This window comes from Spea bombifrons, chromosome 2 (assembly GCF_027358695.1).
Source record: "Spea bombifrons isolate aSpeBom1 chromosome 2, aSpeBom1.2.pri, whole genome shotgun sequence".
Taxonomy (NCBI): domain Eukaryota; kingdom Metazoa; phylum Chordata; class Amphibia; order Anura; family Pelobatidae; genus Spea; species Spea bombifrons.
Genome location: NC_071088.1, coordinates 116,340,849 through 116,412,937, shown reverse-complemented (window position 1 = coordinate 116,412,937; position 72,089 = coordinate 116,340,849). Strand labels below are relative to the sequence as shown.

Below are 72,089 nucleotides of genomic sequence, written 5' to 3'. Positions count from 1 at the left end.
GTGTGTGTGTGATAGCATGGATTTGTAAGTGCTGGAACCTAGGCATGATGGGACTGTGATTGCTGTTAGCAATCACACTCCCATCATGCCAAGTCAGCCAGTACATGCTGAAAAATAGCTAGCTGCCCCCCTTGTGTATTGATGCTGCCAGCAATATGGGGTCTGTACATCACTTACAGCCACCCTGTACCAGCATGTACTGGCTGCCTGGGTATGATAGGAGTGTGATTGCTGTTAGCAGAATGTTGCAGAATGAGTTTTGAACCGTGAATGTTTTGGTCCAGAATTTTCATTTTGGTGCATCCCTAGAATAAATAGAACTATTTCATTTTTAATTATCATAAGTCCTGAATTTGTAGTCACAAAACTTTCTAGGCCCAGAAATCAGTGAGAGGAAAAGTAAAGGTTTTGTGTCATTTACTTTATTTTAATCTGCATATTTTATTAAAGGCCATATTTTCTCACAGTGAAAAATGAGTGTGGCCCGCGCACGTATACAATTCTGATGAAGTGGCCCACTGCAGAAAAAACTTGGACACCCCTGGGGTAGACAGTGAGAAGGGGGGTAGGGAGAGGGTAGCTAGTGAGAAGGGGGGGTAGGGAGAGGGTAGCTAGTGAGAAGGGGGGGTAGGGAGAGGGTAGCTAGTGAGAAGGGGGCAATAGGGAGAGGGTAGCTAGTGAGAAGGGGGTAGGGAGAGGGTAGATAGTGTGAGAAGGGAGGGTAGGGAGGGGGTAGATAGTAAGAAAGTGTGAGGGGGGGAGGGGGTAGATAGTGTGAGAGATGGGGAGAACCCATGTCCCCCCCAGATTTTTAGGGGTTCCTATGCCCATGCCCCTGCTGCCGATCTCTGTGTTGCAGAATGAGTCCACATCAAGGGATTACAGCAAAACTGTTTCAGTGAAGAAAGTGATCGTAGATTACATAGATCTCTTTCTTCATGACACAGCATCAATTGCTGTGAAGGGGTTAATAATGCTTCTTGTTAACTTTATATGCATACGCCTACTCTGATTCCCTTGTAGTTGTGGCAGCACTACAAGATTTCCGAGGGAAAAACAAGCCTCCTGGCTAGTCTGGTGGACGTAGATTAATGTTTAATGATGCTTCTGCTACCCCCTTATGTTTCTTTGGAAAATACCCTTTCTGCCTTTTCTCCCCGTTGCTTATGATTCCAAATACTGGACGATGGTGTCCCTTAAGGATCAAAAAAATGGCACCTAATGGAATACCAGAAAGGATGAGCTAAACGGTACTAAAAGTGAAAAAAATAAAAACTGCAACTTTTGCATTAATTAAGACACCGACAGCAAAAGTAAATGCTTTATTATTATTATACTTAGTTAATATAAACAGAGGGCTATAGGTAGAAGGTATTTGAATGTTTATAATAAAAGCTATATTTCAATAGACATTTAATCTTGGCTGAGGAATGGGGGTTCTCAACATTAAAATGGAACTCCCCATAACTGCGATATTCCACAAGCTATATTTTAATTTAGCAGCCTGTTTTATTTTTATCTATTTAACTTTTTATTTTGTGAATTGGTGTTCAAAACTTAACCGCATGCTATTAGTGAGGTTTTTACCGTGACATTTTACAATTTTCAACCAATACAACCACCTTCATTTTCTACACAGTACAATCCTTGTGTGACATAGGGGTAAGTGTTATATCTCAGTAAGAAAGAGTTTCTAAAAGAAGCTCATGTGGTGCCAGACGGCCAGTCCAGGCCTGTTTCTGTGTATCCAATGACACAGCCTTCAAATTTACTGTATCCTTGTATTTAAGCCAATTAAAATAAAAATGTATTCAGAAATATGGGATGCAGGATTACTTAATGTTTACTAACTTAAAAAAGTGAAGATTTTTTTTGATAGCATATAAACATTTGCAATTAAAAGTTTTCAATCAGAATCATTTTGATGCTTCCAATTAAATGTCTTTTGTGTGAAGTGGTGCCCAAAACGGTGCTGTACTTTCAAAAAAAAAATATATATATATATATATTTGTTTATACATGTTATACCTTTTACTATTAGAAACCAAAAATTAGTACTTTGAATCCAAATAACTCACTGTTTCAACATAGCAAACCACTGGATTACATGTGGATTATCAAATCAGTTGCCACAGTGGTAAAACCACTTGTCAAACTACTCACTGGTAGCCTTCTTTTTAGTTATAACCAAAATTGCACAGGTAATTCAAGAGTGTTTTCATATTCTATGTTCTACTTTGCTTCCCCCTTGAGGAAATATGGCTTATTACAGCTTAATTTCATTGGACTTTATTGTCTTATCAATAACATTTCCTAGGTATAATGCTGGAAATCAACACAATTTAATAACCCCTCTCTAAACATGATTGGAAGTAAAATTTAGTTTTTCCCATTATTCATTTATTTGCTGCAGCAACTAAAGGAAGTTAACGTAAACAAAGCTCCAGGGCCTGACAGTATTCACCCACGAGTACTTAAGGAGCTAAGTGGGGAAATAAACGAACCTCTGTTTTTAATTGTGACGGGAAGCCCTGTACCCCGACTGGGTACTCCCGCCAAAGCTTGCTTCCTCCTGCCGGGACACCAGTAATTAACCCCTTCAGCGCTAGACAGAACCAGAGTTGCAGAGAGAAGGGAAGACACTGCTGCACCGGATCTGTGTTGGCACTGTGACTAGCCGAAGCTTAGCTACACGGTGTGACTATTGTCCTAAAAAGGGCAATAAAGTATCATAGCAGCCCACCCCAAGCATCAGGCAGCACTCATGTTGAGGTGGAAACAGGACTCACACCGGTATTTAAACAGTACAAGGGGGTAAATTTACATACAATAGACACAGCAAAAACCACACAAAGTTCTCCATCAGGTCCTCTTTGCAGACAGCTCAGTATATGCACTCAGCCCACCTTAGCCAAGTAGGGGTTCGCTATTGTAGTCTGTGACTTCTGGCTGAAACCTGCTGGATATCAGATCCAGGTGCAAATACTGGCCATGGAGCTCTCTATCCTATAAATCCTGACCCGATGGAAAGTAAAAACCACACATACCCCCTCCCAAAATGCAGGCACCCCAAATCTGTTTCCGAGCTCCACAGCCTTTAGAGTCTCTGGTACTTGGGGAACAAGGAATTCATTGGGAAGAACAGTGGGGTTTTTTTAGCAAAAATCAGCATGTTTTATGAAACATAGGTCATGTCAAACTAACTTAATTGCATTCTACAAAGAAGTAAGTAGAAGTGTAGATCAAGGTGTTGTAGTGGATGTAATCTACTTGGATTTTGCCAAGGCATTTCAAATGGTTCCACACAATAGGTTAGTATTCAAACTGGAAGAGCTAGATGAAAATTCTTGTTCTTGGGTAGAGCATTGGGTTATAAATGGTAATTTTTCAAGCTGGAAAATGGTAAGTGGTGTCCCTCAGGGTTCTGTTCTGGGACCATTTTTTTCAACATATTTCTAAATGATCTTGAAATAGATGTTGAAAGTCATGTTTCCGTGTTTGCAGATGACACTAAACTCTGTAAAGTAATACAATGTGCAGAGGGATTTAGATAGAGTGGGGGACTGGACACAGAAATGACAGATACAATTGAATGTAGATAAATGCAAAGTTATGCACTTTGGGATAAGGAGTGCACAGGCAACTTACACCCTAAACGGTAGTGAATTAGGGATAACAACAAATCAGAAGGATTTGGGAATTGCTATAGCCAACAAACTAGGCAACAATGTGCAATGTCAGTCAGCAGTGGCAAAGGCCAGTAAAGTACTGTCATGTATAAAAAGGGGCATAAATTTGCAGGATAAAAATATAATTTTGCTTCTTTATAAATCAAGCACAGACGCTGCGATCTCTATGCAAGTCTGTGGGGACTTGCATAGAGATCACAGTGTGATCGGTGCAGGGGGATCGCTGAAAAACGAAACAGAGAGAAGAAAAAAAAATCATTAAAATACAATAAATAATTTAAAAAAAAAACAATAAAGTGAGCTAAGGTATCTCATTGTGACATTACTGGCATCAAGAGGTCCCTAAGAGGACCTCTAACCATTTAAAAAAATATATATATAAAAAATAAAATAAAAAAAATATATATAATATATATAACACCTTACATCCCATTGCCCTAACACAACATCTACCCAGTATAACCCTCCTGCCCCCGTTCACAACCCCCAAACCCGTTAAGCCATAATCATAAAAATTCTACAAAAAATGTATACCTTATAGTATATTCCCTATAAGTGCTGGGAAAGTATGGAAAATCTATATATATTAGGTATTTCTGAAATCAGGACACCTGAATTGATAAACTTGGAGGGGATTTTCCATCACTTTACCTAATTTTATGAGGATTTCTCATTCTCATTCTACATTTTCAGCTAATCATCCAACTATGGTATCAAAAGAAAGCCCTATCTCTTCTTGAAAAAAACAATATCTAGTCTACATGGGTACACTATTCGCAGGAAAAGAGAATAATTGCTGAACTGATACAGCGCAAAAATGGCAAAATTGAATACTTGCAAAATCATAAAATTCTGTGATATAATTTTGAAATTATGGGGAAATAGCTTCTTGATCCAAGGAGATATCGGACTGGCATTCTGGGGTCAAGAAGGATTTTTTCCCTAGTTCATTGCAAAATTGGAAAGAGCTGCAAACTGGATTTTTTTGCCTTCCTTTGGATTAACAGCAACAGTAATTAACAGATGTGGGAAAGGCTGAACTTGATGGACGCATGTCTTTTTTCAGCCTATGTAACTATATATGTAATTATCTATCACTCCACAAAATACATTTCCACTACTCCATATGCCAGCGATGATGTGCTTTAAGCCACTCCAGCTGACTCTTGGCATTGCTCAGAGATCTTTGATTTGTGTGTAGCTGCTCTCCCATGAAAAACCATGTCATGAAGCTCCTAACGTACAGTACTTGTACAGATGTTTCTTCTAGAGGCAATTTAAAACTCTCTGTAGTGAGTGATGCTACAGCTGACCAGCAATTTTCAACTGCTTCAGCACTCGGCAGTCCCGCTCTGCATGTCTACCGCTTCATGACTGAGCTCTTGTTACTCCTAGATGTTTCCACTTCACAATAATAGCACTTACCATTGATTTGTAGCACAGGTGGCATCCTATGACAGTGGCATGTTTAAAGTCACTGAGCTCTTTTGTATGACCCATTCTTCTGCTAATATTTGTCTATGGAGAGGACGTGCTTAGGTGCTTGATTTTATATCAAAACCAAAAGGTAAAAAATAAACACCAGGTAGTGAGTCAAAAGTAAGTGAAAATTAAGATAAAGTTACTTCCGCGGTATTGCAGCAGCCCAGACAACACTCCTCTCAGTGTTCAACAGAAAAAGACACGGGTATAGGGGCGCATGTACATGTAGGGAAGAAAGTAAAAAATAATAGTGCAATATATCAAATCAATAATAATAAAGTGTGGATGTGTAGTGAATGCACTCACAAAATACAGATGGTATACTGGCTCTTCAGGGTAAAATATTCTTTATTTCTTCTATTTCTAAAATAGGTATAAAAAGAGAAAAAAGCCAATGGTGCAGAATCCTCCTGTTGTGATATAGGGAATTTGGAATACACTTACAGGATAGTAGATTTTGCCAGGCACTTCAGTTAATAAAAGTCCGGAGATTGTCCAAAAGCAACACTGCTTAAGTTGAATAATTTTCGGGTACTTCTCGAAAAAGTTTGTCAAAACTTTTCACTGCAGCCGAATTTACCGATTTTCTCCTGAGGAAGCCGCGAGGCGAAACGCGTTGAGAAGTACCCGAAAATTATTCAACTTAAGCAGTGTTGCTTTTGGACAATCTCCGGACTGGACACCCCAGGGTATTTTAAACGCTATTATTTTAACTCATTCCATGCACTAATACTACTACCAGTCTTTGTCAAACTTTGTGGTAGTCATTTTTTTGCAGTTTTTTTTTCACACACATTTCAGGTATGAATTTACATTCATATGTTCATAAGCATCTCCTGAATACAGTGATACCCCATATGTTTGGGGGCTAAAAGGCCACATGTGGGACATGTGCATTTTTCAAATTGAGAATTTAACATGTGGTCATCCTTCCCCCTGTGTTAATTGGGACATTGTTGAACCTGGCCAATTCGATTTACCCCATAAAATCATAAATCGTTTAACAGCAGAAACCCCATGGGCATTTAACATGCCAGTATTTTAACTCTTTCCATGCGACAATTGGTTTGGTTTTTTTTTGGTTTTTTTTTTACATTTGGAACTGGAAGGGTCCCCTGATCAGTGTAAAATTATTTTTACATGTTAATTAACTTTTTTTTTTTTTAATTTTACTAATTGTGATTAGAAAGCTGGGCTCCATTAACTCGCATGGTAGCACAGGTAGGAACTCCATTGTTTAACTAATCCTATTAATATGATTGGTGCCAGGGGAATTGAAGTTTGGGTTGTATGCATGTATCTGTTTATCTCAGTTAATGCAGTTTTGTGGATATATGAGGCTATGTTTTATAACAATAAAACGTTCATTCTTGCTGTACTCAATTCAAGGTAGTTGTGTCTACTTATTGGGTACCAATAGCAGGGTTTCAAGGTGTGCATGCTGCCTGGTGCTGGAAGTGATCTTGGGGACAACAGGAGGATACATCTGGGTGATCTCTGGGAGTTACTACAGCTCTCTTGGTGAACCCGTTACAGTCACGTCTAAGCCTGAGAAAGTACAAACCCTGGTACAAAAGGGCAGCAATTTACTTAATGCAGAAAGCAACTGGTGATTCTTATGTTTTCTACTGTTCTGAATGCCCCTCCCAGCGTGGGCTCTGGAGTGTAGTTTCAAATAACACAATACAAAAGTAAATCAACAAAAAAAAAAAAATTGTCCATCTATTTACTTTAAATTTGCCCGCTTTTGTTTCTATCTCTGAGGCTAAGTAAAAAAAAAAACTTAAAAAAAAAAAAAAGCCTTAAGTTGGTTTTGCAATCCTACATTTAGGATTTTGCTATATTTGATATACATTTGTATACTAAAAATATGCAAAATTATTACTAAAGCATCCGATATTTTGGTATGTCAAGTTAGGTGCAATTATAAGAATTAGCGCTTCCCACACATAAATTGGCCTAATGACTAATCTTTTGGACCAATATACCTGTAACCATTTTCCAACAACATCATGTAGTTACGTATACACATGATTGCAGAACACAAGGGATTTTGCAAAATACAAACTTATTTCATGCAGCTGCACACACTCCCCAACATTTCAGGTGTCTCATTTGGGGCAGCTGTGTTGGGGTATCTGGACGGGACAACCTTCATCGGAGGCTGGTAGCCAACAGAGCAGATCTGACAACCCGGCTGCTAGGGCCACAAATCAGGCAATGGGTAATTCAGCAATAAATGTGTATTTTACCATCATAAATTATTCTTATTGCCATTAAAGCTTCGACGCGGGGCTCGTAACGATATACGGACGCATTACTAATTAGGGCACTAATTACAGAGTACCAACGCCACGCATTACATACAAAAAAGGAGAGATAAAACATAATACAATGAGTTTTCAGATGTACTCCCAATGACCGTTCCCTTTACGTACTACTAAACAACTACACCGGACCACAGCACAGAGACACCGGACCACAAAACCCAATTAATTGTACACAACCCATGCATGGCAGTAAAACAAAAGGCTGTGCACGTAACATCACAGATACGGAAATCAGCACTTCCGCATCCGGGTTTGAAGCCGATGTGGGCGGAACGTAATGCTGTTAATGTCCCCGACACTCTCTGATACAGTTTATGTGGGGGTGCTTCCGGTGAGCTCGCGCTGTCAGCCGGGTGACAGGTTCTGTGGGGCTTCCGGTCAGCGTCTGCTCTCAGCTGGGTGACGGGTTCTGTGGGTCTTCCGGTCAGCTCGTGCTCTCAGCTGGGTGACAGCTTCTGTGGGGGCTTCTGGTGAGCTCGCACTGTCAGGTGAGTAAAAGCTATTAAAGGTCTTTCAAAGTGGTGGGAGATGCGCGAGTTGCTGCTCACTGCAGTCACCTATGTAATTTGTAGTATTAGTAATAACAATGATGTTATTATAGTATATGCTGGAGTATGTTTTAAGTAATAAGCGAAGAAGTTGCAGTTGCGTAACACCGAGTAGCAGTTGTAAACAATGATGTTATGGCCACATGCATTTTGATTACTGAAAATATTCCCTCTCACTTCCGGCTGTACATTTCAAGCGATGTACAGAATCTTTACATAGCTTCTATTGTCCCTTTTTTTTCACATTAAAATTTTAATTATCTTTATTTAGCTCCAGTGATATATGCAGCATACATTCAAATGGTACGGATGTATTGCATGGCAAAACAAGTACTACCAGACTAAGACGAACCAATACATAAGGCTTAAAATGTTTAACCCTTAAGGTAGGGTGACCAGACTTCCCGGTTTGGCCTGTCCTGATGTGTGTGTGTGTGTGTGCTTGGTTGTCGGTGTGTGTGTGCTTGGGTGTCAGTGTGACAGAGCCTGTCCTGGTGTGTGTGTGTGCTTGGGTGTCAGTGTGACAGAGCCTGTCCTGGTGTGTGTGTGTGCTTGGGTGTCAGTGTGACAGAGCCTGTCCTGGTGTGTGTGTGTGCTTGGGTGTCAGTGTGACAGAGCCTGTCCTGGTGTGTGTGTGTTTGGGTGTTGGTGTGGCAGAGCCTGTCCTGGTGTTTGGGTGTCGGTGTAGCAGAGCCTGGCCTGGCGTGTGTGTGTTTGGGTGTTGGTGTGGCAGAGCCTGGCCTGTGTCACCCTATATTTCTGCTTTTTTCCCAATACCCTAACTGCTCCTCCTTGTTTTGACCACAACTTGCCTCTCTCAATTGTCATCTCTTCCTCCTGTTTGCTTCTCAAGGATTTTTGCCTGTGCTGTATCTACTCTCTGCAGTTCTCTACATCATCCTTTCAGACTTTCCCCTAGTTATTCTAACTTTTATTGTTTAGTTAATTCACGTTTCGTTTAAATGGTACGAAAGCATAGCTGCAGTTTGTACATAATATTTAATACTGAAGAAGGAAATAAAGCGTTCATATCCTGTTCTCGGCAGTCCATTGAGGAGTTTATCTGTACCTTAGTTTTTCTATTTTTTTTCTACTCTGTTCACTCATTGTCTCAAAATGCTATTCAAATTTAGCAGCTGAGATTAGGTCAACCAAAAGAGTCCTCTTGTGAGCGGTTATAGATCTGGATGTGTTATTGAGGAGGCAAAAAACAGACAAGAAAGGGTGATAACACACACCAAACTCTCCATAACTTTATGGATAAGCTGCTGAAATTACTTAATTTTAAATGTCCACTAAATACTGTTGAGGGAAGCATTCAATCTATCCTCCTAATACCCTTTGTGACAACGGCTGTTTTAACACTTTTGCGGTGCTTGTGTTTACCTGTAATTTTCTCCTCTCCCATTTAGTGTACCCACACAAGTTATATATTTTTTATTATTATTATTATCTTTTATTTATATAGCGCCAACAGTTTACACAGCGCTTAATACAATACATAAATTCAAGGGGTATGACTAGATGAGAATTGACAGACTAAGACAAACCGATAGATTTGGTGGAGAGAGCCTTTTGGATCATATCTAATTTCCTATAATAAAAATAATAAAATATGATGACAAAATTTAAAAAACTCACTTTTATTTGAGAAATATTTTACTCATAAAATATAATAAAAAAACATGCTAAATAGATTCTACTATTTGTCCTGAGTTTAGAAATACCCAATGTTTTTATGGTTTTTTTTTTTGCTTTTTTCTGCAAGTTATTATCCCCTTCCATACCGGTGACGTTCCTGGTACTTCCTGGTTGGGTGTCACCCACAGACCGGGACATACCAGGTACGTCATCGATGACGCGCGGTCCAGCGTCGCTATGGATGCTGGGATCGCGAGGCGGCTGCTACTGACCGCTGGGTGTCCCCAGCTATCCGTAACAGCCACTCCCCCTCGATTCCGTGCACGTGATCGATTTGAAGCGAATCACGAGCACGGAATTAAAATATTTAAATTAAACTGCGGTCTTGCTGACGGGGTTAAGCAATAAGTACAAGTAGCGTTTTGCTATTTCAAAACCTTTCTTTTTCCAAATCTGGAAAATAACACAATAGTACAATAACACTTAACACTCTTATTGCTGTTTCATAAAACCAGAAATCCTTTGTAATCCAAACATTGGTCGCATTGTTTCAAGCATCATTATATTACTGGGCCACTTTGATGATCTCGCCCAAGGCCCAAATGATACATGCCCTCCCCTTAGGCACAACAATAGGGTTGTGAATGTTTGTAATATCGCTGCAGTTATAATGCTTAAGCTGTAAACATTTTTTTTTCTTCTCAATCAAGTATTTAGTTTTTTTTATTTTAATTGTTTTCTACAACACAATAGTGCAACTTCAAACATACAGTTTTGCATGCTAATGATGCATTTTTCTTTTATTTCCCCAAGGGGTGATTTCATTTAAATCACATTATAAATGACATACCTTTTGTAATTTAAAATGCAGGGTCGTATCGTCCTCTTAAAAGTGGATGACTCACAAAGTATTATGTTTTGTGCTTTATCCTGGATGAGTGAACAAAAATAATCAAAATACAGTAGCAGCAGCTCGTTTGCCCTTGGATCAGTGGAATTATAAACCACAAGCAATTGTGGTGCAAAATGTGAAAAGTGGTCTCATCACATGCTGATTGGACCATTGTTTGGTAGGGTGATAAGACAGCCTTTAAAAAATGCACACTTTTAACCCCTTAAGGACCAGGCTGTTGTAACACTTTTTTGCGGTGCTCGTGTTTAGATGTAATTTTCTCCTCACTCATTTAGTGTACCCACACAAGTTATATATTGTTTTTGATCATATTATCTAACTTCCCATAAAAAAATAATAACATATGATGAAAAATTGAAGAAAAAACCCCACATTTTTTATTTTTACCCAAAAAATGTTTTACTCATCCAAAAAAGCTAATGAAAAAACCTGCTAAATAGATTCTACTATTTGTCCTGAGTTTAGAAATAAACAATGTTTTCATGTTTTTTGCTTTTTTTCTGCAAGTTATTAGGCAATAAGTACAAGTAGCATTTTGCTATTTTAACCCCTTAATGACAAAGCCCGTACATGTACGGGCTCAAAATGCATTGGTTTCAATAGGTTTAGGGACCGCCCATTGTCCTTAAGGGGTTAAAACCATTGTTTTTCCCAAAGCTGGTCATTCTGCCCCATGTGCTCTTTCGGGTATCCTTGAAGCTGGCCAATGCAATTTACCCCCTCAAACCATATACTTTTGAAAACTAGACACCTCAAGGTATTTCAGATGCAGGTATTGGTCAAACTTTGTGGTAGTAATTTATTTTGTGTTTTTGCATGGTTGAATGCAGTAAAAATCACTTGCAGTGGCAGTTGTCCTGGAGTGAGTGTTCGGTGTCACTGAAAGCCTCGTGATCAAGGCATTTCAGTGACACCATTGAAGTTTTGGAGGCGATCGTTGATTTTAAAATGGGCGTCCGCCGCCCTGCAGTGCCAGACATGGTCCCTGATGCCGAATGCCTCGTCTTTGAGGTATTACAGCAACACTGTTTAAGCGAAGCTTAATGAAATTACGTGTCAGGCACGTCATTGGTTGTTAAGTGACCGTTTTTGCGTGACGTGCCTGACCCGTCAATGGATGTTAAGGGGTTAAACTAAAAGTCTACATTTTGTTGATAGTATATATATTCACATACACGTACATGCATACTATTTTATAATAATTAGGCTGTGTTTCTTAAGGGTTATTGGATAGATTTACACCATAATTCAAAATCGCTGACTGAGATCATTTACTGAGCACTTTCAAAATGTGAAGCTCCATTAAAAATGTAAAAATACGAATGATTGAGCTTTTTAAAATATTTCATATACTTTGTACTCTACCGTTCATGCCTTTTGTAACCTTAAAAAAATAGATGCTGAACACAAACAATGGGATCGTCTGCCTCATCACCCCTTGGTTGCTCAAAAGCTTTGAAGCAGGCTAACCAAACAGGCGTGGAAGAAGATGATGATTTGCTGAGTGGAAGAGACAGAGAGGAAGATATTGCACAATTTCCCTATGTTGAGTTTACGGGAAGGGATAGCATCACCTGTCCGTCCTGCCAGGGGACTGGGTGTATCCCTACAGGTAAGATGAATAAACATCGTAGGGTTACAAGCTGGCAATACCTTATGGATTGCACATGTTTTATTTTAAACCTTCATACCATGTCTCGTGATTGAATAATAATAATTTCCCAAATTTCCGATTTATAGGGTTAAATTATTATTTATTTAAATATAATGTAAATGTTTATTAAAGATGCCATAACAAAATTATCGCTGCTTACGTTCTAAACCAAAAAGGAAAAAAATGTGTTGCTTTAGTCAGAAGCACAAATAAGCAGGTTTTGTTTTTTTTATTGACATGCCTATATAAACTGTACCCTTTTTGCTGCTATAAAAAGACACCCACTATTTATTCTGAAAGTACAGCAATTAGTATCTGCTTCAGATTGGCATGTGATCATGCGTCATGTAGAGATCTAATGAATATGCTGTTCTGAGCAGCAGAATGATGTTACTAATGGTATTGTCTGCAGCCATTGTAGGCAGATATCAGATAGAGCTCCGGAGAGATATTGACTCAATACTGAATTTGTATGCGTCTTTTTCATTATAGTTCATAAACTACAAAAATGCATTGTATTCTCATTCTAAAGAGAATTTCTAAAGAGGAAATGTAGCTTTTAACTCTGAGGTTTAATCTCTGTAGGAGGGATTCTTTAAATAATAAACGCTAATATCATGATTTAAACTCAACATAACAGCGCATTTACAAGTTTGGCTATACCTATTTTAAAATGTAAGCAAACTGTAGTCGGAATGAAATTTCATACAAAAAGTAATTTTTACATTTTTAAAAGACACACTGAGGAGCTGCTTGTATTAGACAGTGTGGCCAGACAGATTTGTAAAGCTCTATATAAACTTAGTCATTAACAGTCATGTTGTTTTACAAGGACTTGTAAAGATCCTTCTTTATGCAAGCCATGTTTAGTTTAAAAAATAATAATAATAAACAGGAACCTTCTGTTGAATTCTGGGGTTATTGTGTCGAATAAAGCACTGTCCAGAATCACTGAATGGTACTAGTATGGGACTAAGAAATGTAACATATGGAAAATGCAGGGTGAGGAGGAATTTCCAGCCATGCCATTAATCATAATGCTTGTAGTTTGAAAATCATCTTTATATTTTCTTTGAACATTGTATAACTGCTGCATTACTTATGCCTGTTCAGTTAAAACCTTGTACAGAATGTATCTGGCTAGTTTTTGCTTATTACATTCTGCACATATACAGTGTATAGCATTACTAATGAGATCACCTGATAGCATAGATAGCTCTTTATTATCTACTGTGCTTAATTTCCAGAGCAAGTTAATGAGTTGGTGGCATTAATACCATATAGCGATCAGAGGCTGCAGCCTCAGAGAACGTAAGTATATTTATATCGCATGGTTTCTTGTCTGCCGTTTCTGTACTTCTGAGTTGCTTCCCTTGAGCACTACGGCTGCAATACTGCAGTTACTTGCTTTTTTTCATTTATTATAATTTTAATATAGTATAGATAAAAAGCTTGTGTTGTCTTGTCATTTTGTTTTATTTAGTATATTTAAGTCTTTTTGTGACGTTTGTTACTCATCTATTGTACTTATAATCTTAAAATGCATTAATTTGTATATTACGGTAAATACTATTAAACTGCTATATTTTTCTAAAAAATAAACATATGTCTTGTTTGTGTTTTGTAACAGGAAGCTGTATGTTGTGTTATCAGTGTTATTGTGCCTCCTGATATGTGGACTGGTTGTGTTTTTCCTGTTTCCACGCTCTGTGATAGTAGAGGATGGTGGGACCAAAATGGTCAAAGTTTGGTTTGATACACAAAATAAAGTAATCACCCTTGCCATGACGGTAAGTTCTAACTCATTTTGCTTATAAAAGTGATAGTTAATGTTTGTGAAGTATGGTGAATATAGTTCAGTTTATGCAGCACCATTTTTAAAAAAATGTAATGTATGAAAGTTGACACCTACGACATTGGACATACTATTATGTCCTTGTAAACAAGCCTTAGGTGAGGTACAGTAGGTACGTCCTATGTTTTTTTTTTTGTTGTTTTTTTTTTATTCCAAAGAGAGACAGATTGAAATGCATAGCCATTATATTCATGCACTAGTCCCTCATTAAATATGTTGCACTTGCTGTTTAGAGCCAACCAAATCATATTTGCAGTGTCCTAGATGATGAAATGTGAGTTTGTAATTCACATATATATTCATTTTTCTAATTTGTACATATCATTATATAGATTTTTCTAACATTTCAGAATGTTTGGGGCCGTTTGTTTTTGACCTGTGATGTTGATAATATTTTGGGTTCTTTTAATTTACACAAAGTTGCAAGAAAATTATATGTACAGGTCCTGTGTTTAATACAGACTTGCAAGTTTAACCCTTTTGTGACCTTATGACGCGTTTCCTGAGTCCAGGCCTCTCAACTGAGCCAGCGCTCTGGGACCCATCCAGTGATCGGGGGGGGGGGCTCTGTTTATAGTGTCTATGCATAAGTCATATGCAACCTAATGTTGTGCAACCAGCCGCACCCTCATTAATGCCAACCCCTAGCATGACAAAGTCTATGCAGCTGCTATTCACCAATCAATTATTTGAGGTACCCCACTGACTTGCTGGAGAGGAAAGTTTTTTTTTTTTCACTCTTGCTGATGATGGGTATTATAAAGAAGCCAAGTATGTGCTTCTATGTTTACCACCCTACATTTTCCAGCCATAATGACCAGCCCGATATTTGAACTGCTTCTCTGCTTCCTCCACTTCAATGACAATTCTCAGTGTCTTCCAAAAAAAGTTCACTCGTATGACAGACTTCATAAGCTTAAAAGAATGAAATTCTGAAATGCGTGCCAGACCAAACGAAATGTATAAACAAATCGCTTTTTTAAAGCAATAAGAACTACATACGGTCTAAAAGATCAAAATACGGTATAATATTCTATAAATTTTACGAGAGTAGCACAGGTTGTACATTTTGTCTTTTGCCGAGAGGAAAGATTGTCATCGAAATCTTTCAGGGTGCCCCGATTCAATTGGAACAAACAGCAAGGTAGTGTGGGATCGCCTCCTTGCATTACTGAGTAAGAGTTATAAATATTACTGCATTTGCTCGATTATAAGACGAGGTTTTTTTTCAAACCTCAAATGCTCTGAAAAATACCCCTCGTCTTATAATCGGGGTCGTCTTATAATCAGACCTCAAATAGGTCTGACTATGAGACGACTAAGATCCAGATCCCCCGCAGCTGCAGGGGACCTGGATCCTCCTGTCTCCCCCCCGCCCCACGTACCGGTGCTTCTGCGATTCGCGTAGACAACTTACGCTGCACCAGGAAGGAGGTGTGGCTAGCAGCGGGGGTTGTCTGCGTCCATCGCGCAGACCTTCCCCGGCTGTCCGAGATCAGAGTTCCCCGCACTGGTGCGGAGAATTCTCTCTGACAGCCAGGAGAGGTCTGCGCAATGGACGCAGACAACCCTCGCTGCTAGTCACACCGGCTGCATGACAGGGGAGTCAGAAGCACCGGTAAGTTGGGGGGGGTGAGGGAGTGTTAAATGTGGGGCATAAGGCATTTCTGGAGGCATAGTGTTCTATGAAATTTTTGCGGTATGCCAGGTCAGCGATTATTCCCCTTTCCTGTGAATAGTGTACGCGTGTAAACTATATAGGGCTGCAAAAACTAATCGATCATAATCGATAATGAAAATCGTTGCCAACGAATTTCGTTATCTATTAGTTGAATCAATTTTTATCGGTTTATAAAATGAGGGTTTTTACTTTGGTAGAGAGGATCTTGGCTAGATTCCCTCTACCATTGATGAGCCGAAACAAGCAATCTTTTTGTGGAAGAACATTGGGAGAAGATCATACCCTCAGCTTCTAGGCTGAGATGTGCGCTGACATTATTAGCATGCCTCTGCCACAAATTAGGTATCAGCTAGACAGCTGAGGTACATTTTTCTGAAAACTCTGATGGCAGAGGATAGACGTTTGTACCTCATTATTTATTATTAATTTCAATTAACACGGAAGATTCTAATTGCAAATATTGCTTCTTTTAACCTTTTAAACATCGTTTCACCGGTTTATTAATTTGTAGAACTTTATAATGTAGGATTGGGGGAAAGTGACAGATCTACTATAAGTGGAAACAAGCTCCTGATTAATATGAACATGCCTTTAAAAAAACAAACAAAAAAATGTTTTTGTCTCTCTTTTTCTGTTAGTACAGAGTGCCCTGCACATTAAAAACGCAAACTTTTATTCAGTATCGGTGAACAGTCTCATCAGTCAAGTACAATATATGAGCACTGTAATTGGGACTGAACAGAAGAACATTGTGACGCTTATTCAGCCACTCAGCGACAAACTGGTACGCAAGTACTAATGCTACTTTCTTAATGTTTTTATTGATTGCAATAAATGGATCTTTTTCAAGTGCTCTTCCAAATCCGCCTTAAGCCGTTATCGTGTGTGTTTTTCTCATTAAAAAATGTTTTATGCTTGGCTTTGTACACCCAATTTTAGCAGCATTAAGTGAAGTAAATTTGACTATGAGTAGCATACATGGCAAAAATCTATTTACATCGTTAATTCAGTATACACACAAGTTTAGCTGTACAACTTTGAAATTCGGCCAACAGGATTTGAAATTGTCCTCTGTCCAAATCGACTAAGTTACTTAACCCTTGGCTAAGGCATACAAACATTGTAGCAGGTATAGAGTAAATAAATAACACATTAAAGCATAGCATTGCAGGTATAGATCAACTGAAAAATAACATGCAAACTCAGCATTGAAGATATAGATCAAATAATTAACCCCTTAATGACAAAGCCCGTACGGGCTCAAAATGCATTGTTTTCAATGGGTTTAGGGACCGCCCATTGTCCTTAAGGGGTTAATGAATGGAAGACCCTACATAGATCACAGGTCATACACCCCAAAGGCCAAACCTTGCACCTGTATTGCACAGATAGGACTTGACCCATAGAATACATTAAATTACCGTATTTGCTCGATTATAAGACGAGGTTTTTTTCAGAGCAAATGCTCTGAAAATTACCCCTCGTCTTATAATCAAGGTCGTCTTCTAATCAGACCTCAAAATGTCCGCTGGGGCCATGCTACTTACCGGGCTTTGGTCGCGAGCAGCAGGAGAATAGGAAGCTAGAAGAGTGTCACATAACTCTGCCTCCTTCCTCTGGGGGCGGGGCAAGAGAAGTTGCACTCACAGCCGGGCCCCTGCAGAAGTCTTCGAGTGAGAGATCTGCAGTTCAGGTAAGGGGGTGGGGGGTTTGTGTGTGTGTGTGTGTGTGTGTTTAATGGAATGAATGAGTATTTAAAGGTTTGTGAATGAGTGTGTGTTAGTATGGATGTGTAAGGGTGGTGGTAGCATGGCATAGGGAGGCTGTACTCCCACTCCTATCATCCTCAGGTTCCAGCATGTACTGGCTGCCTTGGCTTGATAGGAGTGTGATTGCTGTTAGCAGATATATATATATACACCTCCAGAAATGCCTTTTAACCCCCTATATGCCACTCTGCCCCATGATATGCCTTTTAACCCACTATATGCCATATGGCATATAGGAGGGTATAAGACATTTCTGGAGCCAGAGTGGCATATAGAGGGTTAAAAGGCACATCATGGGGCAGAGTGGAAAATAGGGGGATATAAGGCATTTCTGGGGGCAGAGTGGCAACCCTGGGGGCAGATGTGCATAACTAGGGGGGCAGGTTGGCAAATAAAAGGAAATAAAAAAATTATTTTTTTCTCAATCATAGCTTGTATTAAATATGAAAATATTGTTTACATGAATTAATATTTACTATTTTTCCTATAGGGTCGTCTTATATTCAGGCTTTTTGTTTTTTTCCTAAATTAATATTTAGATTTTGGGGGGTCGTCTTATAATCAGGGTCGTCTTATAATCGAGCACATACGGTAATTTACAGACACCTTTTCCTTCTCGAGGCATACAGAAAATATTATGAAGTGAGTTTTGGTCTGCACAGACTTCAGTAGCTTTTTTGTTCTTTTATTTTGTAGGTGGATTTTACAGTAAAGTTGGAACTGGGCGGGACCCTCTCATATTTGTAGTAAGTATGTATGTATATATATGTATATATATATATTTTTTTATTTATTTATTTTTTCTTCTTCAATGGGACTTTTTCATTTTCTAAGCCATACTGTAAATCTGTCTAGAATGTACAGAAATGCAGCTCTCCCCATTAATTGAAGCATACATGCTATGACAGCAGAATGGCTGGGCCCCTGCCAATCCACACATTCATGCATCATGGTTTTGATCCAGATGGCTCTTTCGTGGAATACATAACTAAGCATGAGTAACATCTGTAATCACATGCTTTTATGGATCTGATAATCACCATGTGACAGCTTGTGCATGAATAATCCCAGGGTGGTTGCTGTGCACTGCAGAGTGACACCACTGCAAGTAATGATCCAGTCCCATTTTTTCCTAAAGACTTCATACATGTTCTTCGTCAGTGTATGCTGTTTCAATTTACAAGTTCACCTTGCGATATTGTTTAAAATTGTCATTTAATATATTACTCTTAACCTTCCACCTACCAAACGTAAATCCTGCTACCTGTTTTCTTTTCTCCATCAAAATCAATGTTAAGGAAACCCGTCAATAATTCACATTAAAGGAGAACTAAACTGTCCTCATTTAATTTTCTGTGTTTGGTGACCAACTAATAACATTAAGTCATATACTAAAATGTGGAGGAAGAACTATTGTAAAAATATATTTATTTTCACAAGATCAAAAATTACAGCACAAATTGAGTTATATACTAATAATAAATTATATAGGGCACTTATAAATTGTGGTAAACATTTAACAGTAGTTGTGTAACTGTATTAGGCTTTTGATGTGTGATAAACATATTCTGATTGATCTTCCTTTTTCATTTCCTCAGTAACTTTTGCACATTGCCTTCGGTGAAAGTGCACAACATTGTGGTTTTTATGCGGTAAATTTTCATTTTATTATTATTTTAGGGGGGGGGTCCGGTTGTATCACTATGGTGTTCTTTCTATTATATGCCCTGGTTTGTATCCCTAATTTATGGTCATACAGCTTGTCCTCTCTATGTGGGCACTAGAATTTATATTTTAGTCAGGCAAGCGTTACGGAGACATTTCAGCTCTTAATTTAAAATAATTAAAGATCAACTCCAAGTGTTTTTATTACTAGTATCACATAAAAAAAAAAAAAACATTTTCAAAAATAGTATGCAGTTTTAAAACAGCTCTAACTGCCTAATGCTTTCAGACTGCTGAATATTAGACTGTTTGTATGTGTTGTTACTCTACAAACAATACAATGGTTTGGTCTTAATCACCCAACTGGACACTGTGACCATTGAAAGGCCATGGAGGGACAGCTTTCATTATTGTCTTAAACAAAGAGAACAGTGTGGTGTCTTAAGCAGGAAAAGTCACCCAAAATATCACATGACTGTCAACAATGGCAGCCTCCAGGTCTGCAGGTAAAGAATAACCTACATTCAGTGCTAACCTACATTACTGTATACAGCACCATATTTTATTTTGGTATTTTTATTTTATGGATTTCCCCTTTAATCTGTTCATAATCTGGGGATGTTCCTTGCATGAAGACTTTTTAATTTCTACTTGCAGACCTCATTTTTCATTAGGAAGGACCAACCCCAGTGAGTCTTTCATCCAAGATGGGCTTAGCTGGCATTTTGTTTAAAGTACTCACTGAGATTGGATCTTTTATAATGTATAATAAATCATTGAAATTACACCTCCCATGAAAAGTCCTGTTTTAGTGAAATAACCTCCTTTATATCATTAAATTAATTGTTCATGTTTTTTTTTTCTCTACTTCAGAACATCTTTAAAATTCTCCTACATTGGACATGTGTCTCAGAGTTCCCTGGAATCCTACCAGTACATTGATTGTGGAGCAAATTCAACAATAACTTGGGATCACTCAATAAACCAATAAGGGAATCACCAAATAGCAGTAGAATTAATACTTAATGACTCCATAGAAAGAATACCACTATTGTAGTGCGTGTTTACAAACGGTACTAGAATCTGGAATAATAATTCCCACTTATATAGTTCATTGAAGACTGCCTTGTTTTCACCTGTCATAAGTAGAGTATAAAAAAACATTAAACTTGCAGTGCTGTTTAGATAAAATTTTGGAAATTCAATGTAAGCATTTTTTTGTGTTGTACAGTGCGACATTTATACAGTGCGCATTACTAATGCTTATACACATTGCCGACAAAGTTTTATAAACCCAACAATTTTTACCTGCATTAAGCACCAAGCCAAAGCATATTATTTAGAAAATAAATCAATTTCTATGATGGCACAGCCAATGAAAATGGTCAACAATAGAGTATGAGTTGCTTGCATTGCTATTTGAATTATATTAAGCCCTAATATCCAAATATTTGAGTGTGCTCTGGAACACTTGCTTGTGGCTAAAACCACTGCCAGAGTGAGATAAGAAAAACCTTCATTTTAGAGGCATGCTGGTGGTTTTCATAAAGCAGAAATTGAGGTTATTTTCCCCTTTAGGTGCTCAGGTCCATGAGTAGAATTTGCTAAGGAAGGAGTGCTTTGCAGTAATAATCTATGCCATATAGGACATAAATGGCCATTAGAACATTGCTGACCTTTTGACTGTTTGCCTCCCCTGTCATTCATGTAGCACAAACTGTCATTGATTAAAACTCATGGAAGTTCTTAAACCACTGCACGTGTGCGGTTACCTATCCGATGATAACAGAACACTCCAGAAAGCAGATGTTTTCAGACCTGATTTGTGAGAACAGATAAGCTATGGTGGCCTGAAGTACACAGGGTATAAATCGACAATTTTCTAGTTATACAAAATATGGAAAATGTGTTGCTGTGTTTCTCATGGTAATATTGTTGCATAAATTTGGTTATCCTTTTGCAGTTTTCAGGCTGGTACAAAAAAACAGATCAGAAAAACTTATGTCAAAAAAGTTATTTTAAATTATTTGAAAGGGCAATAAAATATTGGAAGTACTTGTTTTGTTTTTACTTTTTTCATACCATTCTAGTGTGTAATTATGTGATGAATAACTCATACAGAGGATGCTTAACCCTTTTGAGTGCCACTTATTAAGATACACATACACTCACTTGTGACCCTGACTCTCAGGATAAAAAAAAACAAAAACGTTTTCTTCCATCTGCATATATGCTGTGAGTCAGAAGCTGACTTTGGTCAGCAGACATCTCTCTTTTCACATTTAGGTCATGTGTACGTTTCAAAACGTTAAGGAGAAGGCGATTGTGGGAGAAGAGGGGAGCAGAGAGCTCACAGCCTCTGGATGCATGGCTGGCTTTCTGGGTCTTTGGTCAACTATATATCATATAGCTGGTTGGTGCTCTAAGGGTTAAAGAAACTGTCACCTTCACTGCACTCGTCTTGTACTTTTAATATTGATGTATAACTGTCTTGGGGATGTTTATATTAAAACCACAGCAAGCATTTGGTCTTATGAAATTATGGCTTCACCCCACACGCACAGAGCGTGACTGAACCGATATACAAATATCAATAAGGAAGAAATAAGTGGGCATACTCGTGCAGATCTTTATAACATGAAGTTATTTAGTGTACTTTGATGTCAACTGTAGGATTGTAGTGACCAATATGTTTTAACCCCTTTGTGAAATTGATGTGCCAGGCATACAGTTAGAAACAATTGATGTGCCATGTATTTTATACTTATAAAAAAAAAAAAATATTTTATTTAATCAGTGTTCAATATAGAACATATTGCCTTTTTGGTCAAAGCGTGGGCTTTACAGATGCAACATAATGTGCGATTTGTAACATGCATGTACACCATTCAACATTCACATGCCACATTTTTATAGTATGCATCCAAACGTGATTTGAGAAAAGAGTGTTATGTGCAACTGTAGAAAGGCACAGTATATCACTTCATGGGATATACAATGACCATAGTATTTTTACATCTTTATACACTTGGGGTGCAAACTTTTTTCTCAAATTGAAAAAAAAAGATTATTTTAATAGAGCAAAATAAAACACATGGAAAGATGAAGCAAATGTCTGGTTGATCCCCTGAACACTTGCAACAGCAGAGGGTATGCTGGGGAGATATGGCATCATCTTGCTCTTTTCACTGCACATCCTTTGTGCAGAGTGCCAGGGTGTGCTACAAACCCTACAGACAATCCTAGTGTTATGTACTGCCAAAAGCACACTTTTAATTTGTATAATGGAGAGAACAGCAGCAGTATCTCCCTGGCGTCTGCGAGGTCCTTAAAACGTATAACACAGTAATTTAGGCTAAAAAAGACAAGTCCATCACGTTCAAACTTTCTGTTAATCCAGAAGACACAGAAAACCCACATTAAAGCAAATTTCAATTGTGCCTCAAACAGGGGGAACATTCCTTCTTGACTCCAAAAATGGTAATTATAAACAATGATATATTTAATATAATCTAGCTCATATTTAAAGGCATCTATCAAATTTGATAGCACAACACTTCATGTGTAATGAATGGCTCATCTGCTCATCTCTTGTTTCAGTCCTATTAATGAACAGATTGTCCGAGAGCAGCTGTATTGCCCTGTATGTATTTGTACAATTACTATATCATATCCCCTCTTCCTTTGTCTTTGTCTGATGTAAACCAATTCAACTTCTGAAGCCTTCTTTATAATGAAGGTATTTACTTTGTAGCCTGCCTCTGCACTTTTCAAGCTCCATAATGTACTTTTGTAAGAACAGTTTCCAAACTTGCACTGAAGCCTTACTTTACACTTGTACAATGACAAAATTATATTTTCTTCCTGTGAGTCAGTCTTTTTTTTTTTTATGCGTGGCAATATCTCGCCTGCCCTTGCAGCAGCTGCCTGACATTTAACACTATTGCTAAGTTTTTTTTTTTGTTTTTTTTGTCTACAATCATTCCCAAGTCCTTTTCATTTAATGATTCTTGTAAAACAGCTCCATTTAGGGTGTGAAAATTGCCCCATTACATTTTATATTTATATATATATATATATATATATATATATATATATATATATATATATATATATATATATATATATATATATATATATAATCACATACACACTGATTCACATATACCCACCATCACATATGCATAACATGCATTTTCTATAATGTATGTATATATATATATATATATATATATATATATTTATATAATATATATCACATACACATTGATTCACAGAATGACCTGTCATGCAGGGCCCCCAAGGTACTCAGAGATGGCTCCAGCCTGGCTGTCAAACAAATATAGTGCAGGTAGGAACTCCGTTGTTTAATTAATCCCATCAATAGGATTGCTGCCAGCGGAACTAAAGGTTGGGTTGTATACATGTATCTGTTTATCTCAGTTAATGCAGTTCTGTGGATATACGAGAATGTTTTACAACAATAAAACGTTCATTCTTGCTGTACTCAATTCAAGGTAGTTGTGTCTACTTATTGGGCACACATAGCAGGGTTCCAAGGTATGCATGCTGACTGCTGCTGGAAGTGATTTTGGGGACAACAAGAGGATACTGGGTGATCTCTGGGAGTTACTACAGCTCTCTTGGTGAACCCCTTACACACATACACTGCTCCAAAAATTAAAGGGAACACTAAGATTACACATCCTAGATCTGAATGAATGAACTAATCGTATGACATACTTTCGTCTTTACATAGTTGAATGTGCTGACAACAAAATCACACAAAAATTCTCAATGGAAATCAAATTCATCAAGCCATGGAGGTCTGGATATGGAGTCACACTCAAAATCAAAATGGAAAACCACACTACAGGCTGATCCAACTTTGATGTAATGTCCTTAAAACAAGTCACAATGAGGCTCAGAAGTGTGTGTGGCTTCCACGTGCCCGTATGACCTCCCTACAACGCCTGGGCATGCTCCTGATGAGGCTGCGGATGGTCTCCTGAGGGATGTCCTCCCAGACCTGGACCAAAGGATGGAGCGAAACATGATGTCCCAGATGTGCTCAATCGGATTCAGGTCTGGGGAACGGGCGGGCCAGTCCATAACATTAATGCCTTCCTCTTGCAGAACGCTCTCCACGGCGTCTCCAGGCTCTGTCACGTCTGTCACGTGCTCAGTGTGAACCTGCTTTCATCTGTGAAGAGCACAGGGCACCAGTGGCGAATATATGCCAATCCTGGTGTTCTCTGGCAAATGCCAAACGTCCTGCACGGTGTTGGGCTGTAAGCACAAGCCCCACCTGTGGACGTCGGGCCCTCATACCACTCTCATGGAGTCTGTTTCTGACCGTTTGAGTGGACACATGCACGTTTGTGGCCTGCTGGAGGTCATTTTGCAAAGCTCTGGCAGTGCTCCTCCTGCTCCTCCTTGCACAAAGGCGGAGGTAGCAGTCCTGCTGCTGGGTTGTTGCCCTCCTACGGCCTCCTCCACATCTCCTGATGTACTGGTCTGTCTCCTGGTAGCGCCTCCATGCTCTGAACACTACGCTGACAGACACAGCAAACCTTCTTGCCATAGCTTGTATTGATGTGCCATCCTGGATGAGCTGCACTACCTGAGCCACTTGTGTGGGTTGTAGACTCCGTCTCATGCTACCACTACAGTGAAAGCACCGCCAGCATTCAAAAGTGACCAAAACATCAGCCAGGAAGCATAGGAACTGAGCAGTGGTCTGTGGTCACCACCTGCAGAACCACTCCTTTATTGGGGGTGTCTTGCTAATTGCCTATAATATCCACCTGTTGTCTGTTCCATTTGCACAACAGCATGTGACATTGATTGTCCATCAGTGTTGCTTCCTGAGTGGACAGTGTGATTTCACAGATGTGTGATTGACTTCGAATTACATTGTGTTGTTTATGTGTTCCCTTTATTATTTTGAGCAGTGTACTATTATATATTAACTATTAGGAAGCCTTGGGAACCATGGTGATTTCAGATTAAATAATACCTGTATTATAACATACATACAATCATTACAGACATGAGCAGATTCAGAGAATTAACTCCTCTATTACCAGACATTACACACAATCACACAAACAGACAAACACCGTGACAAACAGGCAAACACACATACCTGGTACTGGCTGCAGCTTACTCTGAGTTTGTGTGAAGGAGGGACTCAGCCTATCAGGAGAGGCTTCTGAACTCTCAGGCAATCAGGATAGTTGAGAAGTCTCTCCTTCACTCAGAATTCTCATTCCAGGACAAAACATTGCCCCGGACTGAGGCTGCCCGGGACATGTGGTCACCCTAGGTGCGGTCCAAGTCAAAAGGGCCCTTTCTAAACAATTTTGAACCGATATGAGAGGACAGGAACAAGGGGTTGCAGGGGTCGCATTGGACTCTCCCTTAGAGGCATGGGCCCCGTCGCAGCTGCAACCCATGTAGTTATGCCACTGTGTATATGGGTTCTAGCTTTAAAATTGTAGCCCAATCTATTAGAGGAGGGGCCTCATGGATGAACATTGATCCAAGATGGCTGTCAAACACGGATGTGTTTCAACTGTTTTTTGTTTTGTTTTGTTTTTTAAAAGCTGTAAATTTTATATATTTTTAAGGATAAAATCCTTTTTTAAAAAATTATTATCATTATTAATATAATTAAATACACAAATCTTTGCTGAGTTTCTGAATTTCAAAATTCTTCCCTCTCTGCACATCTATTTTTTTTTCCATTGTGGCAATGAATAACAAAGAAAAGCCTTGTGGTTATTATTTTTTTAATTAAAACTTTTATTTGGGTTGGTTTGTTCTGTCATGAAATATCCCAGATAAGATTAACATCATTCAACAAAGATTACATCATAGGATGGACTTTAACACAAATTTTTTTAAAAATCAAACAAAACCTGTTTTATTTTTTTTTATATAGAAAAGCTTTCTATCTTTATTGCAGTATTAGAAAATGAGAAGAGATACAGTAAGACAATTATTTCACAAGAAAGATTAGTGTTGGTGTTGGGCACTTTACTAGCCTACTATGCTGAAAATCAGTATTGCAAAATAATAAAAAAAAATCTATTTTACATATACAAAATAGTACATATTCTTGGTTCTTATCCTTTTTTCTTTGTACGCCTCTCCCTCCTCTGGCCCCAATGCCTACCTGTAAGTCCCTTTAAACTATGCAAAGGTCAGAGTTATATATATATATATATATATATATATATAGATAGATAGATAGATAGATAGATGTTGGGGTTGGCATTGGGGATGCATAGTTTGAATACATAATTTGGGAAAACTACAGTAATTACTTTGAATGGCTTTGACCTGAAATGTATACATCATCCACTTGCCTACTACAATACCAATTTTACTGAGACTCAAGCTGCAAAACTTTGGCATTGTCCAAAATGTTTCACCGCAAAACCACACCATTTAAGCTGCCATCAGCTACTGCTTTATCACGATTCTCGATATTTCACCTTTTGTCTTTTCATCTTCTATTGAATGCAGATCCCATTATATTTATAATAACATGAGATTGTGTACCAAGATCACTCCTTCAATAAATTTTTCAGAGAACTCCTAATGTGTGCTGAGTTCAGCTTCAAGATTTTGCTTTGTGTTATTATAGTTTTCCATTAGTGTGAGGTAGCTTAAACCTGGGAAGCTTTAGGTTTTTCCCTTAACTTCATCTCATACTGGAATTAAAAAGGAATAAAAGGGCAGAAGAACTTTTATTCTTAGATTTTTCCAAACTGTTCTATCTACAGTATAATAAAAAAAAAGAAAAAAGTAAAAGAACAAAGCCCAGATCAACTTGTACTTTCCAAAATGTTTTTATATTATTTGATGTTATAAAATACAAAATTGTTTTACAATAGCACCATTTCATTCAATGACACACTGTATTCCTGCTGATATACACTGTGGGAGGGGAGGGAGGGACGCTTTTAACTGCACCTTGTACATCTGTTAGGGGGCCTTCAAACATGCCAGTTAGTTTCACACCTTCACCTGACCCATCGGTCTTACAGGAAGACAATAAATAAATAATACCATGATTTTATTTCGCAGTCTGCCCAGTTCTGGCCTTGTAACACAAAATAAAAAGTCCAAAATGTAAGCACGTGGATGAATGGAAATTTGGGGTCGGTTCAGCCATTCAGTGCAGAAGTCCTAAAAGTGATTGGAAAGTACTCAGGTCCTTAGGGTTTTTATTTATTTTTAATTTTTTTTAACTTTTGGTTTTTACAAGAAGCACACTGGGCCAATGTCAACGCCAAATTCCTGATCAGCTCCACCAATATCCATAGGTGCAATGTCCACGATGGGCAGGCGAGAGGTTTTCTGTGTCCTGTATTCAATAACTGTCTTGCCCCATTTGCCAGTGTGTTTCTAAAATAAATGAGATACAGGAGTTAGTTTGGCAGTTAATTCATACTCAATTGAATTTCATTTCTATTTCATCAAGTAATTATTAGTCAACGCAGTGGCAATGAACTAGAATATAATTTACCTTGCAGCCATCCTCCAAAGCATTGTATGTGAACCTGCTGTTGCCCTCAGCTCTAATCTCAACATCATTGGATCCTTGGAGAAGAAGAGCCTTCTTCAGGTTGCCTGATGCTTCATCCATGAAAGCAATGCTGTTCTTGCAGTGGTAGGTGATGTTCTGGGATGCATCAGTGGACAGCAGACGCAGGAAGGTCATCTGGATGCTAGCAGTGTTAGGTGCTGAGCTGTCATCTCCATAGCTGAACTACAAGTACAAAGAAAAAGATTAGGTCTTTATACAAACTCTAAATGATTATATTACAAATATGAAAAAAATTTGTTTTTACTATAGGCATGATCATTTTTATAAAGATTTTTAAATTTCAGACATTTATCTTTATCTTTATTTCATTAATTAAGAAAATAAAAACTTACTTGGAAGCCACCATTGATTGTCTCTCCAAACCAGATGTGTTTCTTGTCTTTGCTCTTGCTTGTCCACCAGTTCTTCTTGGGAATCTTGGATGGGCTGGGAGTGACGCATGTCTCTCCAGTTTCCATGTTACAGAAGACTTTGATAGCATCAACAGTGCAACCCTGGTTGGGGTCAATCCAATATTCACCTAAAATGGAAAAATAAAATTATAAGTTCCATCAAACACTAGTACTTATGGAATGTATGACTTTAAACAGTTGTTCTAGGTAATATATTTGTTATGTTATCAGAATACAAGAATCTAACAATTGGCCACCTCAAAGAAACACAATATTCTTACTGCTACCTTTTACAGAACTCTCTGTGTAGCAAACTGGAAGTGTACTTAAAATCTTCCAAAATTAGGTAGAAAGGAAAAGATAGGATAAATGTTACAGAGTCATTATTATTATTCACTTGGTAACATATAAATGCCACATACCGCTCTTCCAGTCAGGGTGGCACAATTTCAGATCGCGGCAAGTGCGAGCTGGGTTCTTCTTGGTTCCATCTGGGCTGCGGATGCTCTCAATCTGGTTGTTCAGGGATTTCAGAGTGGCATCAACCTCAACATCATGCTGGCGGAGGGAGCTGGAGGCCTGGTCAGCACGCATGTAACGCATAGGATCTGGTCCTTTTTCAGGTTGAGAGAGTCCAGCGAATGCAGACATGTCAATGCCAGGGCCGGGAGGACCAGGAGGACCAGGTGGACCAGGTTGACCAGGTGGACCCTATATGAAAAGGTATAAAAAATGAACAGTGTTCTTAACCTTATAAGTGAATTATGTAAGTGCAAGTGTTCACTAAAATTCGTGTTAGCCAGCTAGTCCATTGTCTTTGTGAACTATTATTAGTGTAAATATTATAGCATCTCCTAGAAAAAAAAATACTTACAGCAGGACCAGTTTCACCACTACGACCACGGGGACCAGGTGGACCAAGTGGACCAGGAAGACCATTAGAACCATCTTTGCCAGAGGGACCAACAGGACCAGGAGCACCCTACAAAATATAAAAGGCAAATGTTGCATATTAGACAAAAAACACACAAAAGTTACAAAACGATTACATATGAAGATCCTGTTCTACTACTTACACGTGGGCCAGAAGGACCAGCAGGACCAGTTGCACCTTGGTCACCAGCAGTACCCTGTAGGAAAAATAGAAATCAATTAGTTAAATTAGTGTGCTGATACCTTCTTTATTAAAAAGATATCATAGTCTCAGTAGAGTTACCCCTTAGAATTTGTGATGAATTTGAGTACAGTCTTAAATAAAATGCATGTGATGTTATAGTGATCTGAATATGGATTAATATTTTTAAGCCGCATTTAATGGAAAATTGAGAATTCAATATAGTTATATATATATATAGGTATAACCAAAAGCATAATTTTTCTTGAATCTGTAATGGTACCTTATACATCTTCATTATGCAACATCTGAAAAATTAAGTACCATGATGCTGATAAAAATGTTGGCCTTAGTCAAAATTGGATGTAGGTCCTATGCCTCTAACTGCCTTCATTAAAATCTCTTGCCTTGGATGATCTCACATAATAGTTTGGCTTTTTTACTGCACAGAGCATGTTCATTCTAGTATGATGCTTACAGGAGGACCAGGAAGACCCTGAAGACCAGTGAATCCTCTGTGACCTTTCTGTCCTCTCTCACCAGCTTCACCTGCTTCACCCTTATCACCACGTGGACCTTGAGGACCCTGCAAAAGATTACCAACATGTTAAAAGAATAAGTCAAGTAGAATAATGATAGTTAACATGGTTTCCAACACAAATGTACTTAATGTAAAATAATAACTTGGGTAACTTATTTTAATTAATAATGGTTTAACTTCCTTAACAGATAACATAAAATATGTTGAACTATATTTAATTGGAAGAAGTTTACAAAAATATGGTATTATGTTTACATCAAATATATCTAGGGCATAAACAAAAAAACTGTGAGTGAAATAGAAATCTTTAATTTGGTAGTTTCAAAAAAAGTATCTAAGTATTTTATGAAAATGGTGAAATTTGAGGGTGATGCATTTTAAAATGTTTTACTATCTCTCATTAACGCTGGATAAAAGTTCTTTACAGATACATATATTATAATGCTCACTACTTTTCTTTTCTTATGTGTTTAACACATCTAATATAGATGGCCTAGTATTGAAGTAGACAAAATACAATCACCTGGAAACAACAAATACATTTGATGTTCCCTACGATATGCTGGAAAAGTAAAATTGTGATATGCAAAATAGAACAGATTTACTTACAGCCAGACCGCGAGCACCAGCTGGACCAGATGGACCAATAGGACCTTGAGGACCCTAAAAAAGAGAATGTATCCAGTTATGTACTTTATAACTTTACCTAGGAAAGGTACAATTATCTTCCATCCTGAGACTTTTTGTTGTTAATCCTTTATATGACCCTTAGATTTATTGAGTGCCAAAAGGTTTGCATTTTCTATGGCCAGTATTCTAGACTTAATACATGAATACACAAGTCCATTGAACAGTTGTATTTTAAGTACCCTTATATTCTTTTGCATTGTACAATGGGTTCAGATGGTCATGAAAGTGGGAGTTTTATTATAGAACTATTAAGCTGGTAATAGTTCTGTATAATATTCCCACTTTCAGGACCATCTGAACTGTTTTCATGCAATGTTTGTAAACCCATTCAATAGCAAATATGATATAAGGGTGCTGTGACAATTAATTCTATTCTCATTTGTACATAAAACATGGTTAGCAAAGAATGTATGATATAGTATAAAATTAGGCCTAGTACATTATATGTTGATACTTACAGATTCACCTCTGTCTCCCTGTTTTCCAGTTGGACCTACAGAACCAGGAGCACCAGGGGCACCTGGGGCACCAGGAGCACCAACAGGGCCAGTCTCACCACGGTCACCCTAAAAAGTCAAGGGAAATTGTTAATTATGATTGTTAAATTTCTCTTTACATTGATATTTGTGCTATTGAAAAGCAACATCCATTGAGTTACAGGTGTTCACCATTGTCTGTATTATATATGGTGTTAGACAGATGAAATACTCTCTGTGCCCTACTTGTCTTGATTCTTCTCATAAGCTGCAACTAAGAACCCAACTAAAGGTACTGTTCTGGGTTTGATCTTTAAAGAGGACACTTTCCAATGATGATACAGCGTAAGGTTTATCTTTAGTTTATCAATATGATAATGGATTTGCTAGTACAAGAACTTCACAAGGAATCAATGTTGGAAGCTCTTACCTTAGCACCAGTAGAACCGTCACGACCAGGAGGACCATCAGAGCCAGGGTTACCCTAAAAGAGGAGATTGCACAAATTATTTCTCTTGTACATGCATGAAAATCAATTTGTCCTGGGATATACTTTGCTGTTGGTATTTTCAACTAATCAGAAGTTCCATTAGCCATGTACAATGTGCTTTAACACAAAGGGTTAGATAATATTCATATATTCAAGAGTTATGTTAAAGGTACATGTCCTTACTTCACGGCCAGGTTCTCCAGCAGGTCCAGTTAAACCAGGTGGGCCAACAGGGCCTGGGGGTCCTCGGTCGCCAGATGATCCAGGGCTTCCTTGTTTGCCAGGCTCACCCTAAGTAATTAGACAATTTCAGGAGAATTAGTAACTGTGGAGGCACAGCTCAGTGGGCCTGTTTGTTTGCTTTCTAGCTTTTCTTGTTAGGTTTGTGGCTAGACCAATGCAAGATACATCTGCAGTGTCTAATAACTCAATTTTCAATTTACTATAATATCTCTCATAGGATAGCTCTTAAGAATTACTTTGTTTTGCAAACTGTCCCCATAAATCTACCTCATCTCATCGCATTGTGTTGCTAAGGTGTATTCTGCTTCCTTTGGAGAACTGTTACACTGCACATACGGGTACAGAAAATTTAAATCTGCAACTTTTTTGGTGAATCCCTACATAAAGTATCTTAACATCAAAGACGCTTGTTGATAGAGCTTCAATCTTCCCCAAGAATTCCCACATGTACAATTAGGTGCTATAGTGCTGAACACCCAATTTTGATTACTGAGACTGAATTAATGCTTGATTGTTATCCTTGTATACTCACAGATGGACCAGGAAGTCCAGGGAAACCTCTCTCACCACGCTGACCAGGCAGACCAACAATACCACGCTGTCCAGCCAAACCTTGGGGACCTGGGGGACCATCGGGACCCTGAAGAAGAACATATGACAATGAGAAAAATGATGCTGTAGAAATCCTAACTTCATAAAATTAGTGGAATAGCAAACTCCAAACTATATACAATATCAGATGAGACTACCATACTTCCATCTACCACAAAATATCATGTAATACTTACAGAAGGACCATCTTCACCAGGTTCTCCCTTTTCGCCTGCGGGACCAGCAGGGCCTTGGAGACCAGGATCACCAGAACGGCCAGGTGGGCCAGCATCACCACGAGCACCCTTAGGTCCATCTTTGCCAGAGCCTCCAGGAGGACCAGGGGGTCCAGGGTTACCCTATGGCAAATACATTTATATTATAACTCTATTTATTACAGAGATATACTGAGTACTCTATTCTACCAAAATTATAATGCACTTTGAGTATAAAGTAAAAAACATAACAATATTTACAAAAAGCTCTGTTGGATCCAATTAATGTATTTGCTTGCAATGATATAATGTATATGATATGTATAATGGGGTATTCTGCTATGAGAAATGTCCATTACATATTTTTTAAGAAATAAATAGCACACAATTTATTAAACAATACCCAGCATATTAAGTCAAGGTCAAATGGGAATAAAACACTTGACCATTACCAAAACAAGAAACTAATAAGTAAAGTAATTTGTGGACCCTTCACAAATAATGTCTAGCAGTTGATGTCACTTACGTTAGAGCCAGGTGGACCAACTCTTCCTGCAGCACCAGGGAATCCAGTAGCACCCTACAATGAAGAATGGAGGTTATAACTGGGAAATACAATTATTTGGGGAAAAATTTGGTATCATTAAAAAAGGTGGTGGGCCTAAGCAAAAACACATTCTGAAGTTATCCACATATTATACACTGTAATGCATTTCGTAAGGGATTATATATTAAGAGGACAGTATGTAATATACCATAGAGCCTGTAAGTTTGGAGGGGTAAGATCATACTCACAGGTGGACCTTGGGCACCACGGGCTCCTTTAGGACCAGTAACACCAGTTGGGCCCTGGGAAAAACAAGCAAAACAGAGACATGTAAAATAGGTAACAAAGATACAGAACTAGCGCACATGTAAAGTATACAATATGTATTTACACATTTTTTTTAATTTAATTATATGAAATAAAAAACTACTAATATCTAATATAGTGTGACACAAGTTATTTTAACAGTATAGAATGATTTAGATATATGCCCATCAATATGCATCCTAGAAGTTATAGCATTAAGAACATTTCAGAGTATAATTGTTTGAAATATGATGCCATCAGCACAATATGCTTGAAAATCGTTCTTGTTTTGTTAGCACTGTTGCTCATACCTGTGGACCAGGAGCACCAGATGGACCTTGAGGACCAGGAGCACCAGCATCACCCTTCTGACCGGCTGTACCCTGCTCACCCTTGATACCAGGCTGACCATCAGCACCCTGTGAACAGAAAAGAGGAATTGTCTCACAAACCTCATAATAATTTATTGTCATGCAAAGCAGTAAGTGTAAAGTAATTATGTGTTGAATGTCTGTATCTTCATGTTTAACCACAATATCATCTAGGTACCTGTGTCACAAAGCATTCTTACTATAAAGCTAAGTATGTGTTTTAATTCTCCCAAATATCCACCTTGCAGTTTCACAAGTAGGTATTTAGTGAAGCAATAATTATCTAGTAAATCATCTAAGAAAGGTTTTCTGACTAAGAGAAATAGGCTTGATATAATCCTACATAAGTATCCTTGGACAAGTCTTAGATAAAGTCCAAACAATCTCATTGATGATTTCCTAAATTATTCTCTTCTATAACACAGAAGGATTCATTTATATTTTTTCCAAAAGGGTTTAACATTTAATGTTTCTATATAGGCTAGTAAGCAATATTTAATTTATTTTATATATTTCTTAAACAATTTAGAGCTTTACTTACAGGAGGACCAGCAAATCCAGCAGGGCCAGGAGGACCAGTCTCACCACGATCACCCTAGAAAGATGAACATTACGCAATAATTAAAGGTACCAAACTGAATTAGATCCGCTGTGTGAATAATTGCTCTACAAATGTATTCTGAGTTATGAAAACTTGTCTAAAATACCGAGAGTAAGGTAAAACAAAATGTTTAATCAGATTATTTAACAAATCAATGGTTAAAAATAATTGAAATAATAATGGAAATAATGTAATAATGCAGTTTCTTATTATATACTAATACTGTTATATAAAAAATGTATGTTAAATCAATCCATTGTTGACTAATATGTAGTCAAGGGAAATGATAAGATTCTACACTTGTAAGGTATATTTAAAGTGTATCAAATGACCATTAGCCAAATATGTTACTAATTAAACGTTGTATAAATGATCTTAGAGCATTTAGATAATTAGTTCTGAAAAAAGTTTGGACAATTAGATGAAGAAGTCAATATGTCTATGCTAGTAGAGATGGCAGTTCAGATAAACTCAATATACTTACAGGAGCACCACGAGCACCAACAAGGCCAGATGGGCCAGGAGGACCTGATTCTCCCTAGAAAATAAGAAAGAACATCAACAATCCATCAATGGACATAGTCTTTTTATCACTTCACTCTAAGCGTCTTGATATGATATAGCCATTATTATTATTGGTGAATCTTTTGACAAACACCGTATTACAGATGTAAGTCGGTTTGAACATTAAGCATTGTTTTGTTTTAATAAAAAGGAATTGACTCAAATTATTAGACATTCTGTCATAAAGCACTGTATCATAACAATGCAGATTTTTTGTCACTCATGTACTCAACCAAGCCTTGGTTGAACCATTAAAAAGTATACAATTGCAAAAGTAAAGATCCATTTTGATGAAATGAATAAATAAAAAAATTAAAAAGACTACTTACCTTCTCGCCATTGGGACCACTTGGGCCAGGAGGACCGATTGGGCCAGTCAAACCCTACAAAAAGATAATCAGATCAAATATCATTTCATTATCAATACACCTGCAGATTAAAGATTTGTTAGTGCACATACTCCAGTTACTAAACTTCACAGCAATAAAATATTTGAATCCATTGTGTGGAAATTAGTTCTACATATATGACTGGATCTATCCATTAGCTAGATAGTATTAACATATTACTTTAACTGTTCATAGAAGCCATCCCTTTATTAGACGCCATCATTATTCTTCTCAGTTACTTATAACTAGCCCTTGTCTAGGCTTAATTTTTTATTTATACTTACTCTTGAACCATCTTTTCCAGGAGCACCTTCTGGACCTTTCTCACCAGTGTCACCCTGTTTGGAAATAAAGTGAGAAATGAATAAAATGAAGAAGCAGGACAGTAATTGTTTATTACAGCTTGATTTCATTGTCTTACTTAAAAGGACAGTTACATTTAATTGATATGTATTGTTAATGATGTCTATATATTTATCTCAACACTTAAATATTATCAAACATATTTGTTTTGGGGCTATGATAAAAGATGGTTATTTCATAATGTCATTCAATTGTATACTATTACACATATAATATTACATAATATTATATATTATTATCCCACTTGGTGTATTTGTCTATTGGTTTTTTTTGCTAAATGATGGACATTCAAGTATACAAACTGCTCACTTACCCTGTCACCTTTAGCTCCAGGAATTCCGCTAGCACCTCTCTCACCAGGCATACCCTGAAGACCAGGTGGACCTTGTGCACCATTTGGACCAGATGGGCCAGTAGCACCCTAAAGAAGATACATAAGTCATTTGAATATTCTGATATTTCAGTTTACAAACATAAATAAGATTGTCTGATTTGTATGTATGTTGAATTATTGAAAGTATTTACCTTAGGACCATCAGTTCCAGGAGTACCAGGTAGACCACGTGGACCTTGGAGACCTTGGGGACCTGAAGAACCACGTTCACCTGGGAAGCCACGCTCACCCTGAAGGGCAACAAATATATCAGTTATTGGCGCATAATTTGGTTAATAGCGAATTATTTCTAGTTTTTGCGCTGTTATTATTTATTGATATTTATTATTTATTGATTAATATAGTGCCATCACATTCCACAGAGCTGTACAATGAGTATCCATATTAATAATGCAAATGTATATAAAATGATATAACTTACTCTTGGACCAACAAGACCTGGGGCACCTGCTTCTCCGGGAACACCCTAAAATGAACAAAATATAAAATAATTATGTTATAAATTTTCTTAATAAGAAGATTGAAATACATATAACTGAAATAGGTTGTGGCTGCATAGTGTTCAGTGTTGGAGGCATGACATTTTGTAGGGGTCATAGTGTCAATATCTATAACCAACATTTTGGGCAGTGTCAATATCTAAAACAAACATTTTGGGTAGTTCTACATGAATATAGGTATTCAGACCTTGTCAAGTATTTTCTCTTGTATAGTTTTATTGTTTGATATTGTAACATGTTTGATATAGGACATCATGTGGGAATAATAATCACTGATCGAAAATAGCCCATTGGGAGCTAAGGTGTCCACTAAAATAATATGCATTTGCTACAATATTAACATAGAAGATGGGGAGATTAACAATAATTGAAGAATATATTTTCGATTTACCTGGTCACCTGGCTTGCCACCCTCACCTGGGGGACCTGGAGGACCAGGAAGACCCTGAAAGAGAAGATCACACAATATTAACATAAATCTCAGGCAAACATGAATTTGCTTTAATATAATGGTGTTTTATAATTAGTTATGTGAAATTATTAGAATTTGAAAGGTTCTCAGACATATGTCTGGCCATTTGTCAAGGTTGTGGTCACTTACCTGGAAGCCAGAGGGGCCAGGAGCACCTTGTTCACCTCTCTCACCAGCAGGTCCCTGGGAGAAAAGCATAATAATGTTACTTACATGCATGATTATTAGAAAATAAAACATGTAAGGTCATGCTATAATTCTATGCAGCTAAAGCACAATATCAACTTTATTAATCTTTCATCCTAAATTCAGTAAATTAATATTTTTACCTAAAGTGTAAGCTCTATAGGGCAGAGCTACAAAACATTGTGCTGCAAATATTGTGTGAGACTGTAGAAATAAACTACTAACTATAAATTGATAACAAATTCAGGTCACTTGGATGATGTCAGTAACAAGCTGAAAGAGTAAAGCTACCGAATTCTTGAAATGAAAATATAAATTGAGTTAGCCTCAGAATTTTATGGCATAAGCTATACATTTGTATTAGGCTAATAGCTAAAAAAACACTAATGTCTGCAAAAAGAATAAAATATATTTGTATTTTAACATAAAGGGGTTTATCTTAAGGTAATATAGATGTTACTACTTACAGCTGGACCAGGAGGACCTTGAGAACCAGTTTCACCATCTTTTCCGGGGAGACCCTAGAAGCAGAGAAAATATTATTACTCTATTAGTGTGCTTAAACACCTACAAGAAGAAAAATAATGCTAAATGAAACCCAATTATGGTAACTTTAATAATCTGTTACTATATAATTATATAGTAACTGTATAATCATTTAGCCTGTTACTTAATTACAAGTTAATGCCATCACAGGTATCTTGCAGAGTGATATGAATTATTGGGTTATAATAATAGTTATTATAACTGGGCTCATTGGTAAGCAAAGGCATCAAGCATTGACTACCATGGATAATTAAAAAGCTACTAACAACTTTTAGCATCATTCCTTCTGTATAATAGTTATAGAGATAATATGTTTTAAAGCAAGGTGAGTGAGTACAGGGTTTGGAGTTACTGATTTCTTCCCTAGCTTTCATATCACTTCTTACTGCTGTTTGGTGTAAGACTACCACAGACAACTTAGGAAGTCAAGATGGCTACTCCCTGAGCATTCATTTAAATAGGGTTTCTACATGATGACTTCTTTAGAGCTGTTTTTGGATTTGACCGACCAATATTGGAAGATTGAAATAATAGAATGCCTGAGTCTATAACAGTTTCATGGCAAAGCAAAAGGAACTTACTCTCAGACCAGGAGCGCCGACCAATCCTTTCTCACCAGGTTTTCCAGCTTCGCCCTATGGAAAAGATAAATACAAATGTAAAAATTAGAAGTGTACACTGCACCAAGAATCATTTCAAAATATGAGTTTTATATCAACCAGTTCCAAAGTACTGTCTCCATTATTCACTGTATAATGTATGTAGCAAAGTCATCTCCTTACATTAGCACCCTTAGGTCCTGGGAATCCCATCACACCAGGCTGGCCACGAGCTCCTTGAGGGCCAGGGGGTCCAGGGCGACCATCTTCACCAGCAGCACCCTATTATAAAAGAAAATTGGACATCAGCAATGCAGCAATTTTGAAAGTCCCTAAACAAATCAGTAGCCACTGTTATTGTTTTAAAACTATAGCCTAGCAGAATAATTATAAAAACATTCAACTCACAGTGGCGCCAACTTTTCCTTGAGGACCAGCATCACCAGGACGGCCAGTGAGACCCTGTATGATATAAAATAATAGATTAATACATGGCAGGTGTTTTATGCAATTATCAATGAAGGTAAGTAAGTTTTTCACTACCATAGAAGATGAGTTTGAGGCTTCATGCCCCCATCTTAGCAAAGCTCTTGTATGCTACACATAATTCAATGGTAGCATTCAATGAATTTACATAGAAACTATTTCATTGCATCTTGATTAAAGTGACTTGTTTCAGGTGCAAAGCTGTAGAAGGCTAAAGAAGCTTTCACTCCTGATTTTTTTAATCCAAAGTATGAGCCACCATTCACAGATTATATCAATGGTTTGGTTTGCCTACACACATCAAAGTGCAAGGTGAAACCAGTGCCCACACTGCAGAGTTTAGCCTTTTCTGCAGGCACTTCATTGTAGTTCAGAGCCTAATAGATGGTGCCATGTATCCATGTTACCATTATTTGAAACTCCATTCAATGTAATTTTGTAGGCTACAACTGCAATCCCAGTTCTTGAGTACTCACTCTAGCGCCAGGGAGACCAGGTTCACCAGGACGTCCAGGATCACCATTAGAACCCTTTGGACCACCAAGACCAGGAACACCACGTTCACCAGGGGCTCCCTGTGGAAACACAGAAAAAAGGCAGTTGTAAAATTATGCTCATACTAATGTCCACCTTATTAATGATAATACCGCCTTAAATATTGCTGTATATTTGAACAAATTTAAAAAAAAAAACAATAATTTTACCTTAGGACCAGCAAGACCATCTTGACCGGGGAATCCACGATTTCCGGGAGCACCCTAGAAAATGGAAATATGATCAAAACATTAGATTCACACAAGTTCTTAACATCATATAAATAAAGATATCTTTTTTCCTGTCCTTTCTGTTATGGTTCATGAACCTATAGGTGACTGGCTTACAACAACTTTTTTTACCAGAGCAATATCAGGAGCAAATCTATTTACTTTCTATTTTGATTGAATGTATTAAAGTACTTAAACTAAGCTTCACAGCATAAGTAACATATCCATCTTCAAAGCTGTTCTACAATCCTATGCAGAACACTGTCTGGATACAATGTGCAGGTATATGTTTGCCTATTTTTATAGCCTACCAGAATACCACATTAAGTAGTATGTTATCATTGTTTGTATCCCCCAATACAAACTTGTGCCCTTCTTACCCTTTTATGCTTCCCATGTTCCATATTGCCCCTATATGCTTTTCTCTGTCTTGTCTCCCCTTTGTGGCTCCCATTTTCTTTCCCAATACTCATTGTTTGGTCTCTTTTTGCCATGCATGGATTGGTAGCTGGACTGGCAAGATACTTACTCTTTCACCAGGTGGACCAAGGGGACCAGCGGCTCCAGGTTCACCTCGGGGACCTCTTTTACCTTCTTCACCAGCTGGGCCAGGAGCACCTTGAGGACCTGCAGATCCCTAAAACAACAAATCAAGATACATCAGAAATCAGCAATCATAATCAGAAGTTAGAAAACCTATTTAACTAGTCAGAAATGTGTGTCCTAAGTTGTTTCATGTTTCAAGAATCATAATAATATGTTGTAGCATTGTCTTTGTTATTTAATCAGTAGAGGACAACATGTGAAAACCATATATGTATTATGAATGGCAACTAGATAAGAGAATATAATAATTTGAGATAATAATAATAATACTTACGATTTCACCTTTGGGACCTTGTTCACCCTTGAAACCTGCAATACCGGGTTCACCCTAAAACACAAGCAGAAGTTCAACAATTTTCATAAATACAGGTTGCTACATTGTACATGAACTAGGAAAGGAAAGACATCATTATACAGCTAGGGCCTGTAGGAAGGAAATAATTTGATGATATTTGATGACCATTGACTTACCGTCTGTCCTTTGGGACCGAGAGGACCTGTAGCACCCTGTGGTCCTGGTGGGCCACGTGGACCAGGGAAACCAGGAGCACCAGCAATACCAGGAGCACCCTAAGGATAGAAGGATAAAAATAACTGTTACTGAACTATTTCACATAAGATAAAAGTCTTTATTTATTAAAATAACTACAATGCAAAATGTTATGTTTATCAAAGAGAATAAGTTTGTGATAATAAATACATAGTTCAGGACCTTCATTAGAGAAGATGTAACATAGTATATTATACAAAAGGAAATACATGAATATTACTTACAGTTGAACCTTTAGCGCCAGGGATACCATCAGTACCAGGATTACCCTAAATGAAGATAAAATAAGAATGGTTAAGACTGGTTAAATAATGATGTTATTTCAGATATACATTTTAGCCAAAAAGCTATTCTCTGCATATAGAGGTAAGAAACTATGAGCATTAAGTGGTCTGATACTAGCATGTGTTCAAATTAGATATTCATATACAACTTACTTCTCCTTGATTGAGCAACATAAAAATGTTCCAAATATTTTCTTCTGTTCTTTTTGTGAATTATTTTAATACATAATTTTTTGTAATGAAAACTCTTGAATTCCTGGGATCATCTCAGCTCGATACAATGGGCAATGTATCAATTTACAAAGAAGTCACCCTGAAAGTGGCAGGATAACATGCTAGCCAGCTGTATAGGGGACCAGAACCAATATTTGTGTGGTTTTTCACCAGTATAGACACTGATGTGTATATTATGTTGGGTTTCATTAATTTACCCACTGATGATTCATGGCAACAATTTTCTATATGGATCACTTTTGGCATAATCTTAATTTTCGTGTCTTTTCACCCCCCCCCCCCAGAATTTATAGATAATAGGGCTACTTACAGAAGCACCAGAAGGTCCAGGAGATCCAGGTGTGCCAGATTCTCCTCTAGGACCTTGAGCACCTTCAGGACCACGAGCACCAGTTGGACCAGCTTCACCCTGATGGAAAAAGATGAAAATGAAAGATGGTTCTGGGTAAGTACTATACTATTATATCAACTTATCATATCTGAGATATTGTACAGCTGCTATTCTTCCAGAAGCAGCAATATTTCTGTGTGATGGTACTTGGTCTGGATCATAGAATCTTAGGTTTTGTAGTATTATTATATTTTTTAAAAAATATTTTTTTTCAAATAAAATCTAGATGGTCACAAGATGTAAAAAAAACGTAGAAAAATAGTTTTCATGTCAGAAGTATGGGCCGTAGAGTGAAATAAAGGTTACCCAGCCCATTTGTGAAGGTTTTAATCTGGTTTTAGTATGGCCACAACTGCCTCAAGAATATGTTTTATGTTTTTATTACATTGTAGTATTCTGTGCTTAAATTAGAAACCAAAAATCAGCCAAAAGAAAAAAAAAACATATGTTTATATTTTTCTTGTAGCCACTCCAGTACTGTGGTTTCGGTCTGTGGACCTTAAATCTTAAAGATCTTTCTTGCAATAAAAACATATTAGCGCCATCTGGTGGTAAGTGTGAGGCTTAATTTTATGGTAGTGTTCTTATTCTGCATTGTTAAATTCCAGATGCTATTGAAACATTTGCACAGGTGCAACAATAAAAGATCCAAACAAATTGTATCTGTCAAAAAAGCAGGACTATTTTTTCCCTCTTGTACAACAATATATATATTGTTTTATATATTTTTTCTTAGTGAGACTTGCATTTTGGTTTTTTTTTATCTCTCTGGAAACTGTTGGCTCTTGAAAATATTGTTTTATTCATAAAACCTACAGGCACTGAGGCTTCCTTTTTCTTGTCTACTATTCACAATGGGCCTTGTTTATCAAAATTCCAGACAGGACCCCTGTGCTGTCTGGTTACTATGGAAACTGCTGAAACTAGATCCTTGGGAATGAAAGCTACAGACCAACAATAACATGACCTCCTATTCAGCTACATCCTGAAACCCTGGAGAAGCTCATCAAGCTCTTCTGTGGACTTTACTTGAACCCCATTGTTACCTACTGTTTTCACTTAATCATTTAAGCAAGCAAACTATGTGTCCACTGTGACCGCTCCATGCGAGAGGTTAGAATTTTATGAATTTTTTATTAAATAGGGTTTAAAAATAAAATATCATTAAACAGGTTTACCTTACTTTATTACATTTTGATGACTGAATTTAGGGGTACATGTGCATGATTGGAAAACTAGTCCTAGCTGGCTGGTAATAATAATAAATGTTATGTTATGACATCAAAATAAAAGGGTCAACATGAGTCAAGGAGAACAGTTTCTGTTACTTCTGAAATTGGTAATGCTCGTGTTCAAGTGGCCTATTTAACAGAGGAATTTTATATGGTTTATTTAGCTTTTGGCAGGTTTGATTGTTCTGTAAATTATTTCATACCTTTGAGCCAGGGGAACCAGGGAAACCAGGAGCACCAGCAGGACCAACGGGACCCTGTAAAACAAAAAGAAACTCTCGGTGATTCACTGTTCATTTAGCGGAGCTCAGCCCTCTAATTATGCTGTATATTTCCCCAGCTAAAGATCGTATACTGTCCTATGAGTATATATATATTCAAATGATTTGATCACCTTTTATAATAATAATTAACATGCATTACCTACTATTTAGTATTTGGCACCTTTATTATTATCCACAATGTCTACTTTAGATAATGAAACCTTAAAAAGATAAACTACAGTAGTATACATTATACATAAATGGTAATTCACTTACTGGTGGACCAGCAGGACCGGGAAGACCATCGTTACCACGAGCACCCTGTAAGAAAGAAAAAGAGAGGACATGTGAAAAATTAGAAAAATGCAAGACTGGAATATATTAGAAATATATGTTTCATTACTATGCCTGCAAATATACAACGCTTAATTTCAATAATTAATACATTTATAACAGTTGATAATTGATTAGTAGCCAGTATACGGTATGTGAAATAAATCAATGCTGCCACACAGTGGAAGGTATCTGACACTGCAGACATTTCTCTAACACCTGCTGTTGAAGAATGTGGACTCCAAGAATAAGTTCTGTTTGGGAAATACTTTTTCACAGTGATGTAGCAATATGGCTTCATTTAGGCTCTTTTTTGTTGTAATTTTAATCAAATGATAATTTGTCTCTTTTATATCTGCACTTCCAGCTATGGCCACTAGTGCAGATCTGAGAAAAAGCGACCTGTACTTTAGGTTGCATTTACACTCTAACTGGATTCTTACTAAGCTCTTTAGGCAGTTTTTCAGGACAGTGGTTTCCATGTTTTCAGAATATTAGTGGGTTGGAAAGACCAGACTCATGATACAACACTGGTTTTGTGTTGACTAATTCATCTGTCCTTGCTACCAACTCTCATTCTGATTTATAGTACAGAATTGCTAAAGAAATTTATTTTGTGATTAAAATTATGTGATGGTTGGTGTGATGAGTGATGTGTGATGTGAAGAGTTGATCTTCTGTCCTTTGCATTCTAAAAATAAGATTTTAAATGATGTGGGATGTCATTTTCCAATGGCAGCTGATCTAACTTCTATCCACTATATCTATATGTTGTTCTCAAACAGATTTACCAGGAATTAGTAGGAGAGGTAGAAAATAAAATCTGTCCCAGCCTTTATGCCACTGAAATCAGGTTTATTCATCGACTTAGCAGAAGGAAATTACTTAGCCAATTCTTACTGTGCTCATTCTGGCAGATTAATGAAAAGCAACTAATAGTTTATGCCAGCTGCATTAGTATAATCAGCGGGTGGGTGAAAATGGAAGCAAGTGGGCATTTTGGTATGTGAAAGGGAAGCGTACAAGGTGAGATAGTTAGACCAACACATGGCAGACTAACACAGGGCTAAGCCATAGAGGAATGTTGGAGACAAGCCCAAACAGAAAACCATCTTTCTGTGCATAAAAGAGTGTAGAAAAGTATGCCTGGGTCACTTGCAAGCTCCAGGGGATTAAGGAGGAGTTTTAAGCAGGTAAATTTGTCATAAATGGTTTTACATATTTACTTTAGCAAATCCTTTGAAATAACTATATGATGTTTCTGTAAATTAGTTTAAGAAATGAAAACAACTGTAGAAATAACAGTTTGTTACATGTAACCAAAATCGGATGTTTATACAGATAACTTAAATAGCCTGGCTTTCCAGTGCTTAATGTCTACAAGGATCTGCTAGTCTGTACATGAAAAGAACATAATCCACACTAATGACTGTGATTGTTGTATTTTTACAAGTCACGTCAGGTTTCCCCCAACTGAACTAACATCAAGGATACAACTGCATGAATTATAACACTCAAGCTAGCCTAACAAAACAAACTACTGCTATAACAGATCCAGGACTGCTCCTTATCCTATGTATTCTCTTATACCTTGTTATTATGATTAGAGTGCCTGTATCATGGGCTTATGAAGTGGTTCTATACTACTCTTTTTTCATAATCTTCATTTTTTATCTGATGAGAAATCCATAGGATGGATACAGCAAGTGGTATAGTAGAATTAGTGTGTGTCAAGTTTACTTAATATATATTAAGAGCATATTTATATTTTGAAATACGTAGCATTTATAATTTATCAATACTTACAGCAGCACCGGAAGGTCCTGGACGGCCTCTCTCACCGGGGAGACCACGGGGACCCTACAAAAAAAGGGCGGTTTGGGTTAACAAAACTGTACCACCTTATATTTATTTTTAAATATTTACAAGATTAAGAATAAAGCTACATATAATATGTAACATATTACATTATGGTTAATTTATTTATTTATAAAACCAAGAACCAAGAAAACATCTACGCTATGCTTCCAAACATACTAGTCATCTTCTACTTACCATTGGACCAGGAGCACCAGCTTCACCATTAGCTCCACTTTCACCCTAGAAGTACAGACAAATTAGTAAAACAATGAACATATCACCATATTCAATCAGATGATAGGAAAGGGACTGCTTTATTTATGTACATCTTTGTTTAAAATGAAGTCTGCTTCACAGAAAGTCTAGAACAAAACTACTTTTGTGATGTTGAAAACAACATATTGTAGGAAAGAGCAGCAGTCATAATAAAGGATAAAGCAAGGCTGTCTTTAATATTAAGACAGTTTGCAAGACCCCTCAAGTTCTAAGGTTTGAAGCAAGTTCTACTGCTTCAAACAGCCTTGCTATTTCAATAGTGCTTCATGCTTCCCCCCCTACCCCTCCATTTCACTCCACTTTCCTTCCTCTACCCACCATATCAAATAATAATAAAAATAATTTTGCCACCTTTTGTGTAAAGACTTACCTTGGTACCTGGAGCACCAGATTCTCCCTTTGTTCCATCCAGACCTGGGAAACCCTTTATTAAACAAAAAAAAAGACATAGTTATTATACAAAATAGAACACCTAATTGATATTATGTGTCAGAAACAAATAATTATTAATACATACTCTGTGTCCTTTCACGCCGGGGAGACCGGGGGTTCCTGGGAATCCTCTAGCACCCTAAGAGAAGAAGAGAAAAGCAATATTATTTCATGACAAGTCACTGCATTACATATTATTTTGCCTTTAAACTGGGTCTATGTTATTTGCCATTGGCCTATGGTCTACAGTGTATGTGATACATACACAAGGCTACAGTATATCCCACTTAGAGAGTGCCTGCCCAAAATATAGGCAATATTTTAAAGTACAATTGCTTGGACATTTGCTTTTAATACATTTCAGGAAAAATATTCATATGGTGCAACTCTACAATATATATTTATTAAACATGTTTATATTGAGCGAGATAATCTCAGTTCACAAGGCCTGGATTTACCACTGGATGCAGCCAAAGGTTAAGTGCCCTCTATCTGCCACATTTGGTATGAAAAATTAAAATCAAACTAATTTATTTTACAAATCTTCAAAATGCTGCATAATTGTTCCACTTTGAGACTAATATGACACTGTACATTGGAATACATTCAATAGAGTGAAGTAAACATATCCTATAGGGTTTTAACAATGCACCGTGCATAATGCATAGGGCATATGTTTGAATAGCGTAATCAAGTATCTTGTGTATATTGAGAACTCCATCAATTCTATGACACCCCAACATTAGATCCATAGTTCATTTTACCTGGGGTCCGGGAGGTCCACGTTCACCAGATTTTCCAGGCTTTCCAGCTTCACCCTAATTGAATCAATTAATAGCAAACATTTAACTGCAAACCTTCTGTAAATGTGAAGAAGCAATTGAATAAATAGTTAGCCATGTAACACCATAATATATTATATTATAAAAACGCAATTGTTACAAAGCAAATATTTGCAACATTATCTCTTTTTTTATATGTAAATGTATCAAGAGCTTCTAAGCAAACAATAATAATAATAATGATACACTATAATGTATATGTATATATTTATTATAATTTCAAATATAAACTCACATCATCACCAGGCTTTCCAGCAGGACCTGGAGGACCACGAGGACCCATGGGACCCTATAATAAAAACAGAAAACACAATGAGACAGGGAAATGAACAGCCCTAGCTTCCAAAACAATGTATTTCCTCTGCTGAACAAATAGCTCCCCCTACTGTTAGGAGGCAAGAAGTTCAGTTTTGCATTACCCTCCTATTACTTTAACTATGGCTGAGTTTGTGCTTTCAAAGCCAATAATTAGAAAAAGATATGTGTTATATCTTTGTATAAACAATCTCTCAGTATTGTTGAATACTTGTTAAATACTGTTTAGTGTTTGTTTTAAATGTGCAAGACACATTTTTATTTCTAAAAATATTAAATGGAAACAACTGGCCATATGATCTGGATAATCTATACCAAGGAAACCGGTAAACTACAGATATACTGAAATTGTGAAATAATATTTTGCAATTGCACTTCTGCATGCATCATTTGCTTATATAAAATGAATTTGAATCTTTTTGCACATTGCATAAATTATTTGTAGTTGGGAAAGTTAAGTGCAAGGGATATGATGATATCTAGTTATTATTATTAGAAATTAACAAACAGGGCCAAAGTTTTTTTTTCTAATTTTATAAAGACTTTAGCATAGGTTATATAAAGCTAGGCCACACTATGTCACCTTGATAATCTTAAGGGATGTTCTTAAGGAATGAATGCTGGGCCTTGACTCAAAGTGGCTAAATAAAACCTTCCAAAAGAATAATTTTGTATCTAAGATTCAATGTGTGTGAACTGTTTGTTTCAGGCCACCATAATTCTAATATGTGGCCTAGCTTTATATAACCTATGCTAAAGTCTTTATAAAACTCCCACATTACAGACATCTAAGAGGAGTTAGATGGATTATCTCAAGTGCTGCATAGGTTATTTAAGATGCCACAGAGTAAGCAGTCTCAAACACCATGATAATAGTATAGGGATCTCATGGAGCGTTTGCATGGTCTTCTATGGAATATTGTGGCACTTCTTGGGTTGCTAAGTCATGTAGTCAACAATGCTGTAACCAGCTCATGTAAATAAATGTTACTTACAGCAGCACCAGGTTCACCAGGTTCACCGGGATTTCCTTGGAAACCTTGGGGTCCCTATAATGAAAACCAAATTAACAATGTTAAGGCAAGAATCAAAACAAAATAAAGTAAAAAAAAATAAAGGGTAACATTAAACAAAATAAGACAGATAAATACTTACAGGAGAGCCAGATGGTCCGGGAGGACCTCTTGGTCCCATAGGGCCCTATAAGGAAAAATACATTTTTATTTTAAAAAAAAAACTTAATAACCACATTCTGAAAAATACTGAAATGGAAATCAATGCCCTACAATTGGTCTATGAGTATGTAAGCATAAGGCTTTCATAGTAGCTAACACATCTCTCTATTTATTTACAACTGTTTCTTAGAGGCTTGAAGTTGGAAGGCAGCCATATTGAGAAGTATTTAAGTTTCATTCAGCATGTGCCAAGAAATACACAGACATTTGCTGTCGGAATTCTTTGAGGATTCTGTATACCAGTAGCTGCCTTTAGCATGTTTAAAAAGCAACCACGTTTTGCACAAATCTTTTATTATGTTTACTTGCATAGTGTTATATTTGAGTATTTTCTGGTTTCTGTTCCTTGGACAAATTGAAATCCTCCCAATTCAAACAAGAGTCTCTGCCAATTAATTTGGGTTGTAGTTTTGGCTTTATGTCTAGGAGTGAACAATATTAACCCTCCAGTCCTCCAGGGGGCGCCACTGTTATTTGATGAAGTTACTTTTTAGGCAAATTATATTACAAACTTACCATTGGTCCTTGCATAACACCCATTTGAGCACCACCAGCTTTTTCATCGAAACCTCCTGTCATCTGAGCAGCAAAGTTCTGCAAAACACAAACATAGTTTTGGGTTAAAAGTTAATAAATCTTTTGGTATTTATTTCAACCATCCTAAGGAATTTTATTTATGCTTAAATTAAGGGAAAACACAAGGATTTTAGGTTCACATAAAGTTTTGTAAGATTGGTAAAAACTGAATGCTACAAATGTTTCTATTCTATTGCAAACACTGTGTTTTTGCTAGTTTCCCTATAAGTAAAGGACATTTGGCATTTCATATTCATTTTCCTTGTGTTAACAGGTCAGCTTGATGACTGTATATAGAAAATTTTATTTATTGTAGTCCATTGTGTAACAAATTATATACAAATTGTGATATACTAGAGCAGTATTCTTCCAGAAGTTCTTAAGTAGAGGTATTAAAGAAGTAACTAAATCACTTCAGGATATAAATGCTATAAAAAAGGAAAAACATCTATTATTATAACCCATATGTTTGAGTTTAAAACTTAGATTCAGCACCTTAGAGTTAGGACCATTGTTATAGCCTTTATATAAAGTCATTGCTTACTTGGCATCCTTTGGTGTTTTTCTAATTTCTAATATATTTATTAGTTAGTAGATGAAAGCTAATGGTGACAGAAGGGGCCACACGTTGTTTACACCCGGCTTTTATTGGTTAATATTTCCTAGTAAAGTAGAAAAAATCCTGAATTTTTTATCACTTGCTTTTTTAAAAAAACAAAAACTATCGCATGGGGAGGAAAGGTCTGGTTGATAAGTGAAGCCATCTTTTGGTGCCCAGTGCCAAGGGCAGTTGCCAAAATATTTGTACTATAATATAAAAAGTTGATCATTTAAATTCTACAAATTGACTTATAAAACAAAATAAATAGAAATAATAAAGACTGGTAAGTCAATAAAATCATTATGATGATTATTCATTATACAATTGCAGGGCCACTATTCTCTGACAATAGTAAGTAATGGATCAGAAAGGCCTTATACCCTTGTTACAATCTAATGTCTCACATACATATTTGTGTTTGAGAAAAAAACATAATTTAACAGAGCATTAATGAAATATGTGACTACTCCCTATTAAAATGTTCATGTATGTTGTAGTAATGTGTCTGCTCCTGGGCTTGGACAATCATCTTTTTGTACACAGGCCAGGGATCTTTTTTCAGTGAGTGGCTTGCAGGAGATATTTCGTGTCAGAGGAATGCAAACAAACTGTGCGATTACAAAGAATTACTGTTGTGCGTTACTTTGTAACAGTAAGGCCTTTTAGCTCTTGGAGCTGAGTTTAGAGATCTAGAGTAAACGTCTATGTCTAACATAAAGCTGTTGTGTGAATGGTGTCGACTTCTAGCAAAGTCTGGGCAGCGGTCTGAATTAATCCTACTTACTCCGCCAAGGCCAGCAGGTCCGGGTGGGCCAGGGGGTCCTGGGTTACCAGGAGTTCCGGGTTCGCCATCTCTTCCACGTGGTCCCTGAGAACCCTAAATAGCAAAGAAGATCAACCCACAACATATTATTTCCTAGTCTTACAAAGTCACTTTGTCTCTAGAAGAGGTCAAACATACAATTTTTAGGGGGTAAATAATGTTTTACATGCTTACTTTTTCACCCTTTTCTCCACGCTCGCCTCTTGGTCCTTGTTCACCTGAAGGTCCCTATAACACATCAATAATAAGGCACAGTTAGCTTGAGATATACAAAAATGAATCACTTAAGGTACACACATGATATTTCTCTTGTATACCTGTGGTCCGGGAGGGCCTTTTGGTCCTACAACCTGTACAAAAAAGAGCAAATATGAATTTCTATAATTTATGTCAACTGCAGAAATGGGTTAACTGTTTATAATACAAATGATCAAAGAAATAAAAACTTTAACACAATCATGCATTTTATTATGTCACAATAAAAGTAGGAACTTACATCTTTAATATCACCAGGTTCACCTTTCTGTCCCTAGAAATTTAAGCAAATGGAGAAAAAGAATTAACAATGGCGGTGCTTTATAATACTTTTGTGCATATTAACAAAATGTGCCAACGGTGAAACAGTTACGTTGATAGTTGGATCAGTTTTAAGAGCTGATTCTACTATGTTTTTGCTAGTCATGGTTTGACCTTGTGAATCTTGGAACATTAAGTTCCATTGATTCTTGGCCCAGGCAATGTGTGTGTAGTTCATCAGCCAAGTTGAGACATAGCTCAAGGCATGATGTAAAACTTTTAATATGAAGACAAATGTATTAAATCATGCTTACACTGACTAAAAATGATAATTAAACATAATGATAACAAATACAAAATGATTACCTTAATGCCTCCTTGTCCTATGCAGAATAGAAAATAATGAAAGGTTAGATTGATAAGCCATCATTTTTGTAAACATTTATACATAGGTTTGATGAAAAACACAGACACATAACAACAAGGACAACATATTTAACTTGGAGCCAGAGAGGACAAGAGAGACTTTCTTTACTACGAAATGAGACAAGGTATCCCTGTATAATGCCATTTAAGTAGAGAAAATGTTAGCAAGAATAATTGTACAAAAAAAAAAATACAAGATGACAAGGAGCAATCCGAAGACTGGTTTGTTCTAATTAATAGCAGTTAATTAGAAGACAGCACTTTATTAGTTACAGGAGGCCACCAAGACAGACACAGATAAGACAGATGTCAAAGCTTCGCTTAAAAGTGTTAAACATGTTTTTGTGGAGCAAGAAGCAGGGCAACTGCTTATTGTTACCCACAGGGGCCTGTAATCAAACATAAATGCTGTTTGCAATTACAGTGCCACCTGTGCTGATATGTTATTAAAAAGGGAACCTCGATTCATCATTTAATTTCCCTTCAGCTACAATGAAACTATCATTTCTACCACCCTCACCAGATTAGCTTTCTGAGGATGTCCGACATTGATGTACAAAAGTATCTAAAATGGACACATGGCTGGCTGTTGAAATAAAACTGAGAACGTATTCCTATTTATAATTATGTTGCATGTGGCCTATTTTGTACATCCTTTAATTTGGCAATAGAAGCCAATAACCCGTGGTTTCAAACATAAAACTAAATAAGCACATACAAATTTAGCCTATTGTGGTAATTCTATACTTGAGAGCAGCCAAGAATTTGGTCTTCTCCCCGTGTCCTTCTTATTTGAAGAAGATCTTTCTGACTGTATGTAGTTCTATGCAAGAGGTAACCTTTTTAATTGCACGATGAACCTATGGATGCACAGTTTGTTAGAGAAACATCATCCATAGGTACACTCATGTAATTTATTTATGGAGGATAAATAAATAAATTACGACCACTGGTGGTGGAGGATGACTCAGTTGGGCAGATGGGGCAGCATTCTCCGAAAGGTATCTCAGCATTTGGACAGTCTTTATTTTCTTCGCAGATTATCTCGTCGCAGAGAATGTTCCCTGTGTCACAGACACAGATTTGGCAGGGTTCGGGTTTCCACACATCTTTATCATTATATCTCTGCCCATCCTGCACGCAGCTCCCTACGTCCTCTGCACCAACGTGTAAAGGAGTTAAAAAGGCAAGAAGAAGCAGCAAAAGAGATGAAGCAGAGAAATAAAATAGGAAAAAGAAAACAAATTTATGAAATTGCCATATAAAATTATGTTTTGGTATATTTATTTCTATAAAAATGAATAATATTATATATATATATATATATATATATATATATATAGTTTAACAACTTTTGCTCAAAGTGTTGAAAAAAGCAAATATATATAATTAAAGCAGGGATTTCAAATGGCTTGGTTAATACTGTGTAATGCTAGACATTTCCAGATGGGGGCAGTGTTGAGCCAAACAGATGAAAATAATATAAGAATATATACTAAGATATTGAATGGACTGTTGGGAGTAGGGGGGAGGGTGTCAGTCTAATATATATTGGCTGCAACTTTAGGAAGTTGTAATATAATATCATAACATGAACTAGGGTGAACTTATAACAGTGGGATTTTCTAAGGTCATTTATAGTAATGGGTTGAAAATCTGTTTCCATGTGTCTTCTTCATGCAGGTAGTAGTTGCTGTATAAATTGTTAGACCTGAAATTGTTTTGTATAAAAATGTTAAATTAATTAAATGGTGGCACAAGTGCAAACTCTATAGATATAAAAGTAGAATATTAATTATAAACTAGATTACAAATAGTGATTATGAAGGAGTAGTCATTGTTACCAAGCAGTGCTTATCCTTATACTCAGCTCCCTTTGGGTCCCAAACATGGGTTGGGTAGCCCAGAGGACCCTTCATGAATGGTCCTTTCTGTGGAATACACAGAGGACTCAATTCACATTTCACTGTCAGGGGGCAGTTTATATAAATATGGGCAGCATTTCAACTCCATCTGGAAACCATTGCTGCCAATCCTCCTAGTGCAAATAAACAATCACAATGCTCAATTGAGGCCTTTAAACCAGGCCATAACTCTAAATTCAATGATATTTACATACATATTATCCATAAGTATCTCAAAGAAAAAAATAAGAGATACTACGCTATATTTTCAGCTGGCCTTAACTATACATTAATACATTTATGTAAGTTCCACCTGATTATTATAAGTGTGTATTGAATGGTTAAATTACCATTACATTCATGTTAAACCTTAATACCAATTAAGAAATCTGCAATTTATACATATAAAACAACTCTGCTCTCTAATACAACTTAAGTAAGTTTAACAAATATTGTGCTCTGAATATTTGACCCATTTTTCTCTTTTTTTGCAGATGTGATTTCTTTAGAATTAGAGCCATTTTTTTCTAGAATGGAACAAACCAGCACATAAAATGGCAATAATCCAAAGAAACAGACCTTCTCCATACTATTCTTTCAATAGATTTACAATCTGTAGTGTGTGAATACTTAAAAAGACTCAGAGAGGAATTTATACCATTGGGGACCTGCCCAAGCAAGTTGAAAAATTTCTGCTCAGAAATAAAGCTTCCAGCATTTGCCTAGAAGAATTGCCCAGACTGCATTCTAGCCAGGTGTTTTTTTCTCACATATTCCACTATTTTTTGCCAGAATAATTGCTAAATTACATTTTTTTATCGTTAAACTAAATTAACAAATTTAGCCTAATTTTTAATTTAAGAGTAATGATCTAAACATGCAGCAATGGTGATATAAATTAGCCTATATAATGCCATTTTCATTATGAACTACACTGCAATTTTTAAGGCATTTAATTCAATTTCCAAATAATTAAGACATGCATTTTTAGGAAAAGGGTATTTGATTTAATACATTCTTTAGAACACATGGATGTGCACTGGAATGCTCTTTAAACCTTCTTGTGTCTCTAAATTATTGTGATCCTACTTATAACTTTTTTGCCTTTTAATTTCCCAAAACAGGTAGTTTTATTGTGGTCTACTGGCCACCATGCCTGTGTAATTTCTAAAAGTGGCACAGAAGCCTCTTAGTCCCGTTCCTATCAATCAGGGGCTCAGAATTGCAGCTTCTCACTTGGAGCCTAGGAATTTAAATGTCTAAAACAGTCCTCTGTCATTAAAAGTCTATTTTATTGTTATTTCAGCTGTTTCTCTAAGGATAGTATTACCTTGTTGAATAACTTAGACTTTTAACAATTTCAGGTGCTATACTGGCACTGAGCTGAGGCATGCATCTGTTCATAATTCTAGCTACTTTTAATATTGTATATCATATCATATAATAGTAAGATTTGCTACATTAGATTATGGTTATGATACTTTAACACACACATTATATTTCTTTACAAATAAACTTAAATGTTGCTGATCCAATGATACCAAATCCCCAAAGTAACTTGATTGTGTCAATTCTGTAATTTTAAAACATAAAACTGGAGAAGATATTTCAATATCAAATCAGTAACTAACTATAACTGCCAGGTTTGTGGTATACAGTACTGAGTTACTAAGGATACAGCATCCTTGCAAGAATAACTTTTCTGAAGGTTATATACACTTTCATATAGTAGTAACCTCATCAGATTGATATTTTGCATGCATTTTCTCTCCCCTATTTAAAAGAAAAAAAGGGAAAAAAAGACTTCAACTGGTTAACCCTTTCAATGCTGAAAGGAAAGAGCAAGTGAACAGTTCAGGCAGATTTCAAGTGTTCTAAATAACCACTGCAAATAAGAGACATGTTAAATGTTACAAGAAATATATATATAAAAATGTAACTTACGGATATCTTCATCTTGGCATCGTACAACAGCTAATAATATGGCTTGGGTGGCTGCAAAGAGCACTAGAGTCCTTGAATCCACAAAGCTGAACATGTCTAAATGTTAGACATGCAGAATATTTGTGGGAAAAAAGTTTAAAGGAGGGGAGAAGGAAGTTGGCTATCCCCAAAAGTTATCTTCTCTTCATGCAGCTGACCTCTTAGGAAAAGAAGGAGAATCCAGTACCAGGCCCCAGCAGAAACTTAGTACTGTCTGCTCTGGGCCAAGGTACTGAAGTTATAGTCCTGAGTGCCTTCAAGGCAACGTATATGCCCACATCTTAGTCCTCCCATGCCCCCAGCAGTGCTGAAATCTGAGCCCTCTCCACTCCTCTCTGCCCTCTCTCCATCCCACCAGACCCCTCCTTCTCCAGTAGGGTCCCTTTTTCTCTCTTGCCACTGTGTATCCCCCTTCTCCCTCCCACTGTCCCAATCACTCCTTCCCACTCTCATCCCTCCCCCACCCATCACCTAAACTCTTTCATTCCTCTGTCAAGGGAAAAAAAAAAGTGCCACTATTTAGTATGAAGTTGGAGAAAAAAAAAATGTTGAAGTAGGTCTCTTATACATAGTGAAATCTGCTGAAGAGTTTTCCAGGGGAGCTCTGATGAAGTTTAGATTATAAGAGAGCTGATCTAGAGGGGTCTTCAAGGTTCATACGGTTCTTGTGAGTTTCTGGCTGTGGATTCTTCCAACTTTCCCATGTGTCTCCTGGATTATAACACATTTAAAAGGCTCGGGGCACAGCATGTGTGATTTTGTATTTTATTTCAACTTTTCAAAGCACATTCTCCAAGTTTTATTTCTTTCTGAGATCAGATCTAACTTAAATGTCATTCAACAATTACAGCCATCTGTTTTCTTAAGGATGATGGGATTTCCTTAATAACCTGCTGTAAGGTATTTACATATTAGAACATATCACCTAGAGGTATAAAACATATTTAGCCCAGTATATCCTTTGTATCTTTCTATCTATGCATTCTTTCTATCTCCATCCTGTAACCTTAAACAAACTTTTGTTCACCATTATTAACTCAATATGTGCATTCTTATGGCAGGAAAGGGGTTAAATTTGTATTCCACTTTTTAAATATGCAACACAATTAAAATGATACAATTTTGATGTAGGTGCTTATTTTTAGTGGATTCTTGAAGTTGTGTAACATGTTCTATATTTTAAGGCAGCCATGAAAGATCTCATTATTACAAAGTTTATGAAAAGGATAGGAATTGGTTTTCAAACTGGTGTCAGTCTGGCCAGGTGGTCCTCTTGAATGGGATCTATGTTTGTCTGCCTTTTTTTTCCCTTTTGGGCTCTACATGTTATAAGGGTGGGTGAGAAATAACCCTCTGCAATTTTAGAGCTCTCAAAGAACTTGTCCTGTGTGTGTCAAGTTTGCAGAACCCATCTCTGTAAGGCTAAACCAGTGTATATTTATATATATAATATTTATATATTATAAATAATATTATATTTAATACTATAAATTACTTTGGGAATAATATACTTAGACCATATAATTATTATTAATTGATATAGCGCTACCGTATTCCACAGAGATGTAAGTGAACATTTTTGCAGTTAAATCAGGTGAATATTAGGTGAATCACTAAATATCCCACATTACTAAATCATAAAATTACTCTGATCATAACTCGATTTGTTGGCTGTTTATTTAGTTACATTCATGAATGTATTATTTTTTATACATTTTAAACGTTATTATTGTAAGAACAGTTTCTTTCCTGTAAACTGTAATCTTTGTTTTTTTATGATCTGCAATTCTATTCCAAAATATTGTTGCATATCAAGCAAAATGTGAACTATTCCTTATTTTGGAACCAAATTAAATATATATGTATGTATATATTGGTTTTATTGCATATTTCTGTCAGTGGTTAAAGATATAATAAATTAGGTTATTAGTTGAAAAAATATCTTCCAGATTTCATGGGAGGAGCCTAAATGTGCCAAGATGGAAATTAACATAATCTGGAATAAGCAAAGCAAAGGTAAAAAACCAATAGGAATGCATTTCCTTTACATATTTGATTGGTGGAAAGCAATCTAAGGGTGGGGTTGGTTTAAACCAATTACACTTTAAAACATCCAGCCAATCACTGCCATCTCTTCTTTAGAAGGTAAGGATAACCAAATGCTCTACCAACCTTACTGGATTAGTGGATTTTGAGGTATTTTGCACAAAATTTGCACAAAATATTTTTTACATTTGAAAGTAGGCTTTATTATCGTATCATTTATAGAAAGGTAAGAAAAAAGAAAATAGTTGAGAAAATGCCGAGTTTCAGGTAAATGATTTAAACTCCAATATGTATGTTTATTAGAAGAGATAGAGTAAGACTTCTGCTGTGGAATCCACGATGGAGATCATACAACAAGGCAACCTTTTCACCTAGAAGCCCATGGGCTGGATGCCACTGTTATAAGATTTTCCTTGGCCTCCAAAATGCTTTACAGTTTTGCAACACATTTTTTGCAATTGAAAATCTTTTCATTGATATCATAAGGATGTGTTTAAGAAGATATAACAAAACTAGCAAAAAGTGTACAATTTAAAGTTTGGTTAGTAATATCATCTGCTAAAAATATGTATTTTTTCCGTGTTTTGTCCACAGGTTTCAAACTATGGGACATCTCAGTCATGACAGTGACTCTTTCATCTGTTTTGTTTTTTTTGGAGTATTTGCATATGTGTACTTCGATATACCTTTTATAGTAAATGTAATATATAGATAAAATAGCTATTTTTTAAATTTGTAATTTGCAGAACTGATTCAAGGCTCAATATTTAACATTAAATATAATGTAGCTCTTTATTATTATTATTATTATTATTTATTGTTTTTGTCATGTATTATAAAATAGTCTTAGAATAACCCCTGTAATCCACCAAAGCTTTGGTTGGTACAAGGTGGCACTGAAGCTCTTCAAGGAAGGAGGAGACATTACAAGACTCTGCAAAGGGAAGCACAAGAGGCTCCATGGGACAGTATGGCTGCCAAGTGAATACTTGTACCACAGCTTGTGCTACCGCAATTCATTCATCCGACTGCAAGCTTTTTTTGGGCAGGGCTGTCACCAGTGCCTAATTTTTAAATGTCTATTTTTCAACTTGCTCTTGTACTGCAATACCCAACGAGTTGTCAAATAACAATAACAACAAATAGGGGATTAAATAATGCAACATTACTGGAGCACATTTACTCTGATTTACAATTGATTATTACGTTTAATCTATTGGGATTTGTCCAATAGATCAAGTGAGCTCAATATGAAATATGAGATCAATATGACATTTTTAATAAAGACAACTTGTTTTATACTGGTATCCTGCATCATAATCATCACATCCCAACTAGTATTTCAAATCCAAACCTATTTATATATATATATATATACACACACACACACACACACACACACACACACACACATTACAGAACCATAGTTATTCTACACCTTGGAAAAATGTGAAATAAAACTGCACTGAAGCTCTGGTGTGTTCCATAAGGAGAACTGGTAACATATAACACACAACTGTGGTTAATATTTGTCCCTAGAGTTATAGTCCTTATTTACAAGCCTATTGCATTTGCTTAATGGCAGCATTGTATAATGAGCTCATGCTTCATACAGTATTTTTGCTGCCCTCATTTTTATTTTCCTTCCTAATTCCCTTTAAATCATTATCAAATGCCTAAAATAATGGCCTATTCGTCGTAGCGAACAATCAAGTGAATGGAAATTTAGAGTGGCATTCAATTATATGGCATTCAGTGCCCACATCATAATATCAGCATTGGGTCACCATTACTAGAACAATTAACTATATTGTGTATTTCCACTGAAGAAACTGGATAACAGAACCACTATTGACAGTATTTTCATTGTGCTATACAAAATGATTATGTCATTGTGATAATGACTTGCAGAAGTGTTCACTTTCCACTGTCCTTATGGAAACCTGTAATTAGAAGAAGAATGTAGCACAGAAATGTCAAATGTTTTCTTATTGTAATCAGTTCACATGTGTCAAATGAGAACAAAGCCATAACCTCCAGTGCTTACAAAATTTCGGATATTTTAAACACCAATTTCAGCTGAGATAACCTGAAATCAATGTACAAATGATATAGTTCTGATTTTAAAATATCTGTAATGATAATTAAGTCCAAAACCCTGGAAGCTGCAACTTTACATTTGTAAACCATTAATACTTTCTCCTCCTTCCTTTAATTCACTGCAAATTAGGTGGTTGGGACATTTTTAGGGGGTAAACATGATTTTACATGGGTGAAGAAAAGGGCTCATCAGCTGCAGTTTGCATAGCTCTGGTGCCCGTGGTCCAAAAAGTTTTCAGATCTCCAGGAACAAGAGAAATCCATGAAGTCTTCCTGGTCACTGATTAATAAATATATATCCCACATAAACACTTTATACTTTATACTTTTATACGTATCACCCTCTACTCACGCTGACACTTCCTGTTCTCCTAAAATGAATGTGGAAAAATTCAGTGGAGGCCTCTAGGGGTCGTGTCTGTAGGGTATTAAACGGTGTAAAGCTAAGTTTTAAATACAAACTATGGTGTTTTTTTGTTCATATTTTTAAGGATCTCAATTATAGTAGAATGTAACTAATATGGTAAAGGTTGACCTCACATAAGCCAACATTATATGAGCAAAATAATCTAATTATAAAGGAATTGTACATTAAGGCACCATAAAAGAAAAACAAATCGGTATGTTTCTTTTAAGACAATAGTTTTATCATGCTCATATATGCACCACGATTAAAAAGGGCTAAACTTTTTGTTGTTGTTGTAATATGGAATAAATGAAAGCCATCAATGAACCACTCAAAATGCCATTCATTTTCCTGTTTTGGAAGGCAAACCGTGAAGTTTTGAGACATGGCAGGACGATACATTCCAGGAGCACAAACCACGTGAAGATAGGCACGTCACAAGAAGACGATTCCTTTACATTCTCAACACCAGCTATTTTAGTTTTAGACCCCTGGTCCTAATATTTGAAGGGGCTTTTTCCTCACACATGTCGGTGTAGACTCTCTCGCAAACTGCATTCCTAATGTTTGTTTTCTCAGTTGTTTCCAAAACTCCTTTCCCAGTCCTACATTTTCATTGCTCTCTGTGTAGATGATGCCACCACAGACAATCGTAGATGTCTTTTTCTTTCATAACCTTATTATAGTTTAATGATCCACATTTTGCACTATGCGCCAACATTTTAATTTAAGTTCTGCCTTTAAAAACAATATAAATATAGGGAGATGTGTTAATATAGAGATTTGTTGCATTTGCGTCAAACAGCAAGTTTTACCAGACAAATATACTTTATTTGTATAAAAACAAGTATCAATAACCACCGTCGCAAGCTGACCACCCACACCCCAAAAAAAACAGGGTTCTGGAGACTGGATGTTCCCAGTATGGTAATTGCTTAAGAACTCCCAAAATTCTGGTAATATAATGGTAATCAAGGTCAACACAGTTCAGTGGGTGAGTTGAGAGTAGAGTTTGCGGGTTTTGCATGAACCCCAATGTTTACAATATGATACTGGAATTTCAAAATGAATTTTACCATCACAACAACCAATGGAATTGATTTGATGATTGGAGTATGTCATTGGTTGACATGGTGACAAACCACTTTGAAAACTTAGAGGAAGAATACAAACCCCCAATGATTAGAGGAGCTCAAGACAAGGTACTTCCTCTGTATATGTGGAAAGGCTCGCAGATATGCTTATCTTTTATTGTGCTGTATCCTGGTGTAATGCAATAGTACCATTTACTGGTGTCACAGAACACCAAGCAGGACCAAAATCAACCAAGTGACTGCAGGTGACGCATAAGATAAACAAAGCAAGACCATTAATCTGAACTATCTTCTCTCATAAATGATGTACAGTATACCGGGACCTGCTTTTCTCTCATGTCTTCTCCTGGCATAATTGGCACCTGCTTACTTGTACTGGCCCCTCCAGGGCATATGGTGGAACAGGTGGAATACTTGTGTTTTTAACATTTGTGGTATCATAGCTTGACTATGTTGTAGGCCATTTTAACTCCATCAGCTGTAGAGGAACCCTGCGTAGTCTGGCATGCAACTTTACCCTTTACCTCACCCATAACAATACGACATAAGACAGCTTTCTCTTAGCAGATCCTTTATTTGCAGTTTCTCTGGATTCATTTCTCTTTCTGAACCTGTTCTATGTCTTCATTGGCTTAGCCCTATTAACCATTTAAGTATCAACCAAGCATGCAAGGTTATCAAGTTGGTGCCTATCGACACATGTGCCATGTTCTCAGTTCACAGTGGAAGTTTTTCATGTTTAACTGTTCATGTACGACTTATATTAAAGAGGAATGCTTTGCAGTCAGACAGCATTCAGCAACTTTTCTAAGCAGAAATTAGAATATAGTCATACCCAGGAATTTCTCGTGGTTGGCTGCTTGTAGCCCCCCTTGTACTAGAGGCATGGCTGTGCACATAGACAGGGACTCAATCAGAATTTAGAGCTACTCTAGTTTTTCATTAAAGGGATGGAAAGTGGCCAGAGAATAGGTGGGGAGTGGGTAGAACCTGGGTCAGGGTGGTCATGACCCAACCATACAAACATGCACAGTGATTAAAAATAATAACCTGGAGCTCAGGTGAAGTAACGCTTCCCCCGGAGACTCTGGTTAAAACAGGTTCCAGTGTATGTCTATTGTGCAGGCAGCCTGATAAAGACTGTTAACACTGTAATTTATATTAAAAAGTGCCAGCAGCTGACAGTTTATATTGTGAGATTAGTTGGCCATCATTAGACAAAAATGCCTAAAAATGTCATGCTAACAGAAAAGCACTTCTAGCTTTCATCACTCTTAGTATTTGTTTTGGTATATATGGAGAAAAAATGAAAAAAATACATTTTTTGTTTACATTTGATCATCTGATGTGACACCCACTTTACTTTGAACTAGGTATCTACGAACAGCTTTATAGGACATTGAACATTGTGGAAGCATCTGCACCATTGGTTTCAATGTCTTCAAGACCTGCAAATTCCTCCAGAATAAGGCTACTATAATCAAAAAGTGGATGTTGCAAGTTGCACTGTCAGGTTAAAATTGTATTCAGTATCTCATACTTATACAATTATACAATAAGAATTTTACATTTTTACATCCCTTTTATTATACTGTAAACTGTAAAGCGCTGAGCACATCAATTTGACTATAGTTACATTTTGGTAAATAATATATGATAATCATATCTGTGTATATAGCAATCACAAACTTATTCTGTTCTTATTTATTTGATCTTATTAGCAGTCAAATAGTGGTTAGCATGTTGGTTTAAAAATATATGTGTGATCTGTAGTTTAGCTACTAACAAAGGTTCTTTAACCTGATGAAGAACTAAAGTGTGTCTTTGTATTGGATGATCTGATAAGGCCACAGGTGGGTGAGTTGTCCCTTTGTCTCTCTCCGCTGACCATCATTTGTCACTAATATAGTATAGTGTTTCTCATTTCCCACCATATGACAATCACATTGTTCCATGTCCTTATCTTCATTCTTATCCTTTACATTTTTGATTGACGTTATACAGTTTTTTATGATTGCTGGTCCTTACAAAATTCTGGAATGATTTCTCTAGTTACAAAAACACAACATTCTATAGAGTTAATTTCTGCTCTCCTTTGGGATCTCTTAGGATCCCTTTAATAAAATAAAGAGGATTATCACATGACTTGCTATAGGCAATATTCGTTATATAATGTATTATTCTCAAATATTAAATTGTTTTCAATTTGTTTCTAAATCATTATATACAATGGAAACTTTCAAAAAAGTTTAAAAAAGTGAAAGAACAGTAATCTTATACTGATCACACATTCAATACATAGGGTGAACTGGAATAATCATATTGATTTTTAAATGCTATACGACGTAAGTATTAAAATTATTTTTAGAGATATTTTTTTTAATTAAATAGATACTCCTGTCAACATATTCACTTATGGGGAAAAGAAAAAGTGTCGGTGCGCTAAGCTAGTCTCAGGCTCAAATAATCCAAATGTGTAATACGAGGCCTACCAAACAGGTGTAAGCATGCTGCAAGAAACAGTGTATTGGCTGTACAATGTATACAAGAAACAAAAACTGTCTACGCTTCTTACCCTAATAAAGTTGGCAACAAATATATAAACATAATATAAATGAGAGGTTTTGGTTATATGAATTGGCCAAAGCATAATTAAGCTCACCCGCCACGTCAAGGCACACTCTCAATAGGGTGAGAACCTACTCTCACTTCCTACATAGTGGACACAAAGCAGTTTATACTGCTACCAAAACCTTATTAATGTGTTGGGGGAGGTGCAATTAAACCTCCTCCCCATTAACCCCTGGACAGCAAGCTGCAACCAGACTGATGAGGAGCCAACAACCTCAAATATGTGCAAACAGGGGAAAGAAAAAGTGTCGGTGCGCTTTGGCCAATTCATATAACCAAAACCTCTCATTTATATTGTGTTTATATATTTGTTGCCAACTTTATTAGGGTAAGAAGCGCAGACAGTTTTTGTTTCTTGTATACATTGTACAGCCAATACACTGTTTCTTGCAGCATGCTTACACCTGTTTGGTAGGCCTCGTATTACACATTTGTATTATTTGAGCCTGTGACTAGCTTAGCGCACCAACATTTTTTCTTTTCCCTGTTTGCACATATTTGAGGTTGTTGGCTCCTCATCAGTCTGGTTGCAGCTTGCTGTCCAGGGGTTAATGGGGAGGAGGTTTAATTGCACCTCCCCCAACACATTAATAAGGTTTTGGTAGCAGTATAAACTGCTTTGTGTGCCCACTATGTAGGAGGTGAGAGTAGGTTCTCACCCTATTGAGAGTGTGCCTTGATGTGGCGGGTGAGCTTAATTATGCTTTGGCCAAAACATATTCACTTATGGCAGCTGAGAAATTCCTCCTATGCATTTGCTACTTCCCGATCCCCAACTCCTGGGCTTGTTGCTGAACATGAAGGTACATTCACCGCCAGGTCGACTGGCTCACATGAAATTTTCAGGCATATAATGAAGCCCCCAGCACATGCGTTGAAAGTGCTCAGATTTATTTCAGTGAGGGTTCCTGCCAGTGATTGGCCACTTTAAGTATGTGGTGTGAAAAAATGCTGCAGCTTCTCCTTAAACTATGTGGTTTGAGGAATGAACCATATAAGTTGAGGAATGAATATTAATTTACTTACAAATTACCTTAATTTGCATTCTTGATTTGTGAGTCTGTGTGCAACAATAAATTGTCTTTTTAAGCATGTTTTGACAATCATTAGAAAGATAAGAGTGATCTCAGTGATTAGTAGTCCGTAATCAGTGATTTAGTGAATAAGGACAGTTTTAATGACTTTCATTGTTTTTTATACTCAATTGAGTCAGTATCGCCTTTTTTAAGGGCTTCCCTTCTTAGGACAACTAAGCAAAATCAACAGGAATTCATGAAGCCTTTGGAATATCTTGTATGTTTGAGACTTAGTATGTAGTATGAAAGAATAGACAGTCCTGTGTCTTCCGTGTACACAAGGGGCAGCGACTCAACATCTAGCCGCTTGGGGCTCACAGCTCTTCTTCTTTATAAAAGGCCCCTTCATGCTTTAACTGGCCACATCCTGTGAAAGTAAAAGATGGAAGACAGAGGACAGTTTAGTGAATGGTGTCATGGTCATGATCTTTACGGCAGGCTTTGTGAAAAATTTAAATAAATAAATATTTTTTTTAAAAAAAAAAAGTCCAATGCCTGCTTGCACGAGTATTTTTGTTTGCACTTACGTTTTCATGACAAGAGTAAACTACTGTAGTTTTGATAGGATGAGAGCAACAGTCATACCATATAGTTTAGAGTAGAGAAATATACCTTTATTCAAGGGGCAGTCCCCTGCTGTGTCAGGTTGCAGTATTCGTACCTGGAATTGAAACCCTCTTTAAGTGCCATAAATTGTGTTTACTATAGTCAATGATATTGTCACACAAGCCAATTTATTTTAGCGACTAATAACCCTTTATGACATTCCCTGCCGTCATGAAAACGGTAGGCTTTAAAGAGTATTTCGACAGCATAGGCTCTCGTGAATAGCAGTGAAAGCTTGTGTACAACCAAGTCTGTGGGAACCAATAGGGACCTCTGTTGATAATGTGATCACTTTGATTATCCAATCACATCAATTACTTGGGAAAGCCAAAGTAAACAAACATTGATCATGAGGTAGAGAGGAAATGTTTGGTAACAAAGCATTCTGTTACATTGTTCCACAGTTAAAGTAAAGTAAAAAAAATACCCCAGCGTTCTATAATTATCACTACTTTCACAGAAATGTGTACCCCAGGTCGGCATTTTCTGCAAGGTATGGGGTAAAGTTCTTACAGACTTAGGCCCATAGATAGAAAAGATGTTGACCACCATTCATAACCAGCCCAGTTGCTGCTAGAAGAGGAAAAGCATAAGCCAAAATTTCAAAACGTACAACAACATGCCCATAGAGGTAGATGTATTCTCTGCTCCTCTACCCATAACTTGTTGTTATCATGTAAATAAAGCATGACAAATATTGGCAGCTTACCCTAGGTGACCCTGAAGTCTAACCATAGCAGATTGTGTCATTTCTATGTATCCCCCGTGGATTCTTACATGATTTTTCAAAATCAGTTCCATTTTATTGACTAAATATTATGCACGATATCATTGCTTTAGCATTACAAATATTAATACAATATTTTTACTTAGTAAAACATTATATTTTTCCTTTTATTTTTCTGGCTTCGCCAAAAAAATGGTCAATGACTGCATATGTTTTCTGTTATTTCACTGGTGTGGTCTTTTCTAGATGGGTATACCAGATGAGCTAGTAACATATGTGGACTGTTTTGCCATGATAGGTTGTAAATAAACAACATGAGAACACTGCTGATACCCCTAGGTGATCAAGAGTATTTTTTTACTACGAGAACTCATTAGGAGAGAGATACAAAAGTATTAGTGTAGCATGGTATTATAGACACAATTATAAGCATATGCACGATTAATTTGAGTTTACATGGATAAAATATACTTTGTTTCGTCAATATATTATCAAAATAATTGCCCTCCTAGAAAGTATTGGAGTAATATATAAATGCAACATAAATTAAATGTACTTTTTATATTAGCTGCACATTAACATAAAGGATCCACAGTTTATCCAGATATATTTATTTCAGTAACTTTTTTGCACATTAAGCATTATGCTCTGAAAACATGATCACATGAATTAGCCTTTTATTTGATTTATTTTACTATTGATTTTAATATTATTGATTTTATATATTATTATAGGAGTCTATTATGATTATTATTCATTTTTGTATAATGAATGAGAATTTGGCCTGTGCTCTATTATGTTATTCAAAGCAGTAAGTAATTTAAAAATACATTTCTCATACAACAGAAAGTTTCTAAGAACATTTTTGTTGGTCAAATTGTGCCTGAGGACAGAGGTGCCAAGCAAGGGACTGCATCTGAGATCCCTTTTACTCATAACTGTGAAAATTTTAAATGTATGACTAATTGTCTCTGAAAGTCCAAGTTCAGAACTTTAACTCCAGGTTGACCTGATTTTCAAGTTGCAAAGACTAGTGCTTGTCTGAGAAGTGTGAACAAGCAAATGGTAAGAGGATTCACTGCTTTGGAAGAAAAACATGGTTTATGGCAGGGTCTTCACTTTATTTGGCCATAGCATGGCTACACATGCTCCTTCTACATGATTCTAGGTGGTCTTCAATAATTCAGACTTCCAAGCAGTAACATTCAATCCAATATAACACTCACAACAGAGTTATGGATTGTTTCTTAGGAGGAAATGGTATTCACAGACAAAAAGAAGATATGAAATGAGAAAAGGGTAGAACAGGACTCCCTACCAGAAATCCTTTATCATTTACCATTTACATCTCGGCTGCTCTAGTACTAGGAATGGTGAAAATCTCCATGCCAAAAATTGAATGACCTGCTGCCTTGGGGGGGGGGGGTTACAAAAATCAAACCTGGGCATGAGTAAGAGGCTACCAAGTTCAGTCCTTAACCCAGCAGCAAAGAAGGTATTCACTGGGATCATGTGACCCAATGATCCTGAATAAGTACGTTTATTCACTGAACCTATAAACGTCAATGACTGCCTGGAGGTAAATAACACTAAAGGTAATGCTAAAATCCTTGATAACTAAATATATTACTTGATATATTACATGATATATTACATGATTTATGGCAGACTGATTTATAAAGAGTGACCAGGCCTGGACTAGCTATCTGACACACCAGACAAATGCCCATTGGGCCACTGGCTGGCAGAACCCCATACACACCCAAAGTTCAGCTGGTGGTCATACTTGTGACATTAGGTGGTTGCTGGCCTTAAAGTCTCATCATCCCCAGTCCGTCCCTGACAGTCACAGCTATAAAAGGACACATATATATGAGTTCAGTTATATACCAAGAACTGAGTGGTTACTAATGGTAACTGTAGCTATACTTTCACTCACATTGTAAAAATGGCAGAAAATGGCACACTATAATAGGGTATGGGGTAGCACCCATAAGGTCTTAATGCCATGCTGTCTAGTTTCGTTTGATAATACACCCACATGATCTATTATATAGAGGGGTTCCATGTTTATAAAATACATAAAATGGATATGGCTGCATTGGGTTACAGAGAAAATGATCTAGTCAGGTGTCCAAATTGTGAAAACTGTGTCGGGGGCCATGACAAGAGGAGGAGAGTGGTGCCAGAGGCCAAGCCACCCTTTATAATACTGGGACAGCTACCTTACAGCCCTCAGCCTTAGTGCCCGTAAAAGTGGGTCAGTGGAACAGCTGCCTGAGAATCAGGACTGTTGGAAGGTATTAATGTTCACAGAAAGATGTAAAGTCGTGTAAGCGCTATAACACCTCAGAAGCCCCCTTTTTTTAGATACAATACGTTACCCTATAAAAAGTTAAATTTTAAATGACCATTATTATCTGTTTCAGTTCAAAACTCCTTAAGGAATGTGATAATTGAGTAAGGTATTTAAAAATGTTGCCCACCTTCTCATTTCAGATATTTATCTGGGCTGTGTGTAGTTTTATGTATGCTCAGTAAGTCAGTTTTTCTTATTTCTTCCAATTATTAGAGATTGTTGCATCTATATATTGATTAGGATGATTTAATCAGAATTTCTAGTGATTTCTCCTTGACTCCATGCACGTGCCCGATCACCTTTCTGTAATATCTGCAATTTGTGCATATTATTTGTAAATGACAACAAAGTGAATATTCTAACATTTTAATGATTATTGCTTACAATGTTCTTTGACAATATTTAACCAACAATAAAAGTTGTGCAAATACAAAGAAATACCAAGAAGCAGCCGTGTTTCCATCTCAAGAAACATCATTGGGAATTATTAGGAATAATTCATTAACTAAACATCTAGACATGATACTGGGTTTAATATTTATTAACAAGTGTCATATTCAACACTTCCTTGTCTAGTTGGCCTCGGTAGACATCCACTATTAGACTTTTTGCACTTTGTGAAGATTTATGTTACAAATAACACAGCTGTCGTGCTTTGCTAGTTTATATAAAAAACTGTTTCCTACTCCTTGCAGTCATCACACTAAAAGGCAGTTTTTCAGGATGATAGACTACAAACGTCTCTGCAATTATAATATAACAATTTTTAACCTATTTGTGATTGAATGAAAGCTGGATATGTATATTATTTGTATAATATATATATATAAATATATATATACATATACTACTGTGCAAAGGTTTGGAGTCGCTTAGAAATGTCCTTATTTCTGAAAAGAAAATACATTTCATCCATTAAAGTAACATCAACTAGTTAAAAAATACAGTGGAGACATTGTTAATGATGTAAATTACTATTGTAGCTGGAAATGGCTGATTTTTAATGCAATATTTTTATAAGAATACAGATGCCTTTTATCACTCCTGTGTTCCAATGACACGTTGTGTTCGCTAATCCAAGTTTAACTTTAATTTCCTATTTCATTCCTTCACAAACTTGTACCCAAATATAGGCTTGTGCTACTTTTGTCAATTTAAGGTAGCACTATGTTTTTACGTTTCTATACACATTATTGTGTTCAGAGCCGGCCTTAGGTGTTCTGGCGCCCTGTGCGGACTACTCCTCTGGCGCCCCCCCATCCCAAAAAAAGAAAGGAATAAAAACTTGTAACAAAACCCCAATCACTATATACTACGCCAAACATTGATGTGGTGTAGGCCTACCACTTCATTGTCTGGCTTAGGGATGCACCGAAACGAATTCTGGACTGAAACCGAAAGTGCAGCATTTACCTGGCCAAAACCGAATATGACCCCCCCACACCATAAAGAAATCTAACACTTTTATTTAAAGTAAGTAACACACCAAAATAGGACAAAACAATTAAATAACAATATTATATATATATATATATATATATATATATATATATATATATGATTAACAGCAATCACATTCCTATCATGCCCAGGCATACCCAGATTCCAGGATGTACTCGCAGACTTGGCATGATAGGAGTATGATTGCCCTATCTACCCCTTCTCACTCCCTTCTGCCCTATCTACCCCTTCTCACTCCCTTCTCCCTATCTACCCCCTTTCCCCTGCCTCACTCCCTTCTCCCTATCTACCCCCTCCTAACTATCTAGCCTTTCTCTCTTTGAAGTTCACTTACCTTTCAGGAGTCCTGCGGTGGGGGTGCAAGGCCTCTGCCTCCCAGCTCTGCCACTGTATGGAACAGAGTGATGGGAGTTATGATGTACTTTTAGAGCATAATTAGATCATGAAAAAGACACACATACTAATCAACACATACTAATCCACACGTATACCAATCCACACGTACACTAATCCACACATATACCAATCCACACATATACAAATCCACACATATATACCAATCCACACATATATACCAATCCACACACATATATACCAATCCACACATATATACCAATCCACACACATATATACCAATCCACACATATATACCAATCCACACACATATACACCAATCCACACATATATACCAATCCACACATATACACCAATCCACACATATACACCAATCCACACATATATTTATGCACACATATACTAATCCACTCTCACTCTCACTGAATGCTTTCCTACCTTTCCTCTTTTCTCCTTACAGCTTCTTTTCCTCCTCTTTGCTCCTCTTCTTCAGTTCTTCTGTCCTCTCTGTCTTCTTCCGGGTCAGAGGGCACGGACAGCGGTGGGCGCGGCTTCAGTGCTGTGCGCCGGGATCTGACCTTACTGTCCGTCTCTGGAGGGGTGCCGGGTGCCCCCCTGATGAGCGGCACCCGGTGCGGACCGCCCCCCCCCCCCCGCTAGGTACGCTACTGGAGGCGGCGGCACACCCCAAAGGCCGGCCCTGATTGTGTTATACACTCTACCCAGAAAATATTCTAATCTCCTAGAAAAGACGGATCAGAGTACTAGAGGAAATCTGCCTGTACGAAAGTAGCCATGGGGCTGCCAGCACTTGTCCTAGACTTCCTTAGGAAGAATACCTCATTGCTTGGCGCGTCGCTGATTTAGGCCTAATTTATTCCATTCTATTTAAGGTGCTGTTCCATCTTCTCTACTGGATTTAAAGTTAGTGCAACTTAATGCATGCAATGATATAAATAAAAAATTTCAATAATTTCATCTTGCCGATAGTTTATTGCAACGGAGACTGAACTTCAGAGGAAATAATATTATGACAGATTTACAGAGGTTCTTTTGCTTAGCATACTTACTTGGGTGCAATTAATGTTTGAACAGCACCTTTGATAAACACTTTCTGACAGTGGATAAGTAACATAAAGAAGAACAGAAAATTATACACTTGTCCACTGGTATTTTACCCCTCACTCTATTCCTATTCTGCTGTTGCTTTATTTGTCTTGTCTTTCTCTGGGCATTGCTAGAATTCAACATATGTCTGTTAAATGTGCAGTTGTAGCTTTCTCATACACTTGTATCTTTACTGTTACTCTAGGCTACCCAAGTGAGATAATCAGAAGGCAAACTCTTCTGCATGTTAATTTATTTTTCGTTCTGTTGATGTGAGCAGCTGTAGAGTGGAACCCTTGGGTCATTTACTATTTTACATCAACATTAAGTCGTTTTTTTTCTATTTTCAGTAGGATGTAGGCATTGGTAGGGTCTTCATTATATTTCGCGGCCAGAATTCCTTAAATAGTTTGAAAATTGATAAACTAAAATCGTTGATTTTGTATTTATTTTAATGAAAGGATTGTATCTACATTGTAAGACATCTATTCGCAAAAGATTTATGATGTAACACTTTGAGAATAGAATCAAAGGAAACAGTTGCTTGAATTGTATGTAAATTTGTAAAATGTTTTATTTGAAATCAAAATTTTGCATTATTGAGTATTTAGTATTCTGCAAAGGGCAGATCACATTTTATCACTTAAAAGGCCAGTTTAATACCAGTGTGTACTTGAAAATTACATATTGATACTAAATTAAAATACTGTAAATATACCAAGTAGCTAAAGGTTGGTACATAAGTGGAATCGG

At 36.8% G+C, this 72,089-nt stretch overlaps 2 protein-coding genes and 1 long non-coding RNA gene across 4 annotated transcripts; 2 read left to right on the top strand and 1 right to left on the bottom strand.

The window, feature by feature from the left end:
- Positions 1 to 7,772: 7,772 nt before the first annotated feature.
- Positions 7,773 to 20,416, top strand: TMEM106C (transmembrane protein 106C). Its single transcript, XM_053455826.1, has 8 exons — positions 7,773 to 7,989; positions 12,001 to 12,215; positions 13,505 to 13,568; positions 13,888 to 14,047; positions 16,437 to 16,577; positions 18,259 to 18,308; positions 19,161 to 19,214; positions 20,101 to 20,416. Exons 2-8 carry the CDS (start codon positions 12,017 to 12,019, stop codon positions 20,216 to 20,218), a joined length of 786 nt encoding a protein of 261 aa, XP_053311801.1. The 5' UTR covers positions 7,773 to 7,989; positions 12,001 to 12,016; the 3' UTR covers positions 20,219 to 20,416.
- Positions 20,417 to 26,010: 5,594 nt separating this feature from the next.
- COL2A1 (collagen type II alpha 1 chain) lies at positions 26,011 to 55,609 on the bottom strand. 2 transcript variants are annotated; one of them, XM_053455819.1, is made up of 54 exons: positions 55,331 to 55,609; positions 52,430 to 52,639; positions 51,423 to 51,439; positions 51,037 to 51,069; positions 50,858 to 50,890; positions 50,715 to 50,768; positions 50,502 to 50,594; positions 49,057 to 49,134; positions 48,461 to 48,505; positions 48,301 to 48,354; positions 47,226 to 47,279; positions 46,913 to 46,966; positions 46,234 to 46,287; positions 46,087 to 46,140; positions 45,636 to 45,680; positions 45,387 to 45,440; positions 43,524 to 43,568; positions 43,188 to 43,241; positions 41,672 to 41,770; positions 41,068 to 41,112; positions 40,765 to 40,863; positions 40,568 to 40,621; positions 40,217 to 40,324; positions 39,628 to 39,681; positions 39,400 to 39,498; positions 38,846 to 38,899; positions 38,621 to 38,719; positions 38,420 to 38,473; positions 37,760 to 37,813; positions 37,236 to 37,289; positions 37,026 to 37,079; positions 36,556 to 36,600; positions 36,266 to 36,364; positions 36,054 to 36,161; positions 35,662 to 35,715; positions 35,318 to 35,371; positions 34,909 to 34,962; positions 34,365 to 34,418; positions 33,764 to 33,871; positions 33,395 to 33,448; positions 33,126 to 33,179; positions 32,582 to 32,743; positions 32,326 to 32,433; positions 31,734 to 31,841; positions 31,491 to 31,544; positions 31,043 to 31,150; positions 30,504 to 30,557; positions 29,832 to 29,939; positions 29,316 to 29,369; positions 29,114 to 29,221; positions 28,662 to 28,950; positions 28,180 to 28,367; positions 27,767 to 28,009; positions 26,011 to 27,645 (listed from the first exon to the last, which is right to left on the bottom strand). In XM_053455819.1, exons 1-54 carry the CDS (start codon positions 55,422 to 55,424, stop codon positions 27,499 to 27,501), a joined length of 4,467 nt encoding a protein of 1,488 aa, XP_053311794.1. In that variant the 5' UTR covers positions 55,425 to 55,609; the 3' UTR covers positions 26,011 to 27,498. The 2 variants fall into 2 exon arrangements, with proteins under 2 accessions (XP_053311794.1, XP_053311792.1); XM_053455817.1 differs by lacking the exon at positions 52,430 to 52,639.
- A 1,651-nt stretch (positions 55,610 to 57,260) lies between these two features.
- LOC128473570 (uncharacterized) lies at positions 57,261 to 58,714 on the top strand. Its single transcript, XR_008346288.1, has 2 exons — positions 57,261 to 57,565; positions 58,010 to 58,714. It is a non-coding gene; the product is annotated as an uncharacterized LOC128473570 (long non-coding RNA).
- Positions 58,715 to 72,089: the final 13,375 nt, after the last annotated feature.

Bases quoted from the DNA above. Each gene is read 5' to 3' on its own strand.
- TMEM106C (XM_053455826.1), top strand. From the start codon at position 12,017: ATGGGATCGTCTGCCTCATCACCCCTTGGTTGCTCAAAAGCTTTGAAG. The intron at 14,048-16,436 runs GTAAGTTCTAAC...CTGTTAGTACAG, and splicing joins TAATCACCCTTGCCATGACG to AGTGCCCTGCACATTAAAAA. The intron at 19,215-20,100 runs GTAAATTTTCAT...TCTCTACTTCAG, and splicing joins AACATTGTGGTTTTTATGCG to AACATCTTTAAAATTCTCCT.
- COL2A1 (XM_053455819.1), bottom strand. From the start codon at position 55,424: ATGTTCAGCTTTGTGGATTCAAGGACTCTAGTGCTCTTTGCAGCCACC. The intron at 45,681-46,086 runs GTAAGTCTTTAC...CTGTACTTCTAG, and splicing joins CTGGTGCTCCAGGTACCAAG to GGTGAAAGTGGAGCTAATGG. The intron at 38,474-38,620 runs GTAAGGAGATGA...TCTTTTCCATAG, and splicing joins CAGGACCTAAGGGTGCTAAT to GGCGAAGCTGGAAAACCTGG.